The sequence below is a fragment of the Aquila chrysaetos genome, chromosome 18 (assembly GCF_900496995.4).
Source record: "Aquila chrysaetos chrysaetos chromosome 18, bAquChr1.4, whole genome shotgun sequence".
In the NCBI taxonomy this organism is placed as follows: domain Eukaryota; kingdom Metazoa; phylum Chordata; class Aves; order Accipitriformes; family Accipitridae; genus Aquila; species Aquila chrysaetos.
This window is the reverse complement of record NC_044021.1, coordinates 17,788,577-17,860,665: the sequence shown is the minus strand read 5'-3', so window position 1 is coordinate 17,860,665 and position 72,089 is coordinate 17,788,577. Positions and strand designations below refer to the sequence as shown.

Genomic DNA, 72,089 nt, shown 5'->3' with positions numbered 1-72,089 from the left:
CTGGAAAGGTGTGGCTTGCTCTGTTGGTAATGCTATTCACGCAATGTAAAATTAGACTGCAGAATTCATTGCCATGGGATGTTATAGAAGCCAAAAGGCATAAGCAGCTTCAAAAGGGAATTAGGCAAATTGTTCCATCAACGACTGTTAAATTCAGTTATCTAGATGCAGCATCAAGCTCAGGAAACCCCTAAAACAGTGGTTGCTGGGAGCTAATTGGCTATACCAGTGCAAGGATCACCCTCTCTCCGACCACGAGCTCCTGCTCTAACTGTGTTAAGGCTGAGCTTTCAGTCTCTCTCGGTAATACGTGCCTCGTGGTTAAGGTGCAGTACTGTGCGCTCAGTCATCTGAAAGTTATGTCATTTGAAAGTGAAGTTGAAGAAAGCCTATTCCAAGTGGTAGTTTCTCCTGTCTGTGTTGAAAACACTTTAGGATGAGATAAATTGCCTAGATTAGGTGCCCTGTAATTCTCTTACGATTTGTGCTTTTGTCCAATGAGCTTGGTGGCTTTTTCTGTGAAAATGAGCAGAGTTCAGAGAGGAGTTTGTTCTTCCAAGCAAGAAAGCAGGACCTGAGATAGTCTGTGGTGGGTGTTGTTCTTACATGTACTATGTGTCCTTCTGCACAGGTTTATTTTTCCCCTGTCTCAAAGCATTGGATTGCCTTAACTTGCTCAGCTTGGCCAATTCCACCTCCTTCTGGCATACGTGATACGCAGTCATTCCCTCAACCTATACCGAAAGAAGCTGCAGAGGCGTGCCACCCTTTTAGAATGACAAAACAGCAACCTTCTCTTGAGAATAAAGCAAGTTCCTGAAATCAGTAGACTGGCAATTTGAATTATCGCTTACCCAAGCAATGACAGAAGTCTCTGGAAGGCTTCTTGCACGTTGGTGTATGTACAACTGCCATACGTATGAGAGCAGCAGATCCTTCACTCGACTCATCATTTTTGCCTGAGGAAGTGGAGTTCATGTATGTAGGCATTTATTTATTTATTTGCTGCTTCTCAGGTCCCTAATGGCAATGGTTGTTATCGAGACAATCCTGTGAAGGGAAGCAGGGAACTGTGAGTGATTTGCCAAGTGTGAGGTCAAACACGATGTTTTTGCTTACTGCTCTCAAAATCTTAATTAGTACAATACCTCCACTAAGTGTTGGGATCTCTTCAGGAGTCAGTAAGGTGGTGCTACTCGTGCCTTGGTGGAGGTTTTAGAAAAGATGGGGAGAAAGCTTGCAAGGTGGTAAATAATACATTGATAGTTGGCAGTGATCTTGCTCTGTGTTCTTTAAACGCTCTTCAGGCAGATCTCAAGGAGGCTCTGTAAACATGACTGAGGATAAAATTGTGGCCTGGTGTCACTGGAGTTAGTAACAGCTTGCTAGTGCCTTCTGGGTACAAGGAGGATTTGGGACCACACGTGCCAGTGGGGTTCTGGCAGGACCTTTGCCTGGGGCTTAGGGAGGTTCAAGAGGAGTTCCAGGTTTGAGCGGGCAGAGCTGCAGGGAATTTAAGTGGTATAAGGAAGCATTACCTAATTTTGACATCCAGAACCTGAATAACCATGCTCGCTGTTTCTGGGAAGGGCGCGTTATTTCTTCTGTTCAGCCTGAGACTTCAGTGGGATTGGTATCTCAGATTCTTCTTTCTTAGCCTGTCCTCTGTTCAATCAAATAAAAATTGGACTCCATATCTCTTTGTCCTTTAAGAAATAAGTATCTGTAGATACACATCTCTAAAATAAACCTCCAAACATTTGGAGGCTTATCTTTCATTAATTGTATACAGCTATCTTTTCTCTGTTACTTTCTAATCTCTTAAAAATTTTACTTATAGAAAAGTGATAGGGTTTTAGCTGATAATTCTGCAAGTAATGAATTGGACTTTGACAGACACTCAGCAAAGAGCCTCTGGATGTAAAAATGGAACTGCTGGCCTGAAAGAATTATCTGTACTAACTACTGGAAGCAGACTGCAAAAATCCAGGTTGCTGAGCAATGCCTACGTTGCAAAGTAAGAACATGGTCAAGTACCACAAACCCTGTGGTCCATGTGCCTTCTCTTCCCGTTGGAGTCTGTTAACTGCTGTAGCTGAGATGTAGATCAATTACACTGCATACTGCTGAGATCGTGTCTTTTGCTAACAGACAGGCTTGTATCCTACTCTCTCTCATCCATCTCGGCCACGTTAGCAGCTTCAAAGGCATTAAGGAATGAGCAAGCCTGACCTTCTTCTCAGCCTCAGGTGAGCTTGAGGAAGGTTTTTTTTTCACTCTGTGTTTGTGTGTGGACAACACAGATGGCAGGTGAGCCTACGTAGACACTGTGAGTAAAGCTGGATTGCTTTGGGTGCTATGCAAGGGTTGATATTTAGGCGACACCACAGTCGGCTATGCTGATTGAGAAAGTAGAATTTTTGAGAAGGTGTTTGTAGATGGAGTCTTTTCAGTCCTTGATAGTGATCTGTAGAGTTTAGCTCCTCATGAGTCAATTTAAGATTTGCAGAAATGGTTAGGCTCAAACAGCATGAATGCATCCATTTTTTTTCCTTTTTTTAGCCACTTGATCTGAAACTGTTTCTTAACAAAAATTTTTATATTCAGTGTAATTTTCTTAATAATCTCACCTCATACCATTCTGGTTTAACAGCTAAGGCAGAAAATGCACACCCTTTTTAAAGCATTTAATGGTGTTATTTAAAAAAAAAAAAAAAGAACTTGGCTTCTGGAAAGGTCTGTAAGATGATTTTAAGTTGTGGTGAAACACAAAACAATTACTTGTCTATCCATTTGTGGCTTAGCCCCACTTCCTGAAGTTTTCCTCCCCTGCGTGGTTTGGGTTTTTTTTTTCCATCTCTCACAGTGCTCTGTTTATTATTCCTACAGCTTAAAGTTTTCTTCTTTCCCAGCCATCAGTTTGTCAGCTACGATCAAGTGTCAAAACGAAAGCAAACATAAGCATCAATTATCAAAAATTACACAGTCTGTTTACATATTCCTTAGCAGAAAGGATTTTTCTCTCAATGCATACCGGATGTGAACTGTAACTAGACACGCGAGTTGTCTACATACTCATTTTCACAGCTGAAATCTAACAGCTAGGTTGGGTAATCCAGTATTTACCTGCCAGGCATGGACTTCTTGCAATATATGAGCAACACTTTTAAATCTTTTAATACTGGTGGTTATTCAAATGTATTTCAAGTACCATCTTTTCTACAGGAAGAATTTTTTAGCCTCTTCTCCACAGGAAGGCTGTAATAGCATCTCAGGTTACATGATCTTCCTACTTTAAATTCTTTTGCATTTTTTTCTTTCCGCCTCCCACACTTCAGTTTTTGCTGAACAAAATGACAGGCACCCTGCAAAATTAAGATTAAAAAAATAGAGGCAGGAGCATCACACTGAAGAAGGTCACCATTAATTTTGCTACCATAAACCACGATCTTTTCTTTATTATGGGAAAAAAATAATTAAACCTTTGATATTTTAGGATTTCCTTTTCCCTTAACACTTAAGGGAAGCTATTTTTTGCAATCCATCGTTTTTTCAGTGTATAATCAGATTTTCCTTTTCAGTACAATTGTAATGAATTATAGACAAGCGTATTCTCTCCATTAGAAGAAGAAACAGTAAATGGGGTAAACTGGCAGTTCTCAAGATTCATGGGGGTTTTAGGTCACTCTAAAGATTCCTATTTGCACCGTCCCTCCCCACTAGTTTGTAGAGCATATGCTGCAGACGCCCTGGCCTTGCAAGCCTTCCTCCTATGTTTATCAATTGCGAAGCATTCTTAACCCACTCTAGAAATGCAAAGAGTTTGCTCTGCATTGAAATGTGCCAGCCCATTTGATGCCCGTTCGGTCTGCCCAACACAGATCGGTCTGCCCGGATGGGAGAAAAATCAAACAAAAGCTCAGCTACGTGTACCCGTGGGTTGTCCATTCCACCTTGGCCTCTGTGCCAATCTTAAATGCTTATTGTGTGAGCTGAAGTAGATCCCTGAGTTCACAACAAGACTTTAGAAAGTTCTTTGTGGCTGTTTCAGCACAAAACTGTGGCTCTGTGGATCAGATGGCAGGAATGTGGAGTTAGACTATAAACTGGTTTAGGCAATGATGCCGTTATTCTTTTACTCAGTGAACAGTGATTCAAATCATAAGCTAATGCTTTCCACATAAATGGTGGGGAGAACAGCTGCTGCCTTGAGGAAAAATCAAAACATTCCACTTTTAAAATACCTTTATAAAGCCATATAAATAATATTTTTTCATTTTGTGTCCCTGGGAATATTTAAGCCCAAGCAGGGTTAGGAGTAGAGTTGCTAAAATATTGCAGTGAGAGCTGTCATCAAGCCCTTCCTAGTGTTTGGGTCACTTTGGCACCTGCAGTCTTGAGATTTCGAAGCTTGCAAACTCAGCTCAACCTTAGTCTCAATGCAGTCTGAGCTATTCCTTCAGAGATTTGCACCTCTGACAGGCAGTTCTGTTGAGACTGGCAGCAAGCCTGCTCATTTTTGCCAGTCATGGCAGATTGTTTCAATGTTTTTTACCCTTAATGTAAAGACGGTGTACTGGAATCCCTGGATTTTCATGTTTGAAGCCATTGAACCTTTCCCCACCGGTAAAATCGTGTATCCACTCTGCTTTTTCTTAAAAGCTTCCAGGTTATCTGCACACATGATTGCGCTGCAGCTCTGTACAGATGCTTTCGGACAGAAGGAAATTAAGTCATTGAGGTGTCCCCTCGTGCTTTTTCCCACCACTGAAATATCTAGAGCACTTCTTGATATCATCAGTGGGCCACACATGGAGCTGGGCTCCATTTCTTACTTCTCTGCTGGTGTAAAAGGATTGCAGAAATGCCTAGGTGTGGACGAGCATGAGAGCAGAATGATGGCAATCCCTGGCTGGGCAGTGGCCCCTCGGGGTACCGTTACCATCCAGCGTAATGCAGAGCAGCCTGTAATAACTCGTGTCTGTTTTGGGTATGGAGGCAGAAGAAAGGGAACATACAACTTTCTTCTATGACTTACTGCCCTGTAAAAGGATTTTAAAGAATCTTTGGGGAAAAATTTAGGCCTCAGATGCACACATGTGGATCTCATTGATTTCATAGGAGGCCATGTGAGTGTGTACATTAACAGACAGAATATGGCTTTTGATCTTTCAGAGCAATTAATATAAAATATGGAATTACACTACTGTGTAATAGGATATTTTTTACTACTTTGTTAAAAGTATTCCCCAAACTCAAATACAAAACAACATAGCTTCCCCGGCCGTGGTCTTATAATGGCATATCTTCGCCAATGCTTATCACCTTCTGACGCTGTTCGTAAATGTGTTGGGCTGTTACGCTTTGAACTTCAGTAAAACATTTGTACTTAATAAAAAAAACAAGACCAAGCACCTTCCTGTCCTCACATCTGTCCATGCTCGAGAAGGGCATTATAATTGGAAGAGAAAGGAGAAATAGTTGTCATGACTATCTGCAGGGACTCCCCCGTGACCGTTTCTTTCCTGCTACCATGCGAGAGGCAACAGTGATGGCTAAGCCCTTATTCCATAAGCCTGCAAGCACAGAGATTTCAGCACGTACTTACAGCTGTGAGCCTGTAGGTTGTCAAGTACCTCTTGCGGCTAATATCTGAAGGAGGGCAACGGACTAAAAACCTCTGCTGGCATAGACCTTGCAGGGGTGTGCAAGACTGACAGCTTGAAGGTGGCTCTGAAACTGCCGCAGTCGCATCTACCTGTGAGTGGGTGGTGATAAAATGCAATGATCCTCAACTGGAGGTGTCTTTGCCTTCATTTTTCCTGCTTGAAATTCTTAGTGTGTTGGGACTGACAGATGTATTCACCGTGAAATCTGAAGCAGCTTCTGCCTGGAAAGGTTCCCACAAATAGGAAAAGAAGTCCAGGAGTGAGCAAGAGGCATTGAACAGAGTCTGCCTGCAACAGGTTCTCCAGGGGAACAGCAAACTATTCTCAAAGAGTTTCTTCACCAGGGAAATGGCACAACGTGCCTCGCGCAGAAGAAACTAACGTAAGGTCTTTTCAGGTCTCTTTATTAAACTGTTGAATTGCAAATAAAGGGAGCTAAACTGTAGGAGTCACTTTGTCAAGGTAACAGTCTCGGGGGGAAAAAAAGGATTGTTGTATCATCTCAGAACAAGAATTTACATGTTTCCATTTGAAATGAGCTGTGGTCTTGTTCCCTGTTCCCCAGTCTGTCAATTACACAAGAGGCCTTCCTCCTGAAAGGTTTCCATAAGTCTCCCCAGCCATAAGACTGGTTTTGTTCCTGCTTTTGTACTCAAGCGTCTCAATCTTTTTGGCCGAAGCGTTCAGTATATATTCACCTTCAGGCAGAAACTGAATCCGGAAAATTTCCATCTGATGCTCTAGGTGAGATTTTAGGAAGTTGTGAACAATGGAAGGGAGGGTAATAACAGAAACATGCACGCAGCCCTAGCCATAGATGGCACTTGCATTTTAGCCATAATAAATATGTGTCTTTTATGCTATTTCTATTTTGCTGAATCCAAATGTCCAATGGACTGACTACTTTTTGCTATTAAGCTTAACAGTTTACAGCTGAAGTCATAGTATTGTATGAAAAGCCATCTAGCTCAATGAGTTTTAATTGCTTGTAGTTTTATTGTTGATTGTATCAGATGCTATTTATTCCATCCAGATCCACACCTATAAAACATTTAATATTATTTTTGATGAAACTGACTTGGTGTGGAAACCCACTTTTTTGTCCCCTTCCCCATCCCTTCAAACAACACTGCCTGTAAAAGTTTGCTGAAAAAATTAAAGCTGCAGGGAGCTTTTAAAACAAAAACAAACAACAAAACAACCCACAACTTCCCCCCCCCAAAAGAAAACCCCACCCACCCCACCTCTATTTTTTCATGCTCTGTTAGATTATTAGAAAATAGTTATTTTGCAGCAGATTGCTACCAAGGTAGAAGTGAGGAACAGAATACCATTGCTGATAGAAAAGTATTGACATAGCTGGAGACCGTGTACTACCTAGCACCCATCTGCTGTCCTCTTTGTAGTGGGAAGATAATGCCTGCAGTGCTTTAGAGAGGAGAGCAGGCAAAACTAAGAGGTTCTCTTCATAATGCTGTATTACAATGAACCTTTTCAGTGTGTAATACAGTAAAATCCCTGTTATCTGAATTCCATATTCTTCAATTACCGTAACTTGTGATTCAGATAAATGGGAATCGCCAAGATATAAACTTGCAGAGTTTATTAACTCACTAGATACTAATCTCTTCCTAGTATTATTTATATAATCTGCAGCATGATCTGGCACATAAACACAGCAGGTTTAGTTCATTTTACCAGTTCAGTGCAAAGTATCTCTTGCACCAAAAAATACATTTAAGTTAGACCTCAGGGTACAAATCTGAATTTATGTTAACCAGACTTCATATGTTCAAGGTTGGAAGTATATCCTAACAGATTCATCGGAATGAAGGATAGTCAGTACAAATGAAAAATAAGAAATTATTATCTGTATTGCAGCACATGTAGAAGTGGAGATAGGATCTACCTTCATTCTTTTCCAGCTCCAGGAAGGCTCTAGATAGTATTTTGGATTGGTTCTTTCTTCTGTTTATATTAGCAGAATGGAGTAGATAAAGTCTTGGGGCAACTGAAGCCCTACGATAAATTGACTGAAGTAGATGCAGATAGATGATTTGTGAATTTTGTTCCTGGCGTTGCAAGCACGAGATGCTGCTGAAGGTAGCTTTTCTGAACATCAAAGGTGCAGATAAAGTTTATTGTTCTGTGGGATACCTTAGCTGGATGTAGAGCTGCTCCTTAAAGATTAGGCCAGCATAATTAAACGTGGCTGTACATTAAACACTTAAATCTACAGCTTCTGCCTGCCTTTATGGTTAGCGTTTGGTTGGTGCTGAATGCCTGTTTCATTTTGGGGTTTAGCTTGTTCATGCAGCTTATTTTCTCTGAAGGAAAATGTGTACACTGGAGTCCAGAATGCCTCACCCTCTTTTTGGTGCTGTGTTAGCTCCTTGCTGACTGGCAGGGACGGGAAGGGCCATACATACTGTCCCCCTGTAGAATGAGTGAATCGGGTATGTTTGTTTTTGAGGTGGGAAAAGAAGTGTCATCCAACCCCGGTTTTCATTTTGGTGCTCAAAGATGACACAAAAGCTGGACGTCAGGGAGGAATATCCATTGTGGGGGAAGAAACCAGCCCTGCACTCCTCTGTGATTGGGACTGACTGTGTTGTTGCTGGGTGGAACAGCGTAATGCTGTTGCTGCTCCTGCTCTGGCACCGTGATGTTTCTGTTCCAGATAGTGCTGACTCACACTCAAGAAAACATGATACACAGACACAATGCACTGTAACTCTTTTCCTTTCCCCCAGTAAGCTCGGTAAGTGTTTGGTTTCTTTTTCCTGTCTATGGCTAGCGTGGTGCTAATATAGCTTTACTGTTAGAATTAATAGGAGGGGGAAAGGCAACCTTGTAAACAAACTGGTAGCAGGCAGATTAATCTTGGAGAGGGCGTTTAAATGTAACCTGCTGTTTGTGGTACATCCACCTCCCTTTAAAGCTGATCAATCCCGATAACCTGCCCATCTCTACAAACTAGACTTGTTAGAGCTGTGTTCTTAAATGGGAGAAGTGCTTACAATGCCCATTTACAACTGTATTCTGTTTAATTAGTCAGCACAGCCAGTGCTGCGGGGATAGATCACTTGCCTTTAAAGATTTGAGAATGTTAATAGTACAGTATATCATTTTAATTATTATTGGATTAATGTTGTGTCTCGAAGAACACCTAATGCAAATCACAAGAAATGGCCTGAAGTGACCCAAGGGTTGTGCTTTATTAGAAAAGTAATAGGTCCATTGCTTAAATATAAAGAGAGGTTCTTTCTTCAAATGTCACTCTGCACTGGGCTTCTCTCTGTGTGTATGTGGAAATGAAATCCTCTTGCTTCCACTTTGTCCACAGAAAGTTTCTGTAGCTCATGCAATAAATGGCTGAGACGGTAGGTGTAATACCAAGAGATGAAGAGGAGAGCCAAAATAACAGTGACGATGAAGACCCGCTTCCGAATCGTGATGCTGTAACGGCATCCCCTGGTTGCTCTGCCAGCCCTTCGTTAGCCAGCCTTAATGAAGACAAGGGAAGCTCAGCGGTGCCAGAAAGACTGTCCGTCCTCTCCAGCAAGGCCGTGGCCCAGGCAAAAGCCCTGACCGGCCCAGAGATGGTTAGTGGTGGCCAGGCACGGAGGACAGCCTCTGGGTTGGCTGAGCATCGCCCGACAGCTGTAAACGCGTCGTTAGGTGGCTCGTCGTACTCTGCGGCTGTCGATAACCTGCAGCCTGCGGGTATCGCCTCCCTGTGCTCCGAAAGCCCCCGCTGTGAGGGTGACACCAGTTTGGAGGTCCCAAGGGTGCCTGGTGGGGCCGGCCAGCCCCCGCAGGCTGTCACTGCCCTGCCCGGGACCAAGCCCGGGGGCTGCCACGTGCAGCAGGCAGGGAGCGGAGCCAAGGGCAACGCGGCCCCTTCTAGTCTGGGCCGGGCGATTTGGACAAAGACCGCAAAAGTGATGGAGACCTTGGAAAATAAGAAAAAGGAGGAAAAGGAGAAGTACCGGCTCCAGCTAGCTATGTACCGACGGCTTCTGCTGTTGCGCTCAATCAGGAGCTTGCATAAGCAGCTGGAGCAGCAGCAGGCCAGATTGCAGGAATGCTACGGCACGGTAATAAATACCAAGAAAGAAGTGTTGAAACACATTCGCTCAACCTCGCCCTCACCTTCGCCGTAATCGTGTTGCTGCATGCAGAAATGAGCTTTGTAATGCCACCGGAGCAGTCGGTAAGCTTGCATGCCATAGGGGTGGTGTTCTCCTACCCAAGAGTACGTGCCCACGTGCGCCGGGAGCAGAGGGGAAACAGCAGCAGAGCAAGAAGAAAGGAGAAGGTACAGTGTTGGCTCCTGAATTTACCTGGAGGAAGCCGGAGCATGATTGTTCCTGTGCAAGAAGCTGCCTCCTGATGGAGCTGAAATAGGATTTTTGGCATGTAGGTTTGCAAAAAGAAAAAAAAAAAACCGCAACTGGGAACCTAGTCTGACACCTGATCTGTAAAGGTGGTCAGATGCAAGAGCTGCTGCCTGCTGAATATGTGACACAGCACATCTCCCTTCTACTTTCAGCGCTAACAAAACTTGAGCAAAATTAGGGGTCATTTGTCCGCAAGAGTACATGAATCAAGAAAGCCAGGATGTTTGAAACACTTAAGCTCAGGCTTGATTATATCTACCTAGCTGCCTGTTTTTCACAGAACTGCTAAGGCCATTGTACATTTGTGACCTCTACCCTCCTATAAAAGGTATTCAGATTGACCAGAAATTATTGTGGGAAGGTAGGACAGTCAAACACATGCACAGGGAGACAGTGCAACTGCCTCAGCCTTATTTCCGTAGGAAAGCAAGCTAAAAAGAAAGGCCTCATAATCTGGCGTTACATTGGAAACCCAGACTGGCAGTGCCAGGGGAATGTTCGAGGTCTGCACAATTATTAATCTGCTGCTAACTCCCAGTGGCACTAGCGTCTGCAAATCAAGCATATTTTGTGCCTTACTGCTGTCATTTAATGGAAGTTGGTGACAATTAGCACTTTTTATCCAGGTGTATTAGACACGTGGAAAACCCTAGAGCACTGTTTCTCCAATTGTGAGGTTAGGATGCCTGCAGGGAATTTGATGTCAGTATGCAACAAACACACAGGGAAAATGAAAGCAAAAAGATGCAACTTTTTTGTATGCATTTAAAAGACAATGTCAGTCCCTATTATTGAACAGCAAATTGAATAGTTGAATGTGCTGGTTTAGGATCTGAAGCAAAAAATGATTCAAGAAGAAAAGATACTGAAAAGCTTCCTCTTCTAGGACTTAAAGTGATATGGAAAAATCTCATTTTCTTCAGGTATTTATTTCTGATAGTGCCACCTTTCCTTTTTCCCTGTTGGTTTGTTTGTTCTGGTTTTTTTTTTTTTTGTAAATGTTTAGGTAGATGAAAAATCAAACAGGTTTTTGGTGTGTTTTTCCCTCATGAAAAGGTGAGTCCATTATTAGAAGTCATATCTTTCTGAGAATAATGTGCTATATATAGGAAACTTTTCATCCTCAGCTTTTTTTTGTGTGTGTATAGAGAGAGGGTATGTGTTTGTGCACGCATGCACACACACATCCCTATACACAAGAGGTTATGAAAGGCTGGTGCTTCTTTTTCTGTAGCAGAAGCAGGAATAATATCTCAAAATAATCTCTGCTGTCTGTGAGGAGTTTGGTTGATTAGATTCACATGCGCACATCTGTGAGCAAGGTATTGAAGTAATTCAACAATTGAAGTGCAGCACAACATTGCCATTATTCCGCCTTTGTATTTCTGCGCACCCAAAATTATGGAAGCCCCCTGGGTATGCACAACCTTAGATATGTTCATTCATCTCCTTGGGCCCTGGTGTAGCCTCTCACGCAGCACGAGCCTGTAACTTTGAATGCAGAATTACCATAGAAACATCCTTGGCATCAAGGAGATATTTGAAGAAGCATCCTCTGCTGCCTCATTTGGGGGATTCGGGTTGCCAGGGGCCTTTAGTGGGCTGCAGAAGAGAGCTGGGGATCGCACGTGACTAGGAGACATTACTCGTGAGCTCTGATCCCATCCAGCTCTCTGCTCAGCCTTGGGAAAACTGTTCTCTGTCAGTAATGCAGGTTTCCCAAAGAATGCTTAAATACTAAACTGACCTCAGAGGTAACCTGTTCTGTCTTAGTATGCCCCCCAAGAAGGAAGATTGATCATGGTTAATAGGGCTATGCAAAGATTTGATATTTTTTTTTCTTATTTATTTGTACTTTATGAACTAGAAAAGCATTTTTGTCATTGGTTAAGAGTGAGATTAAGTGTTCTGTTAAACCAGAAGGCAAGCAAACCACTATTACATCATTTCTCTTGGGGAAAGAAGTGTTGGAGAAGGGACACATCTTTCAAAAATACTACTGAATTCTGAAATCAAATGTCAAATTGTTCCCATTAGGAAGACTGTCAAAATGTATATTTTAGTTAATTTTGGCCAACTTTTTGTTTGAAAAAGAGTTATCTTCTAAATTAGATTCAGCTTGAATAATAGTATGTCATTGAATGTTCCACTGAAATAAAATATATGGACAAAAATATTAAAAAAACCCTGGTAAGACAAAGTAGCTATTTTGCCTCGGTAGCTGCTGAAGTATTGTCCTGCATTTGTTGTGAGAAGTGGAATGCCCTCCGTTACTGCGTAGAGCTACCTGTAGTGTCATATTTGCATTTAAGGGTGACTAGAATAACCTTAAAAAATACTTCTCGCGTAATGCACAATGCAGCAATAGTTAAGATGTCAGCGTGTCCAACTGTAAGTGCTTTGTGGCAGAACTGTGACAATCTTTGTTTGTACAACACCTCTCATAAAATTTCTTGATCCTAATTGGGATCAGTAGATGCTGCTGCACTATGAATATTAAATACAAAAAGATTTGTGCCTGAGCAATGCTGTCTGATAGCTGGCAAGAAAATGAAGCCAAGACTCATTCTGTGTGTGCATACTCTTTCCATGTAGCGCTTTATGGATACATGCAAAATAAATGTTAACTGAGGAAATAATATCAGTCTTTGCAACAATTTGCTGTTTAGCTTGTGGTTCCAGTGTGGCTACTAATAACTGGAGTTGGGCAAACCAATTAAAAGCTACATGATTTTTAAAATGAGTTTATTTTACAAGCTTGGAAAATGTGGCTTAACAGCGATGTTGTTTTCCTTGTATGTTTTTGTATGTTTTAGCAGTTGAAGGCCAGTGGGAAAGTGCCAGAATGCCATGAGTAACCCATGAAGATGGTTTTAGGCAGAGCAACAATTTCAGGTTTAATAAAAGTGTGTTCTCTCAAATTGTTCGATCTCCTCATGTGGTTAAGAGGTTTGGTAGTTTGGATGAGGTTCAACTAAATTTCTTAAAATCTGTGTTTTTATCTGAAGTCAAGCCACATGGGTTTAGTGCTAGCGAGAGGTACAAGCTTGAATTACTGAAATTTCATGTATGTATGTAAGAACTTACAGGTCTTGGGTAACGATGACAAAATAAGTAGCTTTGGTAGGGCCTTTCTCCCCATTATCTTACTGCCTGCCAGAGCCCGTCAAGCTAACGATCTCCAGGAGAAATCGTCTCTGCGACCTGACAGCTTATGTTGCTTACTTTTGCAGCAAAGGTTGAAGTTAAATGATGCTGCTTGAGCCTTAAGGTCCTGGTGCTCACCTAATTGCCAGTCTGAAATGGCAGAAAATAATCATGGGTTTACCACGGAAAAGTGGGATGTTTATAAGGTGCCAACTCCCTCAGAGTCGTTGCTGTCGCTAAAAAAGGTGTAGCTTGTGTCTACCTAAACCCAGAAATCTTAACAGAATGGAGTTATAAACAATTAAGTGACAAAATGCGTTACTGAGATGTTCTTTAACACAAGGGCTTTTCTTCTGCACCTCCAGCATTTTAGTTAGCTAAACTGCTGCCCTGGAGACTGGTCAGAGCTGTGTTTTTGCTGTTTCTGTTGTTGGTGGCTGTATGTCAGCCAAGATAAACAGCCCAGCTTAACATGTTCACTTGTTACCTCTTGTGATGGAGCCATGCATTATTTGGGGGATTTGTTCGCTTCCTCCTTCCTGACTTTGTGTGTCTGTCACATTCCTTAATTAGGACAGTGATGATTTTACCAATTTATAGTAGATTTATGATACTGTGGTAAACTTGCGAGCCATGCACTACTAAATGCGGGTCACCCTGCGTTGCTCTCAAAGCCGTGAAAATTATGGACTCTGGGCATGACATAAGCATACAAAAGATGGTTTAAAGATGAGGTTGTTTAAATCTCCCCTGGCTCATGAGTAGACTTAGAGAAACCCTTTAGAGTCCTTGTTACAGTTTATCCCTATAAATGTTATGAGTCTAGAATATAAGTGCTTTGGAGTGCACCTTTTGCTTATGACTGTTGAAAGCAGCGCAGTAATGCAGGAACGGGTTTGGGATATGCTTGAATGGGAGCCTACTCCGAACGCACCAGGCGAGGAGTAAATGTTCCTCAGTCTTAAAGCTTCAGATGAGTGTGACAGCCAAAAGCCTGGATGGTGGATGGAGAGTGGGAGTGAATGGAACTACAAGGAAAGATGCTTCAGGGTTTGATTTAACGCAGCATGGAGAATGGCACACTGGACAGGTTTTCTTCTCAGTTAAAGATGACCTTTTTCTTTTTCTCATTCCCAAACCAAGTCTTTTGGATCATTGCGCTAGATGCGTGCTAAGGGGTGTTCATGTAACTCCAGGACGTGGGAGTTGATACCCATCTCTGAAGCTGAGTGACAGTAGTTATTGTTGCCAAAGTTTGCACCTACCGCTTACCCCCCTAGGCCTGGCTTTTACCTAAACTGAAACATGTTGAAGTTGAGTGTCCTGCTGACTTTCAATGATATTTGAATCCAGACCAGGACTTTGAGGTGGTGCACCTTGTTCAGGTCCCTTCTCAAGTGTCATGTGTTTCTATCTCCCTGTGTCTTCAAACAATTACAAATGTCTTGGATGGTTCTAATCTTTGTCTTTCCGGCAAAACGTTTGGGAGATTTGAGAGAAGAGGAAAAAGGCCTTCCTATCAGTCTCTTGTGCTATTGAAGAAAGGGGGAGGTAGTTGTTTGTTTTTAATGAAAACTTGTAGCAGGGAAGATGGCTCTGTGAAAACACTTCTGGAGGGTTTACTTAAACATCTTGAAAATAACAGCAGTTCCTACAGGAATAAAAGTACAGCTGCAAACAAGTTTCCTTAATTGTATTGATCATCCTCTCACACAATTATTAGCCAAGTCTTCAAAACAAACAAAAAAGTTGCCTCCATCTCTGACAAATCAAGCCTCTAAGTCCACAGCCCAAAGTGACTTCTGTGTGCATGAGAGGCAAGGAATTCTTGAGAATCTCAATAAAAGTTACATTTTCTCTTTGATGGGTGGGGGTTGGAAAGGAAAGGGAATGTGTGACCATTCATCACAGCTCCGGGCTCATTAGTACCCAGGAACTTTCTACTCTAAATGACAAAGAGTTTCACTGTCGCCAAAGAGAAATTGCTGCTGACCTTAGACCTCTTTTTGGAAAGTAAAATAATGGAGCACAGGAGCAGAGTTTGATATTTGACCGAATTCTACACAATTATCATGCATGTGTATATAATAAAATTAATTCTGTGTCTCTGCATTGTAGCCTCCGGCAAGCAGCGTACAATCAGTTTTGTATGTATAATAGATCACAGAGTTGTTCATGAATAATACAAATGCATTGAGCAGATACTAGTGAGTGAGGATGTTTGTCTTTGCATGGAATCGAAGTGAACATGTAATATTGTGATAATATATATTTGATGAATTCAGGTCTGACTTGCCTTTGCCATAGCCTGCTAATTCCCCAACAAGGGTTGCCACAATAATTGAGTTTCCAATAACATTATGATTATTTCCACATGATAATTTAATTGTAGGTATTTTTTAATATTGTAATAATGTAGATTTGTGATTATTATGCATTTGCATGCAGATTTTCATGGTGACTCGGAGCACATCCCTACATTTATAACTTAATTTCCTATATTATTGCATATATATTTTGGGATGAACTCATTAATGCAAACTAAAAAAAAGTAGGTCTTTTTAGTCATTTTGCTTTTATTATAAATGGCTGAAAGCTTTGCTCGTATTTTTAGACCAGTCTAAACAAGTGAATAAACAAAAGACAACTGTAATTCACGGATGGATTAATTTAAAATAATAATGTAATTACAAATCATGGCAGATTTGTCTGAGGTAATTGGGATGCAAACTGGTACAAATTTTGCTTTACTGAAACAAAACTTGTTTAGATGAATCACCAAGTTTAGTAGGGGCTGTTTTCCATTTTTCCAATTCCCCTATATAAGGTGTTGGCAAAGGAACATTGTCTCAAAATTAATGGGTGCCTGTACAAATGGGTGTAACGACAGGGAAGCCTGAACATCTGGACCTAACTAGACACTATTTTGGCAAGCAGTATGCCCAGTAAGAATAGAATTGGGTATACAGAATCATGACACTAGCAGGGCTTTTAATCAGTTAATTTCTCCACTCTGGAAAGAGGCTCGTTGCTTGCCTGATAACAACCTTCAAACTGCATTAGAAAAACCTCGCCTGAAATTCAGTGGGGCAAAGGGAGGTAGGCCTTTCTCCAGAAATAAACTCTGTTCCCATTAATTGGAGCAGACATTTGTACAATCCTGCGCGCATCCTGCTTCAAACAGGAGAGCTCTCTTCCAGGCGTATCTAAAATTTGAAGAGGATTAAATGGTTTTAGCTAAATACTTGTGTTTTGAAAATAAACTTCCCAGAGAAAGTGACGCGAGATTTGTGTGTGGTTCATTTTTCTGGTTTGTCTCAAAGTACAAGTAGTTGGAGGAACGTCTCTTCCACTTTTTACCTGTTAAATCTCAGCTCCTCAGATCACACTGGCATCACAACAGAGTTCTTGGTCTCCTCCAGGTTAGCTGTAGCTGGCAGGTCGGATTTCAATTGCTGGCATGGCAGGCAGGCACATGCAATAGGAACTAGGAGAACAGGCCTGGTCCAAATCTTCAGACGTGGAAGTCTAAAACTAGGGACTGGAATATGACTTACTGCTATCCTTTCACATCATTCTTCAGTGCATGCGGATGCCCTTCCTTCCAGTGTAGTTTTTGGTGCCTGCTTGTACTTTCAAATGTATTCCTCTAAATTAACAACATACAAGACACAATGAGATTAAGTCCCTTCTCTTTCATCTTTCCTCGCTCCGTGGACCTAAGAGTCGATTTGAAAAATGAAAGCTTGATTTAGACAGTAAAGAGAGCGGTCGTGATTCTGTGGTATAGGATGGTCTCTCTAGGTTTTGCAGCAGAATGACGACTCGTATAGGTAAATTAGATTCTGTCCTGAAACCCACTGAAGCCATTTTGATCCAAGTCTTTTGTAAATCCAGTCTCCAGCTAAGAAGCACTTTGGCAGCTGACTCTACTAGAAGCAGTAAAAGCATCAAAACACAAAGGTGGTTCCATCGGCAGGAGAAGTTCACAAATCTGTACCCGTGCCTTGCTGAGAGCAAGCAATAGCTCGACACAGGGGACCTGGAAGGTTGGTCTAGCTGTTATTTTGTTTTATAGTGGGCCACCAGCATAAAATTAAGGATGTCTTTTATGCTGTGGCGTTAGATCTTAAATGATCTCAGGCATTATTTTGCACACAGCGAGCACCATAGAATATAAAAGTATCATTATCTCAGTAAGTCCTGGATGCAACGTGTAATTCCTGCTTGTCATGAAGATACCTAAAATTGTTTCAGATACCAGATGATTTATAATCAGATGATTGTTTTCATTACTATATGTTCCTGATGTTACTTATACAGATATGATGGGTGGGTGTACATAAAATTAGAATTAAGCCTGCTGAAAAGCACTGATAAGTGTTACATGCATGAGTAACACATGTTCATGAGTAATTTTCTCTGACAAAAGAAATTGCGACTAAACTTTTGTAATGCAGAGGATGAAGCTGCTCTAGCCTCTCAACTTTTCCAGCATCACAGAGGTTAGAACTTGGAAGAGCCCAGTTCCTTTCCTATATTTACCTGATGGGTTTTGAATTTAAGTTACCTATTTGCCTAGAGAATGTCAGAATTGCTGTAATATTTTAAATTGGGGGAGGTGGTGTGGAGTCCCTCAGCCTCTCCTATTAGTGCTGTTTCTCATGCTGTAAAAAAGTTGAGTTTGGCCCAGTGGCAAGGCAGGACTCCAGCTGGGTGGCTGCCGTGCTCTCCGTGGCAATGCATGGCAGTGCTTCCGTAGGAGAAATTAAGAACGCTCTCCCTTCCCCTGACCTCGTACACAGAGACAGAAATACACGATTACCTGGTGGCCAGGATCCTTTCCTGAGGAGGGCAGGGGGTATTCGGTTCAACTTCATTCAGCAGGAAGATAGGTTTGCATCGAGGTGCCAGTCAGTAGGGCGAGAGGTAAAAATGCGTCTTCCAGTTCCTCTGTCACAACTTCAGTGCATCGTGTCCTTTGCTTTGCTCGCAGTACGTGAGAAGGAAATGTTTAATTTCAGGTCACTTGGAAGGTTTCTTTTGACACAAAATCATTTGTTGTTGCTACTTTGTTCCTTCAGTTGAAGCAAAAAAAAAAAAAATCACCTTCAGTTTTCCTGCAATTGTTTTTTCCATTTGTAGTTGTCTGTGAAGCAGTGGGACCATGTCGTTTCTGCATTAGGCAGGGGTATGTTCTCTTGTGCACAGACCAACGTTTCCCAGCCTATTCTTAAGGAAGGCATTCCTCAAAAATCATTTGAGTAAGGAGGTATTTATGTATTGTCCATCTTCTCTAGTGCTCGCAAATGCATGATTCATGGCCGCCAGTTGTTCTTCTCATAGTGGGGAAGGTTTATTGGCCATAATCCTGGAAGTCCCCTGTGTGTCAAATGATCACTGATTGTATTGGAAAAGGATGCTTCAGTGACAGCAGGCAGCCCCTGGGTGGAAAGAGATGTCCCTTGTCCCCGAGCAATAACCGGTACGGATGATTGAGACTTGTTGATAGACCTCCATGGAAGTCTTACCTAGTAGTCGGGGCTTAGCAGTGTCTGACTTGGTGAAGGATCCTTCAGTACGGGATGCTTAAACTTGATTTGTTACTCTCATCAAGGAAGGCATAAAGGTAGGCAAAAACTGAACATGCCTTGAGGCCTGGTCAGATGCAGTTTTACCACAACCTCCATCTTATGGGGGGACGGGAAACAAAGAAAAGGCTGCTAGAATTTACAAAGTATAATTATTGACTAATTTCTTCATCAGCGAGACCTGTAAGAAATCAGTGATGTCTCTCCTGAGAGATTAGTGGTGTCACCTCACATGTCCTCGGGGTGCCAAATGGTATAAAACATTCGCTTTGAAAGTACTGCACCGTGATAAGCTTCAACTCCCAAGGGATGCATTGTGTGTACATTTTGTTATATGTAATGACACACTAAAAGGGCAGTGAAGCTGTTAAGGGAACGCTGCATGTCTAAAAAGAACTTATTTTTCTTTCAACCAATAAAAGAAAGAAAGAGTCTTTCAGAAAAGCAGTTAAAATAATATCATTTAAATGTAACAAGTGATAAAATACTAGAGAGAATTCACCTGTCAGATGAAGAAATTTAAAACATGAGGTCTTCTGTGTAACATACACATTTCAAATTGGACCATTTTCCTGGTAAAGCAATAGACCTCTTCAAAAAGCTTTTAAAACAGTTGATGTATATACAAAATTTTAAGGCTGACACAACCAGCATAATGGCAACAATTATTTAAAACAGTAGATTTGAAGAATAAAGCATAAAATGTAGTCATTTCATGTAGTCATTCTAGACAATGTATGAGATGCTGAGAGATTCAGCAAGACCAAAGTTGGATGTGAGACTCTGGGAGTTTTTCAGCAAAGGTGATTTTGTAGTAAAACAGTTCAGTGCATATAAAAAATATCCCTAGAGCTGTCTACAATGCTAACAACAATATTTTGAAATTAAGCTAAAAAAGACTCATGTTCCCTTCAACAAAATTCCACATGGACTTATTCAAAAATTCTGTATGGCCTCAGTGCACCAGGGCCCATTTTCCAGTAGAAATACTTTTACCTACAAAACATATGGAAATGTATGTGAGTGTTTTCTTTTATTTCTAATGCCAAAGTAGTTGCTTTCCCTAAACTTGACACAGAATGAAATTTGAGGATATGAAATCCCAGTCAGCAAGGTGACAGAACAATTGGGCAAATGTGTTTCCGATGAACTTTAAATGTGAAATTCAAATTGGACAAATAATTCATTTGATGTTACTCAGAAATAAACAAGGACTCACAAAAAAATAGAGAAGTGAATTGGATAGAATGGTGCAGTTGTATCTTCTATTACCTCAGTACTAGCCATCAATCACTGTCAGTTAATTATCATTAAGATGGCATAAAAAAAGGCCCTTGTGGGAGCTGTGAGCTTCGGATAGTCTGTGAGCTTCGTTCTTTCATTAAAAACAAGATAAACAATATAAGCCTTCTTGTTGGGTTTTGGGTTTTGGTGGTGGTTTTTTTTTTTTTTTTTTCATTTAGGTCTTTTTATATACAAGGAAATGATGTGAAAAGGTGAATCTTGAAATGAATAATTGTGCTGACAGTTACCATATGGATTGCAGAGAAGGCAGTAGAACAAGGGATTCAAAATTAAAGTTGTTATTTGTCAGGAAGATTTTAAAGATTTTTAATTTTTCTTTTTTTCTTTTTTCTTTTTTTTTTTTTCCTGAAAACCAGTAGGATTGCACTTTCTAAGGTGCAAAACTTGTGGGATTTTTAAAAGAAATACTCACTTCTTAATTAACTGTGCTGTTTTTAAGCCTCTAGGGTTTATATTTTTCTGTTCAACATCCAGTGTGGAAACTTTCTTTTTTAAAAAAAGGATAAAAGCTAAAGTCACGTGACTCCAAAAGGTGATTCTCCAACAGAACATGAGCCAGCATGAAATTCGGTATGAGTTGTGAATACAGAAATTTTCAGAGCTCCCGAGCTGATCCGAGGGGCTCACGAGCACTTGGCTAATGACAGAAGAGGAATGCAATAGCGGACAGGAGCAGCTGCTATTTCCAGGGCGTTTCCCTGCACTGCTGAGTAGCAGTTCATACTCTTAAAAGTGCCGAGGTTTATTGATAGTGCTCATCAGCATCACAAACAGGGGCTGGTACCCGAGCTCTGTGCGATTTCTGCCTTTGATATAAAATTGGTTCTGAGTCAGCTCGTGCTTGCTCAGCCTGAGGATCACAAGGCTCTCCTGGCCGAGCTCTTGCTCTGCAGAAGGCAGCTACAGAGATGAGAGTAAGCCCTTATGAATTTTTCACATCTCTAAATAATTATTTATCATGGGAAAATGTATGTGTTATATACAGAACATTTTGTTTGTTTTTTGGGGATTTGGGTTTGGTTTTGGAAGTGAGGCTTCCTTGTTAACTTTTTCCCCCCTCAAAGGGCAGAAGCAGCGCCTTATGAACAAGAACAATTTAAAGGCTGAAGCCTTCAGGGCCAAAGGCGCCTCTGTTCAGCAAAATAATAATAATTTTTAAAAAAACCTTACACTTTGAATTAGCCACATTTTGGCCAATTGCCCAAATAAACCTCAGAGCTGGGAGTCATGTAAATGCGAGCGTTTCCACCCAGATGTCAAAGAAGCAAAAGGCCTGTAAATGACACAGCCTCAAACCAAAATGAAGTCTTTAGCATTGGTGAGCAATGGTTTCTAATGAGGAGGAATGAATGACTTAAAATAGAGCAGAGCTGCCCAGTTCAGGGCTCTTCAGGGTGAATACAGCCCATCAGGACAATTCATCTGCTCCTTGTCAACCTCCTTCTCCTGGGAAAGCCTCTTTGCCTGCACAGATCCAGACTGCAGGCAGCACTTAGTGTGTGATGGGCAGCCGGGTGGTCGCAAGGTAGAGACCTGTGTTCAGATCAGGTCAGGTAACTCACATTGTCCGTGCACCCCGTTTTTCTTTATTTGGTATTTTCTGATGTGTCAGGAAAGATGGTACTTTGGATAAAACCTCATCAAGTAAGCTACTTTCTGCTCTTGGGTCTTTGCTCCCTCTGTCACGTGTTGAGTTTCTTCATTCCAATTTAGCTATTGGAGAAGGAAGATCCTCCAGTGCAGACTGTATTTTGCGAGGTTGGGTCAATGTTAGCATGTCTGTAAACTAGTAGAAGGGGGAATTAGGCCATAGCAGAAAGAGACAGTGCATCTTGAAAGAAAACTAAGACAGAAACCCTAACCTCTTCTAATTTACATATGGTGACATTTTGTAGAAATATTGTAACATTAGCAGTGGCATAATGAAATTCTGCCTATCAGCCGTGGAAGGAATAATGTTACTGTAAAGGTAACCTGTCCACAGTTTGTTATCAAGAAAATATTCATGGCGAGAAACATACATTTACCAATGAGTGTTAAGAACAGTATTTTTTCCTTATATTTTTTTTCTCATGGGCTATCCATCTTCCCCTCCAGATTTACTGCATGATCACTCCCTTTACATGCTAATTATGTGCAGCTCTGGTGAATTTGTTAGTAGTGACACTTCGGGCACCCAGTGGGACTGCAACTCATTATGTGGCAATGTCCAGATATATCAGATATTATTAGCTGTCATTAATCTGCTGTGGAAACATTGAGTGCACAGCCAGGAGAGAGACCAGGAAATAGAGTAAAAATGAAGTCTGCAGCCGCCCTGGCCCCCAGAAGGTCAGAGGGCAAATCAGCAGGGGAGAAGAATACACCTTAAAATGGCCAGTGCTTAACAGCAGATTTTTAACCCATTAGAAACCAACGTTTCCAAGAAGAGGAAAGACAAAAAGGAATGATACTGTTTGTAATGTCCATACGGCTACGCTTTACTGGAGGAAACGGGGATACAGTCTCTCAAACTACTGCTTTCTAAAGCAATTTTGTAGAACTGCATCTCAGCGATAAAAGTGTGTGAAGAGGAGGAAGAGTGAGCAACATGCGGTATCTGTCTTAATGTGGATAGCGCCCAAGCATAAAGCTTTGAAATTAGGCACGCGTAACTCAGAATAGGATTAGGCCTCCCCTCCATTTGAAGGTCATATTTTATAGAACCAGCCCTGGCAGTAAAGAAAATCCTGCAGGAATGAAGAGCTTGTTCTCGCTGTTCATCCAGACCTGTAATTTGCCTGTATAAGCGCAGGCGTTTGCCTCCAGACTGCGGACACAGTGCTGATCAGCCTCTGCTATGCGGCTTAAAACCACAAATCCCAATAGGTTGCATTTTTGGCATCGATACTGAAAAATAGTCACTTGTAAGTGTTATGCATATCTGTGCTTGTGCAGCATTAATTACAGGGCTTGGAGTGCAGACATAAAAACAAAAGAAAGATTCTTCCCAGAAAGCTCTGCAGTCTTTCCGATCTCCAAGATGACAGGCAGAGTACTACCCAGGAGTGTAGGAAGTCGTATCTTCTTTCTTTACATCAGCTAATAAGGCTGGAAGAAAGGAGGCAGGCTTTAAGGCAGACGGGGTCTTCTCTGGTCTGAAACAGAAACAGAAAACACCAAAGTAGAGGGCTAGGAATCTCCGAGTTTAGTGGTGATGTATTAACTAGACAATTTGCAGAGCAGGGGAAAGGTAATGGGTTGGTTAGTCTGTGTGTGTTGGTAACTTATGGGTGACTTTTGCTACTGTCAAGGGGCAACCTGGAAATTCAGTGACCTTAAAAAAAAAAAAAAAAAGTAAATAATGAGATAGGGGGATTCAAGGTAGGAAAGGCTACATTTTATCAAAGAAAGTAAAAATAATCTTTTGTTTCCATGGTTGCAAGGACCTATGCTCCTTTATCTAGAAGTTGCAGTGCTTTAGTTAGGAGGTTTATACAAAAACTAAAGGAAGGAAATCACTCTAAAATTCTTCAACAATGACAGCTTATACTTGTTTGGGGAAGCTGGAGTGAAGTTCTTCAGCCAGTTGCTTGGAAATTTCCAAGTGAGCCACCCATCTGAGTTTCCTGAAGGAATTTGGGAAGTACTGGTTTTATTCCCATTAAAGGGGTCTAATTTAATGCTTCACAATTTTTCACATACTATGACCTTTGTGTGATCTAATCTTATCCTAGTGAGGATAACAGGAAAAAAAAATGGCCTGATGTTTTATTTATGGACCTGTTTTTCAGTTAGACTCTGATAAACCCATGCAAAAACAACAACCGTGGGCTCAGTTTTAGGTTGTCTTAAATTCTGCACAATCCCATGAAAGAGAAAGCAATGTTAGTATTTGGTGAAACAGCTCCCATGAATGCTTCCTAAACTAACAGTCGTTCATGAACTCAAGTTCTAGGAAGAGATTTAGAAGTCATTTTGGTGGCATTGTGGGGTTTGCAGAAATACCCAGAAGTGTTACGGAATACAGTGTTAGCCATGGGGCAGGTGGCAAGTACCCAGGGAAATAAAGAAGCAGCACTTTTATCATTGGTCTTGAACCTTTGCAATTTTGGTGTTACAGGAGGGTTTGTTTATTTTTATGTGAGAACAATGCAATATCAAAGAAAAGTTACAGTCTAATGGCATTAATGTGGACAAAAAAATCACGAAAGCCATTCGGAGTGCTGTATGAATACATTCAATAGGTCAGTCATAGATTCTTTTATAGTCTTTTTCTAGTGTTTATGAAATTTTACAAATACGGCATGTCTTGTCCCTTTTTGTAGGGGAGCGGAATAAAAACTCATTCCAGTTTCTTTTTCCTTTGAGTGCTTCGAAGAACTAAAAATGAGGTGAATACTGTTTTACTGTTAGGTTAATGAGTTACAGGTCAGACTTATAGTGGAAAAATTGCAGCCAGCCTCCATGGTGCTGCGTTTGCCAAATTTGCATTGATGAAGCTATTATGTCAGGCTCACTTTTTTTTTTTCGTGGAGGAACATGTTTGCTATTTGCCCATCAAGATTATGCTGTCTTTTCAGTGCCTGTGTTGCTCCTTATGATCCTGCAGGCACTTATTTTCACATTTAACATGATACGCATGAGTAACCCTTTTTCAACTGGTGGAACTAGTCAGGTGTAAAACTCAGATGTATGTATGTACTCGGTAGGGCTGGGGCATGAGCAAATTCCACAGAACACAGAAGTGTGTTACGTTTTACAGAAGTCTGCCTCATTTCTTATTCCATTGTTCGTAGCAAGTTGAGTAGTTAGGTTTTATCCAGATAAACCTCTATCAGCAATGCTAATGAGGATATCTGCACAGCTGCCTTTGGTCTTTATTGTACTAAAAATGGTGTCTTAAATATTAAGTTCAGTCTTTTAAAAGATGGCTGTTCAATAGATACACTCAGAATTGTTTTCAAAGTAAATTCCTCGAGATAGGTTTAAAATCATTGTAAGTTGTAACGTAATGGCAGGAGAAGGCCATCCCCTTGAATGTGGAGTGTGGAGAGAACCAATAAAAAGGAAGTGCTGGATTGCTCTTTTGCTTGTGACTTGGAAAGTTAGGAAGTATAGTGTAAAAGCTCTAACAGCAATTTTACCTTCCTGGACAAGCATGAATGAATACCTTGAGGAATATCCTAATACGTTTGCTTTTTTTTCATGATCTGCTTTGTAAAAGCTAATCATAGTTACAGATTTATAGTGTATAATGTGTGCAAACTTAGTTTTAATTAAGACTATGTTCAGATTTCTGAAAGTTAAGAAGCGACGTCAGCTCTGAACTGATGTATTTGCTTAGGAGTTGCTTTGCTGTGTGAGCTATTAGATCAGCTGCAATATTCTCAGAGGCTGTGGGAGGGCCTTGCCTCCCGAATTTTAGGATCATGATAGTCAGTATCTGATTCTGCATTTCCTCTGCAAATGACTGCAAGTGGCAGGGCTCTATCACAGCTCTGCTTTCCTTACCTCATGCAGCACTTTATAGCATGCAACATTGCCAGCACAGTAGGTGGTAAGTGCCATAAATCACCCTACCTGATGTAAAGGGTAATCAATATTTAGGGTGATTCACTGTTTTTGTGATGTTTACAGGGAAAAAATGGAAGGACAGATGACTTAAGGTTTAGATTCATTGCAGCTTTCCTGATGTTCCTGGTCATTTATTCATTATCATCATCGCTCATTTAGGTGACTTAGGTTCTTGCAGAATAAGGTACTAGTTAGCATCAGTGAAGAGGGAAGAATCCGACCTGAAATTACTGAGCTGTGAGTTGTCATTAACTTTTTATGTAAAAGGATTCTGGTGCAGCTGACGCAGGAACAAGAAAATGCAACCAGAATGGTAACATTACCAAAACTCAGGGCAATGTTTCAAGACTATTTCTTGAAAAATCTAAAGATTTCTACTATATTTTCCAAAGTCACAGATGTTGATATTTTTTATAATTAGTAGTATTTTTATTTCATTAGGACTAGAAGAATGGAAATCAGAGCCCTTTTGCTGCTGTTCTAGCTAGAAAAAAGGTAGGAGTTTTCTGAACCCCAGAAAAATATTATTTAAATGGATAAAACAGGTTAAAGAGAGACTGTTTAAAGCGCATGGAATGATGAACATTTGAGAATTTGTGTTTCACTGCCACAAACGGTTGCAGAAATTAGGTTGCACATGTCTATCCATGTGTCTACGTGTTTATATGTGCTGAAAGTGCATACTGTTGGATCAAGGGTGAGTAACAATTCCACAAGTCTCCACTAGGCAGTTGTAACTGTTCATTTCAGATGCAAACAAATTATTTCACAACAAAATACAGATAAACAAACCTTAAATTCACTTTAATTTCTTTTAATGAGGAGTTACATTATGCAGTACCAAAACATAATAATTTCCTAGATTTATTGTAATCTGTTTCTAAACGCATCAGGTGTTTACTGAGGTTTTGTTTTCTTAAAAGCATTGTGGCTACACATTCAACTTTTGAACCTTGTTCTGCAGAGTGTTGTAGAATCAACTACCTCTGGAAAAAAAACCCACAAAAACCAAAAAAACAACAACCACCACCAACCAACCAACCAAAGAAAAATGCAAAAAGATGGCTGAGGTTTTTTGAGGGGAAAAAACCGAGAGATTCACAGGGAATTTTGCTGTTCCCCTTAACAAAGCCAAGGTTCTGCCCTGGTGGCCTGGACCTGGATCCAGTATAACGCTGTGTTAGGTGGATGCCTCTTCTGGGTGTGTTAAAGATCCTAGTGATCTCTCTCACTTTCTTCCTCCTCTACGCACCTGAATCTACCCTTGACAGTGAATTTTGACGGCGTCCCTTTTGAACAGCTTTATATGATTGCTTCCATCCACAGGTTACTTTATTCAAGTGGATTTGCCACAGAGCACTTGCCCATTAACAATCTCTTCTGCAGCCTGCTTTAAAATCTGCTTATGGTTATGGCCAGATAAAAGCATGTGAGGTCAGTTTGGTAGAGCAGAGACAAATACTTTAACATAAGGTTTTCTATTCTGTGCAAGCAGCTAATAAAAGTGCCCGCAGGTGTTGAGAATTATCCTTCTCTTGGAGATTTCTTTACAATCTGAACCTAATCTTGGCAAAAGCTTTGGCAAGGATATCTGGCACATTAATTAAATGACTTTCCCTCCCCCACAGGTCTTATGCTGTAACTTTGATTAACCACCTCCGTGCCCAGGAAACGAACTGCTGGATAGGCATTATCAGTTTTGCAGGTGTATGGATGTTAGAGATAACATGGGATTCCTCCTTTATCTGGATGGATGCTCCTTACTGTTTCAATGCTACACAGCTTTTCCCCTAGCTACAGCTACAGGGATCCTGCAGGCATGTTATGAGATTTTAGGATGAGGACCTTTTTACTCAATATGTATCTCTGGATGGCCTCTGCTGAGAAGTTTCAGATCCTTAGGGGGAAATGCCTGACTCCCTCCAGAGCTCCCCCTCTATTTAAATGGCTTTTCCTTTCTGCAGCATCACAGCTGTGACACATCAAAGCCAGTAGCTGGTGTGGCAGGACATGCATTCCCAAATCAGCCTCAGTGACGAAAGGTGATTTGCAGTGACAGGTTTCATATCTTACGGTGTCATTTTCATGAATGACTTGGCTAATTAAATTTAATGTGGAACAAGAGCATGCTTACATTCTGTCAAGCTTAAGATGTTCTTACTCACACCTTACTTAAGGAACAATTCCTACTGTTGAATAAGGGCTCCAGGATTTAGCCCTCTGTTAGCAGTCTTCCATAAACCCTTTGTTTTCCTAGCATGTTAAAAACCAAGGCTTAATGGGTTCATGATGACATCAGTTATCAAGATTTGTGTGGTGTTGGCAGATGTTGAATTTTCAGTGGAAAACCATTAAACAGATTTGAGTCAGGGCAAGTTTCACAACATGCACGTATTATACCGGTGGTTACATGTGTTGACTTCAGCTTTATTTATTACAAAGGAAAACAGGCCTGTACTTATACAACAACAGCAATGAGAAATTAATCTTCCCAATACGAAAATCAGTCTTGTCTTGTTAAAGGTACTCAAAGTTACATATTGAACATGCTGAGCTTGCAAAAACTATGTCTGCAACTTTCAGATTTAATAAATCTAAAATTAAATATAAAAAAAAAAAAAAAAAGATTTTTGGGTACCTTTATTTTTGGACATCCAGTGTAAAGAAGGCAAAATTTCAAAAAGTGTTGAATGTCTATTCTTTGACAACCATTCTTTCCAAAATGTCTCAAGGAGAGCACATGTTTATTTTCACACCTGATTAGATTTTCACTTTTGGATGCTGATTGCCCATCAGTTCAGAACACATCAATTCTGTACTAGTTCTAATATTCTTCAACATTAAAAAGTTTCTTTTTGTCTGCAAAGTTTGCCCAGTGGAATCATCTAGAGCAGTGATGGTGTCCAGGGCTGCATGTGATGCGATAAGTGTGTAAGAAACATATGCCAAACATTGAAACCAAATACATAGGGAGAAATTCTTTTTCGAATAAAAGCAAGATCCAACATAGCAAAAAACCTAAACCCCACAACAAACCAAAATGATAACAACAAAAATCAAAGGAGAACAGTTCCGTTTTGTGTATATGTATGTGTGTATATAGTAACTTGAAATGAGATGGTTTTAGTTGCTGCAATGTTTGGTTCATACATTAATTAGGACTTCGGTTTGGAGATGTACTCATGCAGTGCACCGAAACAAAAATATATTGTGTCTCACTTTCTATTTAACTGTAAACGTGTTGGAGACTTTGTATTTTCTTGGAAACTAAACTTCACTCAGTTGTTAAGAATTACTTCATGTTCTGCTTATGCATCAGGAGGCATCTAATCATGATCCTTCTTGTTAGAAGCTACCAGTAAAGTTGTTCTTATAAAGCACCTTTTCCCCCCCTGAAGTTTGTTCTGAGTCTTTGATTGTCAGTGCTGCTGCTAAGGCATGAAGTTTTCTGAATGTCAAAATTTATTCTGACAGTAACTACAAGGTTTCAAGGGGTAAATCAATTATTTTTCAGTCATATGGTACACTACATAGAGAATCATTAGAACAAGTGGGGATATTGCACATCCATGTGTTTAAATGTAAATAATTAAAAAAGAAAGGAGAAAACCTAACGTTCTCATGAAGAAGCACTTGATTTTCTATTTTTTTTTTTAAGACACTTTGAGGAAACTTTGCTTTTGAAATATGCAAATTTATAAAAATTGAAATGCTTTGCAATATTGCTTTTATTCAGAAAATCTTAAAAAAAATAATTTCATACTGAAATATTGCTTTGATATTTGGGGATTCAAACACATTTTTAATTTTTGACAGCCTTTCACTTTATTTTCTTCCCATTTGTCTTATTTAACATTATAGCTACACAAAATAAGAGCAACGTGTTTTGAACAAGTAATGGCATTTTCCTTCAGAGGCAACTCCACTATTTTAGGTTTTGCTCCAGTTTGGAACAGAGCCAAATTTTTCTATTTTGCAGTCCTGTATAAAACAATCCTTTGACTTCAGCGGAGCTCTATTTTTCATCAGGCAATCAAACAAAAAAATTCCTTTACTGCGTGCATGCAAAACCACTGTTTCTTAATCAGCAGCAACTTTTCCAGTACATGAAACCAACCACCGACAAAAGGACAGAGCAGAAGATAAGCTTGTAATTAGGACCTCAGTTTTCACCAGCTAAAGAACAGATGATCATCCACAGATGCGAGTGTGCAAAAGAAAACATTCCCTCCCAAACTTTTCAAGGAAAAAACAAATGATGAAATGTTGGATAATTATGATTTCATGAGTTACGTGATCTCCTAATTATTACAAATGGGTAAATAGAAAGACTCTGATTATTTACACTGCTGACCTGCCCCAGTTTTTTGCCATTCATTATAGTCAGTAATGTTTATAGCAAAATTTTTCCTAACAATAACATTTATAATATTTTAATGTGTGTGTATGGAGGGAAATAGCACATGAAAGAATTTCAGTGCAAATAAACCTCGACCGATTTACATTTGGAACTCTACTGTATTATTTTAGGACCCCAGTCCTCAAAACACTTATGGTTAGCTTTATTCACACAATTCCAATGGGACAACTCATGTGCATAAAGCTAAGTCTTTTCTTAAAGAAGACTTTTCTTGTACCCTTTCCCATCCCACCCTTCACTTCCCGACATGCATCTGCACGGGGCAGAATAGATGTGTCTAAGCAGATTCCTGAACACACTGAACTGTCTCTTCGTTCTCTGGAGCACGTAATTTTAATGAAATAACTATATAGGGTTTTGTGTATGGATGAATGTACAGATATTTGCACAAGTATTAATTAATTTATTCCGTGGACACCAAGTAATTATCTATTTTGCTGCAAGGGCAATTTGCTGCCATACTAAGCAGAAGGCATTCTTTTACCAAACAAAACAAGCACAGCAGCATTTTCAGCCATGTGCTGAAATGTGTGATCAGTATTAAAATGTGTTAAGCATGGCATCATTATTCTAAAACCAGCCACAGAGATATAAAATGCGCTGTGATATTGCAAACTGAGCACAGTTTGATTGTAGGACACCCGGGTAGAGGGTTTTTGTATTAGAATATACATCGCATCTATAATGCCTTCTTCTCTAAAATGTAATTAGGTTTTTTTATGAACTGGTAAAATATAGTACATAAAGGACTCAGGGGATTTCCATATAGCCACATTTATTCCCACACGTCTTTCCAAATCATAAATGGTTGTCTTCCTTAGAAATGGATTAGGACAAATTGCATTAGGACACGATTGTGAATCTGATTAAGGTGGAACCATGATCAGGTTTTTTCTTTTGGGCAACCATGTTTTCTTATAACAACCAGAAGACAAAAAAGCCTTTGGCAAGATGTTTCAAAGGCCTTTCTCATATGCACATAAAAGCAGTTTTCATGCTAATTCAAAAATTGGTCCACACCTATAATTTCTTTATATAGCCAAGACAAAGCTTTGGGCAAAATTTTGCAGTAGTATATATTTCAGATACAGACTTGTGGTTTCAGTAAAAGCTCGTAAAAAGGAATTTCCATGCATAATTTCCTTAAGGAGAAGACTCTGAAGGCAAGCTGCAAGAGAGGCGCAAGATCAGGCATTGATTCCAAATCGGTTCAGAGAGCGGAATGCTGAGAACAAAACCATCCCCAGTGGAAAACTGATTTAATATACTGAATAAATACCTTTTCAAATGAACACACTCTTAGAAAGGCCCCAGCGCCTCCTCTTTTTGTGCTAGCGCCTGACCCAAACCGAGCGCACTGCATGACATTATTTGACATGGAAGGAAACTAGCACAGATATGTCTGTCGATGGGCAGAACTGCAAATGTTTGGAAAAAACAAAACTTGGCAAAAACGGCTGTTACTTTCTTCCCCACTCCCTGCCCTTTTTTTTTTTTTTTTTTTTTTTTAAATAGTATTCTCAACGCCATAAAGCTAAAGGGAACTTAATTCCAGCATTGTTTTCTCTGTGTTGGTGTCAAATCTGTTGGTGCTCTATTGCTACTCAACAGAAAACCAGACTGGAAGAGGCTGGGAAACCCATCTTTCTTTGCCTCCTTACAGCTCCGTTGCATATGAGTGTTTTGATTTCTCAAACAAACATGTAGGATTCAGCTGAGAAGTAGGACTCCACTGAGTTAGGAACTGAAAGTCTGTATGAAGAAAGAAGGTCCTGTCTCCAAGGGCTAGCATTTGGCCTATGAAAATAAAGAGAACAGGTGGGTCTCATGAATAAATTTTGGAAGCCCAAGGAGCTCCATAATCTTTGTGCTTAGTATAGTAAGTATCAGTGACGTTATAGTGCCCGAGTAACTGCAGCCGTCTGCTTTATTGCTAGCCTTGATGGCTTTTACAATTTTTTCCCAGTTTAGGCCAAGCTTCAGCGATGTTTATTTTAAATTGTTTGTGTTTGAGCTGATATTAGCATTGTTTTGGCAAATGTGAGTAAGAATCTGAATCCTTCATGTGTCTCATGCAGGCAGAGACCAGACAAAATAAGAACAGATCTGAACTCTGGTCCAAATTTCAGGGTGTACCCATCTGAAGTAGATTCTTCCTGAGGCTGGAAAACATCTAGTTATCTCTTGTCAGTTGTTGGCAACTCACTCTGGTTTCATCCAGAAGCTGAGGGTCTGACACGAATGTGGTTGGAAGCTTGAGCTAGTGACCCAGCAAGTGAATCCTCACCATTTTTCCAGGCTGACAATCCTTGGGTACCCCTCCAGACTTTGCGTGTTTATATAAACCGAGTGTCTGAAAACGTTATGAATCAGTAATGTTAGTTTATAGCCCAGTTTCCATAAGTAATAATGACCAAACAAATGCAAAAACTTTTTTGTCTTTCTCTTCCCTTGGTATTTCCAAGTGGATTTGCTCCCACCTGGGACTGTCAAGCCATCTAGAGGAAGGTCCCCTTCAGAGGGACTGAAAACCAGCAGTGGTGGGGCACTTTTCTGGATTTCTTGGCCAAGCTGGGACTCAGTTCTGAAATACAAGTATGCATGTCCTCCCTTGGACACTTCAAAGTAGAGGTTCACCTACATTTCACAACAGTAATTTCCAGCTGAAACAGGGAAGGTGCAAAAAACCTACCCTCATGTTCCCCAAACCTGCTCTTTTACAGTGCCCTTTACAAGAGAACATCTTGGCCCATGCCAATACAGTCATGGCTTGTTGTAGAGTTCAGGTCTTACTAAAATTGTTAGGAAACACAAAGTAAAAAATGATTATAGTGAATTGGGATATAATTGTGTTAGAAATAAAACAAACTAGAAGAGGGGAAAGAAAAGGTTAGCCAAAACTGGCACACAAAGTTTTCTTATCTGTTGGAGTTTGTCTCAGGTTTGTTCATCCAGTTTATTTATATATGTATAAAAAGAGAGTGAGCGAGAGAGACATGTACACACACATATATGTATATAAAGAAGAAAATGTTAAGATCAGAAATCCAAAATCTAAAATTAAATTATTGCAGGATGTAAGAGACGGAATCTCTTTGGTAAGTTCATGAGCTGGATAATCTACCTGTAATAGCAGCTTGTTATTTTCAGAAAATTTAGTCCTCTTTTTCTCAGTAATACTTTGTCTTTTCAGTGAAAATTCTACTGCTTTTTAGACGCTTAAACATGTCTGTGAAAAGTAGAGCTGGCTGGGAAGCCAGGTGTTGAAAAATTTCTATGACAATTCCTTTATATATATTTAAAAGTATATCCAGAGGTTTTCAGAATCTTCCCAGCTCAAAAGCTAACTGAGCTATGTACTAAAATGGGGAAAAATTTTAGTTTGTGTTTGTTCCATTTATTTTTCATGACCATTTTAGCTTTTGTTTTAAATTGACAATGAACCATTTCAATAGAATCGGGCTTTTTTTTTTTTTGAAAGGGAATTTTCGTCTAAAATGTCAAATGAAAAAAATTTCAATTACATGTCATGTAAACAGTGTTCATATTTGATTTTCCCACAGATTCTCTGCTTGGAATGTTCCTTTGAGAATTAAATAGCTTATACAATCAGAGTGGTTATCTAAATCATGCCGTTTTCTTATTTTCTCTGATTGGGTAAGGTTTTATAAACTGCTTTCACTTCTGCCTGAAGTAAGGCTTATTTGTTTCACAAAATTATTTTCATTTCATGAATGAATTAATCTGAGCTCCAGACATAAAAATTCACTCTCTTAACACTGTGCTCACATTAGTATTTGTGAGAAGTAACAAAGATGAAGCAAAATTCAATGTTTCTTATAAGTGTCATGTTTGAGTATTTTTGCTGTTCATTCACTGGTACCTTGCAGCTTGGCCATCACTGCAAATCTGTTCTTTAATTTCTCTACAAAAAGTGGCAAATTAGTCACCAGAAGGCCCTGCAATTCAAAGTATGTACAGAGAGTGATTGGAAAACCTGACTCCTGGTTGTAATTATTCATATGATTTACCTGCAGTCATGTCACTTTTATGGCACTTAAAGATATGCTATATCTATTTATTCAGCTAATTGTCCCAATCAATTTCTGTGACAAATTTACTTAAATCCGATAGGGTTGGGTGCTAGATTCTTAGCTAGCTTAAAGCTTTATGGAGTTATGTCAGATGGAAAATCTGGCCGGGGAGGGGGTAGAAATGGAACAGACCAGCATGATCCTTGGGACCTTTTTTCACTTTATATTATTCTGGTTATATTCCAAGTAATTTCTATTGAGAGAAATACCAGAAAGACTACCAGAGGCATAGAATAGTCCGGGCTGGAGGGGACTTGAGGAGGTCGTCCAGTCCAACTCCCACACACAGCTCCAGTCCTCGGCCCATCCAAATGGTCTTCAGCAAGACTCTCTCCAGTTTGTCCCTGTCTTTCTTGTACTGGAGGGCCAGAAAGTAGGCACAGTAAGAGACCTGCTTTTTCAAGGTCATTAGTCGCTATCTCTGACAACTACAGTAACATAGAGATGTTGTGGTTAGGTCTGACTTCAGACCATTAGAACTTTTTGCCATTAGAAAATTTTCCTAAGTTTTCTCTGATATCTAGCTAAACATCAATAGTTCGTAACATTGGAGAGCTCTTCCCTGTAGATATGTGTTTATATAAACATATGTAGTTGCCGTATCCCCTCTAGATGCTCCATATATGCACAATCCCACCTATTTGAGTCAAAGATATCACAGATGTCACTGAGGAAGACATAACGCTGTTAAAGGAGGCTGTGGAAGAATGTCTTGGAACGAGGTAATCAGGGTAGCAGTTTCTCTCCTGCTCCACACAAGTGATGGGTATGGCCTGTCTGACCACATACACAAGCCAATGCCTAAGTTCGTGAATGCACCACCCACCGTTCTCTTTTGCTGCCAGGTCAGCCTCACCGCTAAGGAACTCCTACGCTCTCCTCTCAGCATCTCAGGCTCTAAATTAATTACGTGGCAATGTCTAATACGAGTATCTGCACAATGGTGGATTTAGTACATCCCTTGAAATTGGGAATAGACCAAGAGAAGGCATCTTGGAAAGAAAACCACGGTTCTGGAAGAGGAGCCTCAGATAGATGACCTGTAAACTTTGAAAGTGACTGGGAAGAAATCATTCTGCTAAATGACTGAGTGAAGGCCAATCACAAGTATTAAATTTAAGTGTGCGTGTATACATGTATATGCATATATGTGCATGCACACACAGAATTTGATTCTTTCTTCATATTTCAGCGGTTTCAAAAAACACAGGAATTTAGATTATCAAGTACACTTTATTTAATCATCTTGCAATTCCAAAGTTAGATATCTTAAAACTTAAAAAGATAAGGCACTAATGTGGGCCAGGCTGATAATATGATTAAGTACAAGAATTTAACTGAAGTGGTTCACATAATGTCTTACAGCTATAAATTTTTAGAAGCAGTGGAGTTTTCTGACAATACTGTTGTGGAATAATTATGGGATTAAAAAGCTGGAATAAGGTTATTTCAAAACCGGTGTAAGGTAATGTGAGCCAGAACTCTCAAAGTCCCTTAATAGGTGTTCTTAACTCAGTGTTAATACTTTATTTAACATAACGTGCTGTGCACTCTTTAAATTGTTAGCCTGCAACGGATGATTTATGTTACTCTTGCATCCAAACAAGAATTAATGCCTTTATCCTATTTGACTGGAATTGTTAAGCACTTTTGTTCTCAGATTTGTATCAGAATGATAACAAAAACATAAAATCAGCAAGCTTTTTAATGAACATGGAGTTAATTTGAAGTGCCCTGATTTACAGATATTAGAGTAATGCTCTCTTTCAAGTAATTACCGAGGTGTTAGAAAGTTTGTGTTCCCATTCAGCTCAAACAGTGTACTGCAGTTTCTTTGTTTCCAGAATATTGGCAAGTGGCAGTTAAGAAAGCTATTGGAGCCAAGTCCCTTTTTTTTTTTACAAACAATGATATCTTTCATTATGTTTTGAGGGAATCTGAAGTGAATGCCACAGCTAATTCATCTGATCCCATTCAGATCTTGGTTTTGCACGTTTCTATTGTTTTCCAGGCATTGCCTTTTCTCTTTCCCCCCCCTAATAGTTTAGCTTACTTTTATGTATTTCATACCTGCATCACGGTTTACTCATCTGCTTTTATTGCTTTTATTGGTTAATCTTGGTACAAGTGGATTTTGCTAGTGTAAAAGGCACTCAGTGCAAGCACAGTCACTGACACTGTTACTTGTCAGTATTTCACTAAGAGGTATGCAATATTATGGTCACCTGTACAGAAGACTTTCACTCCATTTTGGTTTAACTACTGGAACAAATGCATGCACTTTCCTTTCTTTTCTGGTTATTGTCCCTATGTAGGTTTTGCTGGTAAGAGCAGCAGACACCATTGTCTGCTGTCCTGCTGCTGGTGGTGAGAGCTGTTCAAAGGAACTAAAGAATAGGTTCGTCAGAAGTTTGTTAACATTTTCAATTCTTATGAGCAAATCTTACGTCCAGAATTTTAAGAAAAGCTAAGCTGTTTTTTATGATCTGGCATTTAAAGCAAGGGATATTTTCACCTTGGCATAGTTTTGACTTAGTGGAACATCTGTTAAGAACTATGTGGAGCATTTAAGCAATGGCATGCTTACATACATTCTTAAAAAAAAAAAAAAAGAAGAGGAGAAGAAACGTTAGCCGGTGAAAGCTTCACATGCACACAAGTGAAAGGAGGAAAGTGGAAGTGAAAGTTCATGCCATGGCAATGAGAAATGACGTTTCCTATGGGCACAGTAAAATGTAGAGCACCTACATGGAAAAATTCAGTGAGAACCATAAGATGGCATCACTGAAATTGTCCTGAGATCAGAATTACAGAATATTTAAGGCTGGTGACATGAACACCAACAGAGAGTCTGATGTTTTTCCAAGCCCTATTAGAGCACTTCAGCTTCCCATGCTCTGCCAGCCTTGCCTGAATATTCACCAGAATGTGATTTTTGATGATTGTGAAGGTTGATAGCCCATCTCACTCTGAAATCGAGCAGGAGAGAGATTGGTGAAGATAAAGAGGAAGTACACAGTGTATTTGAATCTCCTACAATAGCTAATTTTAAAAATTAGCAGAGCTTTGGTCTGTTTGTATTTATAGTCTGATGTCCTTCCTTGCTGGATTGATTCTTTCAGTCCTAAAGTATGTATTATTTATTTAACATGGCAGCACAGTGAGATTGCAATTACTAATTTAACCTGAATATCTGGGTTCAAGAGGATGTTTCTTATAAATCAGCGCAAGTTGCTAGCAAATGTACAAAGCACTTTACATAAAAAGCATATGTATAAAGCTTATTACTTCTTTCAAGTATAAAGGTCTTCAACTTGTTCAGTGGTTGTCTCCTTACTTGCTCTGCCTCAACCATTCTGAAATAGCTAAACCTCCAATTTGAGAGCCGAGAAATAAGGGAGAGATGAAACTTCTCAGTTTTGTGTCCTTCAGTTGTTAAATGCATCATTTCATGTGCATGGGAAGAAATTAATTTGGAAAAAGATCTGATATTTTAGAACTACTGTATCTCCCACTGGCTTCATCTGGATGACTTAGCTCTCAAACTGGGCTTGCAAAACTCTGGCAGTGCATAAAGACTTTCTGTAAAACCCAAAGCTTTGTGGGGGAAGTCCTGGAACAAGCTAACAAATCATGCCATATATATGTTACATAAAACAGCTCTGAAGCCCTGAAAGGATCAAGATCCAGAGATTCCATAAAGTCCCTTGAGACATTTACTTTTGCTATTGGTTGTACATGCAAAACAGTCGGAGACTCTGGAGATGAGAAGTAGAATGAAAGCCTGAGGAAATAGCATCCATTTCTGAAAATGTTACAATAAGTGACTTTGCCAAGGTCATGCAGGAAATGGGAGTCGGACTGTATAAATCCAAAGTTTTTAGTCATGCTAGCCCTCCGAAAGCAGCCCTTTCCTTTCTTTCAGCTGGAGCTGCCACAAACCACATTCATATTCTAGATGTTGTCCAAAAGAAAGGAGAAATGAATTTTCAAATTTTCTTTCTGTTGCATTGTCTGCTTATTACGCACAGTGTTGTTGCACATAATGCCAGGATGTAAAATGATTCAGGGACTAATGTCTTCAGTCATAATGTGGGAAAACAGAGAAGCAGTTGGAGAGTAATTTCTCACACCGTTCTGCCATGGCAGTTCTTTCTGCTATGATTTAAGAAACTACAGGCAGTGGAAAAGGTTCCCTTTGAAAGTGTTTTAAATGTCAAATATAAGATTCATTTCTATACTGCTTTAATCCAAATGCCAGAGTTCTGAGCTAAGCTATCAATCTGACCAGGACTTCATGAGCTTTGCCTATCCATACAGCTATCTCTTGAACTGGAAGTCCTGATAACACCAATGTATAATATCAGTGTATTTTTTAGGAAAAGATGACCTTAATTTCTTTGTGATCATGTCCTGTGGCATCCTTAGGCTTGTTTACTAGGGCTGTTTGTGAGAGGGCCTTGGGTGCGTAGTAGCTGCACTGTGCCTTGGCGTTATACAGCAGAGTAGTAGGCTGGGAAGCCAAGGCTATGGGAGGGAAGAAACCCTGGAATTATTCAGGCAGTGGGAGAAAATCGGTAGGGTCAAGGATACTTCCTGGAGAGATGCTAAGTCTAGAACTGATCATTGCTGTCATCAGAGATGGCCTCTGCCACAGGGACCCTGGAGCTGACTCTGCTGCCTTATCATCTGCTGATGCTCTGCTTGGAAAGAGCAAGTCTCTGAGAAAACAGGTGAGCTCTGCCTGTGAGGATGGGTCTGTTATTGAACAGTCTGTTCAGTCATTGCAAAGGAATATGTACCCTCCCTGTGCTGAAAAATATATGCCCTCCTCCAGCTCGAAGTATGACTATTCCCAGCTTTTAGCCAAGTGGTCCTAGTTTCCCTTTTGATACTAGATCTTTTCCTTCAGGAGAAATTTACAGTCTCTCCCATTTTTTGTCATATTTTTCAGTCCTTTAATTTCGTGATTCTTAAAATTTTCAAATTATCTGCCCCATCCTTTACTACTATATCCTGTAGTATAGTTTCAGTACTTTCATCAAAGTATAATTTCCTCATTACCAGATGTAGAGGTAATATCACCTATTTGCTTCTCCATGATGTTGTCCTGTCTGTGCCATCGAGTTAGTGCAGTTAGCCACTGCAGTACAATAAGATCCCGCTCCCCAAAGTGTCCAGCGTCCTTTCTTCGGAGCCACTGTTTCCCATCTCACATAAGGGCTACCTTCTTTGGTAGGAATTTCCTGAAAGCTGTTCCTGTGAATTTTTGGACCTACTCAGAATTATTTTTTGCAAGACATGATCTTGTACTTCTTAGATTTCAATGGAGTGGAAACTTCGACAAGAGGACAATACCTTTGTGATCTGTGAGTAGTCCTGGAGCAAACAGCTCAACAGCATGAAGTGACTCGACCACAGAAATTGCCATCTGACGTTTACTTCTAGTAAAAGTTAAAGGCTGTCCAACAGGAGGGGCCATGTTTTCTAATGTAAAATAGAAAGATCACAAATCATTGGCAAGGCTGTCCAGACAAGCAGGGATCATTTACCTGAAATCTTTTTTTTTTTTTTTTTTTTTGAAACCAACAATCTACCTGACCTTATGATTTACCTAAATCATCAGTAGATTATGGTTAGTCAGCCAGTCTCCTTCCAGGAAAGGTTGCTCGCTCATGTTCTGTTGCAGTAAGGCAATTACATTTTGTGGGAACCAAATTTTGAATCATCAGAGTGGCAACAGTAAGGAAACATCTCAACCACATCTCACTGTACCAGTTTGTCTCAATGCCCTTACAGTGTCTTCTGTTCCTTGGTACCCATCTTCTAGCATGAATGTCCAGGTATGATTGTTTCCAGAAATACTGCCAGATAGCGGTTATTTCCTAAGGCTAATGTTTGTTAGAGCAGACCGTGTAAAGCAAGCATAGAAACTTGTTTCAGAAGTGACCTTGATAGTGCTCACCTGCTGTCATTTACTATGTTCTGTCTCCCAACTATTTTGCCCATCAACCCAATACCTCTTGTAGTTGGGATGGGTATTATTTCCACACAGGCCAATTTGTTGCAGGTAAGCCAAGCTGTTTAGGTACTGGTTAATCAAAACTGAGGTTAGTCACTTAGACTGAAATTACATTGACCACATATGGGGCTTGCATTAGTTAAAATATTTTAAAACCCAAACTAGTGAAGTTGAAGTAGCTACAGTTTAAAATAGGGTCTACAGAGACTTGCGTCTAAATACTGAGCAGAATCTCTTTTTTGCAGAAGGCAGTGGAACAAGACCAAAAAACACTCTAGGCAGGAGCAGATGTGCTTTGTATTAACCTGTGGAGGTAAAGTGAAAGAACCTTTGTTTTTCTTGAACAGGACTATGCACGTACAACTGTCTATAAAAAGCAGTCATACTCTTGGACAACTAATACCATAGGTATTTGCTATTTTTCTCTAGTGAAATCAAATAAAAAAATAATTAAAGGTTCCCATCACCTTCAAGCTTTTTTTAATAAGCAACAAAATGCCTGTGCAAAAGTTCTACCTAGGCATGGTTAAAACAGGAAGGGAGGGATCGGATTATTGCACAAGCTGTTTGAAGTTTTCTTCTGACCACAGTTAAATTCAAAGAGCCAGTCACTGACTATTATGCAGCATCTTTTCTTCATGGGAAATGTGTCATCCTTGAAAATTAGGATGTGAAATACTGATCCTGTAAAATAACCCTGAACACTTCAGATGACTCCAGGAAGGTCAAATATTCATCCTGAGCAGCTAGATTCATATTATAATGTCTCCAGTGCACAATTCAAGATGAGGCATTTGTTGAAGTTCTTAATTTTTGCTGATTTAGGTTTAGCACTTGCTTTTGGAAGGGAGTGTAATCCAGAGACTGATTTTTATGTGGGTTTTGGAGTAGGAACAGGAGATCTGGGAGTTGTTTTCTTTTTGTTGTCCTTGTTATGTTTGAATCAATGTTGATAAAAGTGAACAGACAGCTTACAGAGATCTGCATTCATAATATCTTGCTGCTAATCATGATCTCTTATAGGTATGTTTAACCTGGTATGAAACAAAAACACCAGCAATGCAAAGATTGTCACTGTCAAGCAAGTACGATAGTACATTTATGCTGCACTAAGATTTTTCTACTATCCTAGCTATCTAGTTTGAAAAGTTTTTTTCTCTCCCCCCCCCCCATTTCTGTTTTTTTCAATTCTTTAAGCAGGGAGTTCTGTAAAAGTAAATACTTCGTGTACTTCTTCACTGCTGGCAGATGTGCCCTGTATGACTCAACATTCAATTCTTGTGGTCAACAGCAATTAAGACTTGAAGCATGCGAACTCTGGCAAGATGCACAAGTTTAATTTTTTTTGTTGGTTTGTCTTAATGTGTAGTTTAAATGCAATGTGATATTTGGAGAGCCAGCACATCCTCTGGGAAATCCACTCAAATAGTGAGCACAGCCATACATAAAACAAGATTTTTGGAAAAAAGATGATCCTATTCATGCCTTTGGGAGGGAAAAGAAACAATCAGAAATATTTTATTTTTTAACAGAGAAATTCTCCTATCAGTCAAAAGCTAAACAAAATGTAATGGGGGGGTTAAAAGGCCCTACCTTGTTGATTTTGCTCACATAAATTGTTCAACTCACGTTGGGTTGGGTGAATATACTATGTCTAAGTGGGCTCATTGCAGGGGCGGGGGGGGGGGTTGTTAGATGGTCATATTTGAAAGCAGTGTAATCTTTGGCAGTGGCAGGAGGAATCCAAATTTCCTTTCTGACAGACAGGCTAATCAGTAGCAATTAAGAGGCAAAGTAACAGACTAATAAAGTACACTTGTCACCAGTTGTCATCTTAGTGATCAATTCACACCTCCACGACAATAACATCGACCCTTCAAGTGCTCTAATGACCCTGAATCCCTAAAGTGACAGGAGGATTAGGGTAAAGATAATGTGCTGGAAAGGTGCTAATGAAGTGGTGGGATTACAAGATGAGCTTCATCCTTGATAGACAGCAAAAGGGAGTGTTCCGTCCCACACCAGCAATGAGGTTCACATGGGTAAAGTCTCATTGACTTCCACATCCAGTCAGGATCAGGACCTTAATTTAATTAATTAGGGCTTTTCCTTTCTTAGTTAAATCTGAAGCATACAACTATGGCAACTTCGTGTTTCCTGAAAGTAGCAGATATTTTTTAGGTAATTAATTTTACTCTCCTATGTTGTTTTTTATCTTCTCTCTGCAAGTTGTATTTTGCAGACATTGATTGCTTGTATCATTTTAACTTTGTGCAATTAGTTTTAGAGAGATTTAATTTTTTGAGTAGAATGTACATAACTGCTTTCCCATGCACTGATTGTTTTAAGAAATGAGAAATTGAGTATGTAATTAGAATATAATGTCATACATTCAGTAACAAAATGGTGTAATCTTGCTCAGCATTACGAGTGTGCATATATATATACTTATAGATAGATACTGTGTGGCAGTAGCATTTTGAGGTGCTAATACAGAAATGGTATTCTTGTAGATATTGTTGATCATGCATATTTAAAAATGTTCGATGTGTTTACCATATAATCAAAACAATCTTGTTCATTAAGTGCCTTCTATCTCTTGTTAAATTACACTTGAACTATATCTGTAACCCATTTCAAAAGAATATGTCAGTATTGAAGAGGGGGGAAAGGGTACAATGGGCCACTTCTGGTATTTTAAGCCCCGGTCTTCATTAGATGTTACTCTGCTGCTTCATTGTAGCTAATTAACTTGTATATTGAAAACCCTCTAGAATGATTTGATACAGGGAGATGTGGGAATACATCGTGCTGGGATTAGCACATTTATATTGCAGTAGCTGCGTCCCTGCTGTTTGGGTGCTGGGGGAAGTAACCATTTACAAATTTAGCTGTATTAGGATCATTTTCAAGTGGTATAAATTCTACTGATAGCAATTTCAAGAAAATCTGCTTTACTTCAGTGGGAGATGTACAGATAGATAATCTGCTGCTGCATACAAGAGTGCGAGTCTGCCCTGAAAGATTAGTCTTGAGAAGCTTTATTTGTTTTTGTTATTCTGTGATCTTGAGAAGTAAAAAAAAAAAAAGTAGAGGCTTCGAAATACTGGGATTAAAAATTTGGATATTGAAATAAGATATTGTAACTTCTTTGACCATCAGAATGAAATTTTAAATACATCTGTGTTGTGCCCTCTTCGCCCCTCAAGATTTTGAATTTCCTGGTTTCTAGCTTTACAGTTAAGTACTCAAATAGCTAGGTGAGTGTGCTGTACAAATTTTTCCTTTTGCATAGTTTATACAATACAGTACTATTTATAAGTCTGTAAAATATAGCACATGTGCTAATTAATTAACTCTTCATAGAAAGCTTAGCTTTCTGTGGAAAATTGGCTCTCAAGACTGAGGCTCAAAACTTTTTTTATTTCTCAATTTTAGGAGTAAAAATGAAAGTTGATTGTAATACAGAGCACAGGTGTGAACTTCCAAACTCTGAATTCAAGCCAAAGAACACCATTGAGGCATTTCTAAGAGAGAAGTTGCGAGTGACGTATTTCAGCACCAGTAGTACATCCGTGGAGTAACATGAACTTGAACCAGGAATGAATGACACTTTCTAGCTTGTCATTAAACACATCTTTTTAATTACCTGAATTACACTATAATGCATTTAGGGTTATTCTTCAAAATAAAAAAGGTATTTCTGTTCCAGACACTAACCTTAGCTTGTAATAATAATTTTGAGGCAGTTGCTGTGATGTGTCGTTTCTTTACACTGCGGGAGAGAAATGGAGCCACAAGACCTGTTTTTTACAAGCTACAAAAGAGATTTTGGAGAGGATTGGCTTTCTGTCACTGCCAGCCAGGGGTGGAAGAGAGCTGATGGTCTAGTCTAGCAGATGAAGGCAATACCTCTGTTCCAGTTCTGATCCACAGATCGGCACACCCTATGAGAGGTAGATCCTGAACTGCAGGTGTTTATTGTGGGCTTTTTGCCTTTGGTTTGTACAAAGATGTCATCGGATCCTATCACTTCTGTAAGGCTGTTGAGTGCAATACATCCCAAATGTGAGAGGGGCAGCAAGTAAAGGTGAATATGCAATAGCAATCTTTATTGTAGGAACGTGGTCTGAATTTAATATTCAGTATCCATACGTGTGAACCCTGTAATTTTCTGCTACAGACCAGGTTTTGATCTTTCTTTATGGTTGCAGTACGTTGGGGTAGAGGCACTTTTATTTCACTTTGATACAGCATGGCAAGCCATTTTTGAAACAATACATGCAGTCAGTCTTTTATTTATCATTTCCTTTTGTGCTCAACAGATTGCCCATTCAAAATGGAAGAGCACGAACACTGTTGCCTCCTTGGTCACCTTACTGTGCGGTTGTAATGTAGCAAATGGCTAATGTATGCATACATGCGGGGACTGTTTTAACTCACATTTCACACCGCCATAATCGATTCATTGGTTTCAAAGAAGAAAACAAAAACAACCGCCCTTGTCCAGCTGCAGCAGGCAAGAGCTAGGACATATGCTGGTGTGAAAGACGGGGTAGGGCAGGAGACCCCTACCCGAAACGGTGGAACAAAGGGAGCGCAATCGCCTTGGCAAGGCATGGGGATGACTTAAATACCCTATTGTATGAAATATGAATGGGTCGGCATTGTGAACTGCGGTGTGGGGGGCTCCTCCGCGTCGCCGATTAGCCACACGATTACCCAGATTACACGGGGAAATGGCTAAGGTAAATAAGGCCAGCCTTCTGCCACCTCCTCGCCGGGGCCGGGAGCGGGCTGCCCCGACCCCTTCCCTGCTACCGGGAGCTGAAAGGGAGGGGAAGGGGAGCAAAGCCGTAAGCCCTGTGGTTAACAAAAATAAGGATTTTGAGGGCAACAGCGTGAAAACGTCTTTCTGGTCAAGTGATGTATGGGTATTGTTCCCTGTTACCACACAACGTGGAAGTAAATGCTTGGCCAAGAAAAGATCTGGTATCCTCTCCTTTTTCTCTCTGTCCTCCCAGGTTAAGGGACACCCATCGGGTGATGATCATGGGGAGTGTGGTAGCTGCAGTCTGTGTCCTGCAATCTTCTCTTCCTTCCGTAATCTTGTGTACAGATGAGTTCTCCCCGTCCTCCCCACCATGCAGCTCTTACGGCCGTGGGGTAACACTCTGAAAAGGGTGTTTATCTGGCCCAGGGCAGCTCAGCAGAGTAAGGGGAGATTATTTCCCTATGCTGGAATTTTAAGGCGCATATATTCAGCTGTGATCCAAAATAAACTCATGGCTATATTATGGAAGGTCAGGCTGGAGAGATTGCACTGTCAGCCACCTCAGAGTTTTCAGTCTTAAACACGTCTCTGTTTGCTGTGCTTAGAAAATCAGCGGTAAACTGAACCATAGTGCTGACACTGCCAAAGTCTCAGCTTCTATGGGATGGTCTCAAAAGAAGCTGCATCAGAAGTGATCAGCAATGCACGTGTACATGTTCACAGCATAAAATACAAAATGCGAAATACATACATATATGTTATACATAAGGACTTAAGCTGTCTCAAAAGCGAAGACGTTTTTGTCTCAAAGAAGCTGTATCTTATTCTAGCCTTTTCAGTTGAAAAGGCTTCTAACATTTGTACGTGTTGTAGCATCTTTTACAACCGCAACCTCCAGCTCTTTTATCCTGCGGAGAGTTAAATTGGAGGTACTGCGCGGTGTCCCACCTCATTGCAAAGGTACTGTCAGTACCTAAACTGGGATGCAGCATCCTTGCCGGGAGGAGCCCTTACGCCGGGAGCTCTTTGACGCAAGTGATGTGCCCAGCTGCAAGGCACTGAAACGCAGCTGGGCTCCCAAAGGAGACTGCAACTCCCTGGGTGTTTTTAGGGAGATTTTGGTGCCTGAAGTTGCAGTTGCTCAGAAAGTATTTAAGTGGGTTAAACTGAGACCCGATTCTCCCTGGAAGAGAAAAGAATCAGTTTGAGACAATAACTGGGAACATGGTTTTGAAACGAGGGGAAAGGGGCAGTCTGACTTTTGTGAATTTCTTTCTTTTTAGTTTCAGGTGACCTACTAACAATATTCAGCACAAGTTTATGAATAGTTTGGCTTGGCCCAAATTTGCATTCTTCCCTAAATAAAATATTCAGCTGAAACTTTTTGCCCAAGACTAACTTGGTCTACTATGTTGGGATTATCAGTTAATGGCAAAACAGGTTAAGAAACAGGCTAGGGAATGAGAATGGTAAACTCATTAGTATTCCATGGATTTTTATTCATAAATATTCAAATCGTGCTCTAGTTACAAAAATATTCACAAATCTTAAGAGATCACAGAGAAAAGGTGTAGCTTTTACTTTTGGTTTGATAAACAGTTGGAAGTAAAAAATGTACTCCGTATCCAGTCTCACTGCTACAGAGAGCAAACAATTGAAGTGGTTTAAAAAAAACCCAAACCCAAAATGAAAAGACACTCAGGAGAACTTTTTAAAAAAATGAAGCGAAGACCCGTTGCTTATAGCAGTTCATATTTTAAGTCTTTATAGTTCTAAATGGTGGAGAACCCCCGCCAAAATATAATCTCACAAAATTTATTTCCTAATCACCAGATGGAGTGCTTATTGTAGTTTGCCTAAGGTTTCTGGTGGAAGTGAGCTCCTTGCCCTTTCTTTGCTGTGAGTACTGATATCGGTGTCCTAACGAATTTGGCTAATTGCATTATTTTATATAATCTAAACATCTCAGATTTTTCACTTCATGCCCTAATCTGCTGAGCATTGCCACTTTGTCTAGTTACATGGTAATTGTATTTCACCCAGGGTTGGATGCCTGCCCATGCTGAAGGAGTCTCTGCGTTTGTATCTGTGTATGTGTTTTGTACAGAAGGTGCAACCTCTCGGATAAGCTTGTGCTTTTCTAATACCGTATTTTATTACATTTTTGATTTGCAAAGGCATCTTGAATGTACTGAACTTTATTGATGGTTTCTGGTGAAGTCAAATGGAAAGTCCCTGGTTTACAGTCATCCTTTGTTTGAATACAGTTTTTTCTTTCTGCATAGCTGTCTCCATTTGCAATCTAAGGATGGCTAGAGCTTTGTGTATGGACACTTCGTATTACTTTTATCAAACTAAATCAGAGTAGTTCAGTGGAATAGAACGGTTTGTACAAGCTGTATATTGTCTAAAAATGGTGCGTCTGTTATTGCATCCTCAATTTTCCGTTTGTTTTTATATAGTGAAATTTTGTATGCACTTCTTGTTTAACATATAATTCCACTGGTTATCTGAACAGCTGCAATGCTACTGGAAGTAAAAGCTCAGTTCAGATCTTTCTGTTGTTTTAAAAACCGATTCTCTACAGTATTGTTTCGAGTGTTTGCCATGCTTGCGTGCTGAGGAAGTGCCCAGTGAGCCCCCCGTGCATATGTAGTATGCCAAATAAAAGGAGAGAAGCTTCCTAGGCAGGTTTCTTTCCACTGACCTGTTTGTTGTTTAGCAGATGCAGAGGAGGAGTATATCGATTGAGCCGCGAGAGGGAAGGGTGAATTGATCTGATAGTGAAGTGATGCATTTTTTGCTGAGAGGGGGATTTTTCTGATGGGGAAGGAGAAAATTGACTTATTGGTTAATTGAAGGAGAGAATTGACTGGGAGAGGCAGTGAGAATTTGATGAATGTTAACTGCAGGAAAGAAGGGGTTTTCAAATATATGCACAAATATTTATTTCTTTCCTCTTTGTCTGCCTCTTACTTAATGTGTAATGGAGATGGGTGGCTTCACTTTGACTCTTTTTGGCACTTTGCTCATTCCTTGGGCTTCTGCAAGATGGGTAGGCCTGGCTTTGTGTGAAATTTTTTCTCTTTTTAAATATGACTGGCAATGTTCCCGCATTAGTGTCTGCAAAAGTTTGTCGCTGCTTTTTTTTTCCTAAAGCTGTGCCTTGCACTTCAGTTTGAGCCTGCCAGTAAATGTTCTTTGTCACTAGCTGTGATTGCCTAATCCAAGCCTGGATTTTAATGCATGTTAGGCACCTAACTGCCACTGAAAGCAATAGAAATGAATACTTTTTCCCTTTAAATAATCTTCCAGATTTCACTAGGCAACTCTCCCTATTGGTAGGACCAGAACTGCTTCCATAAGTACAGTCACTGCTCCTTAACCCTTTGGAGAAGGGATCGTAATTTGTTCTGTTAGCCTGATGCAACTGTGGTCTCATCTGTGGCGGGGGCTTCTAAGTGCTACAGTAATAAAAAAAATAATTAAAATAGTAAAAGTGACACCAACAACAGTAATACTAGTAGTAATAAATAGTTACATATTGGTGCCATATAAATATTAATTACTCCAATGCTTAATTTAATTTCTAATTAATTTAGAATTAGTTTCCTAATTTCTGTCTGGATGAGGTTGCCATAATCTTCATGCAGTGCCTTTAGGAGACCAGAAGTGTTTTCATTCCCATTTTGCAGAAATGGCATAGAAGGCCTCCAAACACTGTCTTCTGAGGACTCTAACTCTTACAGCGACCTCAAGAAGTTTCTGTCCTCTCCTTGGGAAAACTGTGTTTTTAATGGGGTTAGGGAAGGAGCCTATTCAGGGAATTTTCCATGTTGTGGGATGGCAAACGACAGAATCCCCAGGGATCAGCATGGTTATTGGAGCTCAGTGTTGTAATGTTACAATAATTTCCCTCTTGCAATGACATTACCCTGGGGACTGTGGGGAAACTGAATGCTACGGACTGCTTTGACTTGCGAAGGAGCTGTGTCTGTCCCTTCCTCCCCTTGTAACCTTCCAGTCTGCTCAGACATGCCACGGCCTTATTTTTGTGGCCATTAGGTAAGATTCAGCTGCATTTACAGCAGGGATATTGTAGGAGTGAGTTCTGCGAAGAAATAATATTAGAATTTTTAAACTCCCAAGGGGAGGAGGAAGGAGCTTTAATTAGCAAATAATAGGCTTAGCCCATAAACTGCCCATAAAAAAAAAAAAAAAAAAAGAAAGAAAGAAGAGAAAATTGCCATGCATCGGGAAGGAAATGGATAAAGAAAAAGTCTTCAAATACTTTACACATAAGAAAGAATTCTTGGGTGTGGATGGGGGGGTTGCGTTATTTTGAAATGCATGTAGTATTTAAAAAATATAGGAACAGCTTTGCTCGAAGTCACTCGTCCCAGGCAGTCACACTTACACCTGTATGTTCCTGAAGCAACACCAGGGGTAGGTGAGTTGGGGAAAGGTATTTAGGGAAGTTTGTGCAGCTGGAAAAGATCTTTAAATTTGAATTCTTAATGGGAAGCTTATGAACACACCAGAGCTGAACAAATATTTCAGTGTGAATAATTTATATGACAATACTACTAATAATAGCAGGCTGCTGCAATTCTACGATATGACTGGCACAGTTTGGCTGTCAGAGGAGGAGAGGTGTCACCCTCATATGACAGCCCTTGCTCGGTCTTGCACTGCCTGGGATTTCACCTTGGGCTGAGCCAATCCATCATCCTGCTAAAGAAAAAAATAACAGCTGGGTTTCTCCATAAAACAAAAGAGTGTGATTGAAGGATGTTTTTCTCCATTTTCCTCCCTAATAAGTTACAAGTTTTCCCTTGTAGAAAGTGGAACCTTAGAAAGTTTCTTCCAAAAGCAAAAGCTTGCTCGCAGATTGACTGTTAAATGTGCACTGTGCGTTTGTCAGGGATGCTCTAAGTGGTACTGAAGCTGACAGAATACAAGCAGGAGCTGACAGCTTCACTCCGGTTACAGCTGATTAAAGGCTGCAGGGGCCTGGGGGCCCCATCTCAAAAAGAGGACCACTGCAAATTCACCAGAGCACTTCCAGTCTGCACATTTTACGTCGGCTGGCACGGAACGCTCTAGCTATCGCGCTCGGTAATCAACTTCTGCCTCCAATTTTGGAGTGTTTGATAACAGATACAGACAAGAAGTTAAAATGAGAATTACCTAACATTATGTACGTACATTACATTATGTATGACAAACAGCGGTGTAAAATATAAGCCTTGCATATGTTAAACCTCAGTATACGTTTTAGAGCCATTTGTGGCTCTAAAGCATGATTCGAAGCTTGAGGTTGGGTCCTCTCCCAGGCTTCTCCCCATTTCCATACCAAGTGCGTACATTGAGCCCTTGTTCACGCTGGCTGTTCAGTTTGGGAGCTCTTCCTCAGACCCTGTAGCCAAGGTGTTCAAGCATAGCTAGGGATCCAGCGTGACCTAACCAGAACCATTAAAAAAACCAAAACCTCAGTATCAAAGAGTGCTTGGCACTGTCTGGAAACAAGACAGAGAGCACACCTCCTGCTTTTCTGAATGTTCTCATTTATAAATTCCAACTGCTGGCAAGTGTGCGGTGCTTGTGTATGCTGTATATACCTTGTGCCTTAGCCTACACTGAGTGAACATCTAATTGGGGAAATCTTTTCCTCTCTGTTCTGTCCCAAGTCAATTTTACACGGCAGGTATTTTTTCATTCCTTCACTAGTGAGAAGAGAACATTCCAAACAAATGTCCCCTCCCAAATGTGGATAATAAAATATCACTTTTTTTTTTTTTAAGTTTTACTAAAATAATTAGAGGATTTTCTTTGCATTGTTTCTACCAGGAGCTTTCTATTAAGCAAAACAACCATATTCCCCCCTTCTGCCCTAAATTTCAGTCTTACTTTATTAGCACCAGAGGCCAGATTCTCAAAACTGCTGATTAAAAAAATCCATGCAATCTTTAGCACACTTTGGCAAGGTACTTTTTTAAAACACTTGAAAATAAATCACAACTTGTGGCTTAATAATCAGAACTGCAGGCACAAAATATAGTAAGTCAAGTAATAGACATTTGTTAGCATTTTTTTACGTTAATCCATTAATATATTTTTAGAATTGCTAAATATTTAAAGCTCCAGACTGAGAGCTATTCTTAGGGTGATTTCTTCACTTAAGTTGAGCTCAGGTAATGCTTTTGATCTCCATTTTCATTCACCTAACTGGAAATTAGTTTTTCAAAAGCGGATATTTGTTGAGAGGAAGACCCACAAGATGTGCCTCCAAATAAAAGGAATTAAGAAAGTGTATTTGTCCTGATCCCTTACTGATGGGAAGTTTTTTATAATTAATTTAGGCAAACTGTTGAACAGCATACCAATATATCAACAGAACCTTTTCATAGTCTAAGTCCTCTTATGTTGATTTTTAAAAGGCAGCCAGTAAGACCTGGGGGCTTTTAAACTGCAGAACTCAAGGAATTTGCTGGTTTCTTCCTACTGAGCAACAAGAATACTATGTAGGCATATTTCAGTAGGTATGTATGTATGTGGATGTATATATGTGTCTGCATGTATTTTTTTATATACATACACACATACATACACTTATTATTTAAGTCTATATATACATGTATATAAGCTCATGTATATATAAAATATATACCATGAATACAAACATGCATACACATACACACGTTCCCTTTGCTTCCTTTTCTGCCAGTCTTCTTCGAGACTGTCTTTATTTGTTTCAAATCACTTTTTGTCTCAATTAAAGCTCTGCTGGACCAATTAAATTCTGCTTCTGATGGTATTTCAGACTTATTTTAAATTAAAGATAATACATAAAATAATAGCAATAACAGGAGAATATAATTTCTATTACTGGAATAGATTATCTTTTTTTAAAACACAAAATGAGAGATATAAATTAGAATCCACACATTCAAAATCTGCCCGCTCCAGAAGGGACACACTTGTGTTTTGACTAGGATTTGGACTGCCAAAAAAAGAGAGGATGAAGTGAGTGCATGTGAGAGAGACTGGAAAAGAGAGCGCTTAGGAAAGCAAATGTGCTCTGCAGAAGTAGTTCAGTTTGCATAATTTATTTTAAGTATGGATCCTCTCTGGTGTGTGAGCGCTCCCTCCCTCACCCCCCCCCCCCCCGCCTTTTCCTTTTAAAAATAGGAATTTCTGTGCTGCTTGCGTTCCAATATTCCAGTTCAAACAGGGTGCCTGACAGTAGCTCAGCACCCGTGTACTTGACTACTTACTGCTGACGAGCCTTGCTTGCCGGTAATCTAGATTTATGGTAAGTCTACCCTTTCCCTTCATCTACAAGGTCCGGGGACATTCGGGTAGCCAATCTGCCCTTAAATATGTCTCTGAGGAAATGGTGCTAATTAGTATTGGAATTTACAGCCTTCCATTTTATTGACTTGTCCTACTTTCTTCGATAATTAACTAATGAGTAAAGTAATGAGCTATGTTAGTCAGTCATGATGTTCAATTAAACAGCAAATCAATTATTGAAAATAGTTTCGGACAGCTCTTGCGTCGTCACGGGGAGCGTGCGTGCGTGCACACGCGTGTTGCAAACGCGCGCCCTAGATGTGGCAGCGTCCCTCCCCAGAGGGGGCCTGGCCGCGGGGGGGCTGTGTGATCGCAGCCCAGCCCGACCAGCGGGCCCCCTCGCCCACGCTGTCCGCCCTCTGCTCGGCTCCGCTAAACAGCGCCCTGACCCTGCGCCTTGCCGAGCTGAGCTTATTTGCAGGGGTTCCCCAAAGCCTGGGAAAGACAAGTTTGCCGTAAAATAGGGAGCGCTTTTTGTGATGGGGAGGCGGGCAGAAGGATGCTACGAAGCGGGGATGCTACGAAGCAGGAGTGCCCGTTCGGTGCTGTGACCCTTCTGCCTCTTTTCTTGGAACGTGCAGCCTTTCCCACCGGTGAGCAGGGCCACCTGTCCCAGAGCTCGGCATTACGGCAGCGGGGACTAGTGTGTAGGACAAATACTAGTCCTCAAAGCCCTAACTCTCTTCTGGCCGCGGCAACGTGCGGGAGCAGCAGAGAGGGTGGCAGGGAGTTAAGGATTTTTGCCCTGAGGGCTTTGCATACCAGCGTGGGCATCACTAGTCCGTGGGAAGAGGCTTCTAGGACCATCGTGTCAGGAGTCCCCTGCACCATGCCCACACAGTGGGGTGGCACCGGGCCTGGGGGGGCACCGCTCAGACACTCCTGTGTGGCCACCGACGTGTCAGGTCGTGGTTCTCTGGGGCGAAGCAGTGACTCTGGGCCTGGCCCCTGTCCTTACAGCACAGGTGGCTTCATTTGGCGTGGGCCGAGCAAAGATCTTTTTTGTCAGGATGAGAAATAGGCATTCATTATCTCCCTAATGTTGTGAGTGCAATTATTGCCTAGGAAATGTGAAGGGCAGTTCCAGCAAAGAAAGCTGTAGCTGACATCATCACTCAGTAACTTGCCAGCACTTCAGGTTTAATTATTCTTTCATTTGAACTTTTTACCCTTCCTGCTTCCTTCAGGACTTTGGCTTCATCTTGTCTGCTGCGCTAGCTGATAGCACTTCCGCGCCTGCTGCCCGTAACTTTGCGTGCTTTCAAGCTCGCCCTCCTGCTGACACCCAGCTTGTTGCATTTGCTGTTACTTTTAGTTCTGCTTCTGGTGTTAGAGCGCACCGCAGCATTATTCCCATGTACAGCAAGCAAACCTGTCCTGAAAATTCAGCAGTCCAGGAACAACTTTTGCTGTCCTACTCTTTACTCATACAAATAAGAAGTTTTGACTTGCCCTGTCGAAAGACCACTTTGCTGTGGGCAGCAGCAGTTTCTAGAGACAACAGTAATATTGCATTAAGCAGTTTGATGGTTTAAAAGGCAATAAAATGTAAAGGTTATTAGATGGAAAACTTGGGTTGGGCTTAAAATTTTAACCTCACATTGTCAGATATGCTGAACCAGAAATAACACTCCTACAGCCTTGCTGTGCTCTCTTGCGGTTCTGTTTGAGTAGCAAAGTGGCACAAATGGTGCCGTGCCGTGCTCGTAGGCTCTGTAGTCATACAAATGTGCCCTATAATTATTCGTTATTAATAACAGTCATCATATGATGATTTTTTTTTCAAAGGTAGTGAGCATGCAGAAAACTCCCCCCCGCCCCCGCCTTCCAAATTCAGAAGGAAGAGCAGGCCAGCGAGCAAGGTGTCTAAATACAGAGAGAGGAGACTGAATATGTTGGCCTTAACCATCCAATTGAATTGCGATTCATTAGAGAAACAACAAGCCAAAACAAATCAAAGACAGTTCAAAAAAGGCAACATAAAGTTTTCATTTCCAAACAGTTTTAATTCACTGTTTCATTTCCAAACAGTTTTAATTCACTGTTTCATTTCCAAACAGTTCTAATTCACTGTTTGTGCTCTTTACTGAGAATATGCAAGGAACACAAACATTCCCATATGAATTAAATTACAATTTACATATGAATTACATTAGAAATATGAGCTACACTAAAGAGATAATTAGTGCTGTCCTGGGTTATGTGAGCACAAACAAAATTAAATAAGAACAATTTCAAAGCCAAGTTTTGCTTTGCCTTTTCAACTAAGCTGGTTTAATCAGTGATAATGACTGAAATAAATCCACTACATATAAAACAACGCACAACATATCATACTGTGTGAAATGCCATTACTAAGTCCCGTGCCTTGGTAAATCACGCAGTCAAACAGGAGTACAATGTCACTGACGCGATGCTACAGAAAATTTGCCGCTGCTGGGTGCCCAGCGCTGAAGGTGCTGGTCCCTGAGGCTTGCGAGGAAGCAGGACCCACGACAGGCTGGCGAGAGAGTAACGGAGGGGCGGGGGGGGCCCTGAAGGTGTGTGTCGGGGATTTTTTAAACCTTACATATGAATGAGAAAGAGCTGCCACAGGAAAAAACGCCAGTGCTAGCAGAGAGCAATGAGAGGGAGGGGAGCTGGAGAAGCAGCGAGGGGAGGAGGGGGGGAGAGGAGAAAGTGAGAAGGATAAAAATACCAAGCAGAAGCAGACTACCTGTGCATCAGTGCCTCAGTCCCTAAATAGAGCTATGGTTTATGACTACCTTGCCTAATGAGCTAAACTCTGGTGACCATAAAACTGAAATATAATTATGACATTAAAGATGCCTATATTTGAACTTAATTATTAATTAATTTAATGAGAGAATAGGAGGTTGTAAAATTGCTAATTAAACGGCTCTGTAAAACTGCAGACGGCAGAGGATTTACCAAATGATGAATCCCACAACAGTATTTGGGCTATATCAATATTCTATTAATATACAGTATGCCAGAGGTACTGGCTAGTACGCTACTCACAGTTAAGCCGATGTGACAGGCATACAGAGTGAAAGAAAATGAAGGACATAAAATTCCAGATGACAGCAACCTTGAAGACGATCTCTGCCCCCACCTCTGTGGCAGTTTCTGAAATCAGTTAAATAAACTCAGAAATGCAGGATAAAAATCAATCTTACCATCGCAAATGTGAATAAATTGGCTTGAAGCAAACGACCCACCTATGGTCTTGGGCACCGTGGTGTTGTGTCGCTCTCTGCTTGCGTGAGGGAATGGTCAGAGCTAATCTGGACTTAAGTGCAACAGAACGGGAGGGATGCAGCGTGAGTGTGTGTGTGTGTGTGTGTGTGGTGTGTGTGTGCTCGCATGTGAAAGAGAAGCTGAGCGAGAGCAAAAAATAACTGTCCCCGTGTGATTAGTGAAATTAAACTCAAGTGAACCTTCAGGGGCTGAATTCGAACCTACGGGGGACAATTTCAGAGATTCCCACACTGCACTATCAGCATGCGAGGAATTTCACTGTAACGTTTGAATGGCAATGCCATTTGGATGACATTCATTTAAAAATATAGAGGAGGAGTGCAGGAAAATGTTTTCTTTTAGCACTGAGCCTAATTCAAGGAACGTCAAAAGAAAATGCATGGGGGTGTCTCACCCTGCATGTCTCTAAATGTCAGTCATGACTAATTATTGGGATAAAAGCAAAAGGAAAAATTAAAGTACCTCTTCACAGTTTTGTGGGAAACAATGAAATACCACTGGGCACTGTAACAGAAAAACACCAGCAACACCAGATTAAATGTAGGAGGGATGTTTTAATATTTGCACAAATCCTTAGAAGCGTTGCCTTTTATACCTGCCATGTGGCATAGCTTTTCCTTGACGCATTTTGTTTTTTAAATGCCCTATTGACAGCCACAAGAAGAAATTTGACAAGAAAGATCAAAGATACAATATCAGGAAAATAGGGTGGAAGGAGACTCGCCCCCTGCTCTGGGGAAAACAATACATTCATTACAGTACCATCTCCCATTTCTGGAATATGGATGGAGGATCTTGAGGCTAAGGACAGGAGTTGTATTCCCAAGTCCTTTGTGAGTTCTGAATAAATTACATAAACTTTAGTGCCTGAGTTTCTGCTTTCTAAGCTAGTAATAACAGCAGTTTCTTGCCACTTATCATTCATGTTTCAGAAGACTAAATGGAGGCTTGCAAGTAATTTCTGAGAAAGTGATCTCTAGAAGTCACTTTTTATTGACTGGTTTGGGACAAGGCTTTAGAAAGTGTCACTTCTTGCTTTGCTTTGTTTTTTAATGTCCATCTGGGGACATATGAACAAGGTAATTTTAAAGAGCTCTGAGCTTCACATGATGGTCTTGTTTACTTTATCTCAAATACTAACACAGTTCGCAGTCTCTCGGTACTCAGAAACCTCACTGGTAGATTTTGTATGAGAATCTGCAGCTAAAAGAGCTGCTGCTTTAAAAAAATCTTGATCCCAATTTAGAAAACTACTCTGGATGGTTTTTATCTTATAATATGTGCGGTTAATAAATATGAAAGCTTCTATGCATTTATTATCGTTTCATCATGCCCTGCAGTTTTATAGATCCAATTTCTCAAAAAGTGACTGCTTTTACCAGAAATAAAACCAGACAGATTTCTTCTATTGTGTGACCAGCTCTCAAGCCTGCCCCTTGACTGGAGGCTTTTGTGAGATCTGAACTGTTTCACTCGCTCAGGTTTCTATCCCAGCAAGACAGACAATGAATTAGAAGTTGGAACCGGTGGGTTTCTAGTAAAAAGGAGAGGCCAAATGACTCATCATCACCACGTTGCAGGTTACATGTTTAGAGCATCAGAGGAATTGCCTTTTTATCTCCCCCAGAGCTACGACATGGTAAACTTTATTACTAGTAGGTCGTGCTCTTTGCTAGAGAAATTCAACCTGGCTTGAAACAGAAGAGAAAGAAGGGCAGGGGTGCTTTTATCTCCAGACCTACCTTGATGCAGCCATTGCAGGCAGCTCCCTATGAGAAATAAACATTTGAGAAAAGGTAAATATTGGTAAGAGTTATTGTCAAACCAAAAGCCTATTGGTTGTTCTCTGTGATACCTGCTGCCATCCAGTTACGAGGAGATCCTGAGCAAGGATGGGCAGGGACCTCCTCGTTGCAAGGAGCGTGAGAGGTCCAGCTGACAGCTCTGAACCTGAAGTTCACGGTCATCTTCATAAGCCTGGTTGGTGCAGACGCCGGGAGAAAATGATTTTGCCACCTTGCTCTGCTCTGAGGGCAGGAGGCTGGTCACTGTCACCTGACGGTGATCGGAGGGGTGAGCGGCGCAGGCGTCTCTCTGAGTGCCAGCAGCCACGGTAGCAGTGCTGCTCCCAGCCTTGTGTCACGTATCACCCCAAAGAGGTTCTCAAACTACTGGTAGCAACTTGGCTAGCGTTTATGTACGTCACAGTTTGCAAGCCTCTGGGATTGCACGTTAAACATTATGGGTAAAATCCAGCTGTGGCCCAGAGCTAAACCATGCAGTTGACAGGGGTACCTGTCAAGCTTGATTACCAGGAGAGAGCTCCAAAGTAAGAACAGGCGTGATTAACTACTACTGGTATTGCAGGCATGTGCCAGGGTCTCACTGCGATACGCGTGAAAAGTGTGTACAAACCCAAAGCTTTCATTGATTTTATTTAAATCCTCCGGATTTAAATTGTTTGGTTTAATCATGATTTAAATCATCAAGGAGGTTAACTTGGTTTCAGTTATCTGTTACTCTTGTTTGCATTTGTCCTATTTTTTTTACCCTTTAGAAAGCTTTCCCTTTTTCGGTTGGTTGGTAAGCTGTAAAATATGTGGCTAAATACATCCTACAAGGTGAGCTGCCTACTTCTTGTATTTGTCGCTGATCGGAAGGATACTTTATATCTTTGCCCATTCAATTAGCCAGCTTTTTAGTTTAATAGAATTTAACTTCCTCATTTTTTCCCTTTACGTAATGTTAGAATAAGGTGAGTGCTGTACCTCTTTTTCATTAGGCGAATACTATTTTTTCTTTGGTATTAGTGTTAAAAACTATTTATAGAGAATTCACATCATCTTCACAACTGCAGGAAAAAAACACTTTAAAATAGTTGTCACTAAGTAAATAAATCTATCTTAAACTCGATGGATGTGCAGAAGGCAAAAATACATGTACTTAGATTTTTTTCATTTAAAACAAGCATATTATATAGAAGAAATAGTGTAATGGCATAGTTAAACAAACTGTTTCTGTTCATAGTGTCCATTGAGGCCTTCAAAATGGTAGAGCTCAACCTTTTCTATCTACTAGATGCATAATAATTGAAAACCAAAAACAAGCTCTTGTTTTTTTAACTTCCAGTTGGTTTCTGATGTTGATCGAAGTAACCATTGAAAAGAACTAACTGAATACTTTGAAATGAAGAAAAAAATTTTTGTAATTCCTGAAAACAAAATTTCTGCAGTCAAAAATTCCAGACTGAGGTAAAAAATGCAGACTTTAGTTTATATTTCTTTACTAGTGATTCCACAAGATTGGTCATTTGACTTGTTTTTAAAACCTCAGAGTGAGACTAGCACTGCTTAAAACCATGTGGCATTGCAGAGCTAGTATGATAGAAAAAAGACAAGGCACAGTAATAAAAACATAAGTTTCTTTCTAAAGCTTGAGGTCTGCAGATCTGTAAGTTGTAGTCTGAAAATAGAGGATTACTGTATTTGTCAAAAGACAACAGAATTTGCATTAGTTCCTGTTATTGCAATCTTTTTTTAAATCAAAAGAAATGACACAAAATGAATAAGCTAGGAAATACATGGATTCAACTTTTCTCTCTCAGGAAAACATGCCAATTATTACATTTGGTTTGAAATCTGAAAGCTAAAAGGTGTTCTCCCAGGTATGTGCATTAGCAGTACGACGAAAGTTTGAATTGGAATTAACTTAACAACTCTGTTGTTCCACAAGGTGAAAATAATCAAGGTAGCTCCACAACTAACTGAACTAGGTTAGCAGTGGTGAAATGTATAAATATTTTTGAACACACAAGGATCAAGTAGATCTGTGCAGCATTGAGATGCTATTTTTGACAAATGGCTTATGATTATGGGATACTGGGAGAAAGACAGACATCTGTTTATTTTTTGTTAGTTTTCCATGAGATCACAAGTTCTTTTGGAAGAAAGATAAAGGAGACAACTCTGGGGTCTGCAATCTAGAGAAAACTCATGCTTTTTATTTTGCCACCAGATCATACTTTTGTTTTAATTTCTCTGCCCAGCTCTCCTCCCTGTTTATGAACAGCCTGTGAACTTTTCCATGCCCCAAATTAGAAAATTATCACAAACCCTCCTCCAAATGCAAGTATGTAGAGGACAGCAAACGGATTTCAGCTGCTGCAGCAAGCTGCCATGACCTCTGTGGATATTTTTCTGCAGGGAATTACACAGCCTTTCAGATGATGTCACGAGGAAGGTTGAAGCCTGGCAACCCTTCATGCTTGGCATGTGCTTGAAAAATCTAGCTGGATACTTTTCTTTTGTTCCAAATCACAAACCAGGCAAGCATCATAAACAAGAATGAGTCAGTCTTTCTGCTCCCAAACTCCAAATGTGTTAATCTTTTCCTTACTCTGTCAGTTTTGATTTAATTCTGGAGGAAAAGGAAGGTAAGAAAGCAGCCTGACTGAGGTTGACTTTGCTGTCCCGCAAACCTAGAGAAACAAGGTCTAACCTCTCCCTCTGTTTTCTAGCACTTCAGCTGATGTCCTCGCAGGAAGCTAAGGCGGATCAGCCTTTGCTGTAGCGTTCAGAAATGGTTGTCCCGCAAACCCTGGGTGCCCAGCAAGCTGCTTCCCAGCATGCTTCTGCTGCGTTAGCGTGCTTTGACTACGATTTGTCCAACCAAGGGAAGGCATCAGGAATAAAATCACTCTACAAGCAACCCAGGATAACTCTTTAGCCTACTTTTTTTTTTTGTCTTCTTTCCCATGGTTGTTAATCGTGTTATGCTTGAACGCAAAACTTGTTACAACCCCAGTTGGTCAGAAGAGTGTTTAAAAACTGTTCTAAATACAGTTCCCTGTCCTAGATTTCAGCGGGAATATTCATATAGTTAAAACTACGTGCCTGTTTAAGTGCTAGACTGCATTTATAGGCAAATTTTAGCCTTTAACCCCACCTTAATCTTTTGGGTTTTCTTCCTTTTCTTTTGTGAAATTAGATAGTTCTTATTTGTTGTATAAAAAGCTTCCCTTGTATATTAATGGCTTACAGATAAAGCCACAGCCATGCATGACAAATATGTTAAAAAACCCTAATAAAAAGAAACAGCAGTATAAAAGCAAGATGGAAAGATATAAATCCTAGCTATAAAAAAATTAAATAATCCAAATATAGCAAAGGTACCTTACCTATACCATACTTATATGTACGTACAGTTTGAGGCTATGTTTTCTTCTGAAAGGGAAATCTGAATGTAGACTATATGACATAATTTAAGTAAATATTGCCTGGAAAAATAACAACCGTCTGTTTTCAGCAGATCCACTTGAGAAGCTAAGGGTAAAAAGAAAAAGGTTAGCAAAGCATCTCAGAAGTGCAGGTGTGACAGCATTAAAAAAAAAATCTGTGAAGAATTAAAGAAAGGGATCATAGTGCCACCTTTTTTCTTATATGCAGAGATTGCTTGAAGGAGGAGAGGAAGGTAAAGGCACGCATGTCTTCTGTGAAAGGCTTCTAATGCCTGGGATATGATTGATTCATCTGTGGCTTCAGCTTTGTGGGTGTGAGAGAAGTCATAAGAACTAGGAGATAAGTCACTCTGCATTGTGGGATGAGGGGGGAAACCCCAAAATTCTTGAGTTCCTACCATTAGCAACAGAAGAGATGCCTGACATAGTAAATTAATTTGGAAGGATTAAATAACAATTTGGTCTTTGCATTACGAAAAGTAAGATCCCATCTGGTATGAGTTTGCATCTTGTTTACAAATGCCTTAGTTTGAATGAAGAATAGAAAAAAGAGTTATTGCTCATTCCCTCAAGCAAATGGGAAACCCAGCTGATGATGGTCCTCCATCACAGGCAGGTCAGCAGGATGTCATTTATAGATGGCCATGGTTGTCTCCTCAGATAGCTCCATGTATATACATGCACTTGGCCATGGCTAAGCTTTTCTGGTGACATGAACTCCCTTCAAACATCTCTCATTTCCGTTTGTTGCATCCTGTCACAGTAACATGGTCTATCACTGCATCACCAAATTATATTAGGACACATGACAACAGCCACCCAACTGGATGACCTCCCTCTCGCCCTACTTTGATCTAGTTCAATCATTTCTGGTGACTCAGGTGTATAAAACGATTCCCAGGAGATGGCCGAAAAAAACTGCTGATCACATGGGTTGCATATGCATTTGGGAATACCAACTGCAGTGAACAATTGGGCAGCACAAGTTCAAGTTACACAAAGGATCCAAGTCATACATCGGAAAATATATTTCCTAAGACTGTACCAGCCCTAACCACAAGTTTAAAGGCTTATTTTTTTCCCTGCTGTCTTCCTAAGGGGTCAGTTTTGAAAATGCAACCCACAAACAAAACATTACAGATAATAATGGGTCAATCTAACGTCCTCTTTGTTGTAATCAAGGAGAGGGAAAGCTACATGTGTACACACGATGAACAAACATGAATACTGTAATTATAGCAATGCTATAACACAGATTCTCCTGCTCCACCTATGTACGTGTGATGTCAATACATTTACACACACATTTATACTCATATAAATGAGAGCAAAATTTATTCTATTAAGACAAAGGAGATAATGAATGAGTAGTATCAGTTTCACATTTGGGTCTCTATTATTTAAGCCACCTTTGGGAGTAGTTTAAGAGCAGAGGGTCTGATTCTTATTTACACTAATAACATAGCAATGTAAAATAAACAAGGGTGTAAATTACATTTAATCTGCCCAGCCTAATACAAAAGGGGCACTAGTATAAATGAGAAACCGTCCCAGAAGCTCTCCCTCTGCGAGTTGATTAATGTATCAACGTTAGCTGCAATCTAGTTATCCTCTAAACAAAAATGACCTAGTGTTGTAATAGAATGGAAGTTTCTTTTAAACTGCTTGACTTGAATACAAGGAAAAACAGTACATCTGTATTTCCTTTTCCCTGTTTTTTCCACTTATATCAGTTGGTCTAATGAGAGTCATTGCCTTTCTCAACGTGCCGTCCTTCTCTTCTGTCTTTTTACACCAGCATGGCAACAAGAACATTACTACCATAAAAGTATGTGTTACATTTCGAAAATGCAGCAGGAGAGAAAATTTTAAAATTCATTTTCCTTCCCCTCTCTCCCTGTGCTCCTTAAGCTCTTTTGTATTGCCACTTTTTCCTGCCCTGCTTATAGTGAGGTTTATTTCTGCTCCAGCAATGCATTTTAGAGGCGGGTGGATCACAGTTGTGTGTTAAATCATGAACAAAACCAATCTCTCTCCCTCTTTCCCCCTTTCTTGTTGTCTGTCCTTTTTACTTAAACATAGCTTCTAGGTTAATGATTCATTCTTCTAAAAGGCTGCTGTGCCTACCAGATTATACTGTAAAATCTGTCATTCTGTTTATGTTTAAAATACAAGATTAAAGCAGTGGTCATGCTGAGGGAAATGGTTCTCACACATAACAAGAAAGGATCAATCCATGTCTGCTGAATCCAGGCTGGTTTAGCAGAGGCTGCTGTTTTGGTGTGCTGCCAGACCCCAAAGAAATACGTGTGAGCTTTGAAACTCGGTAGCCATGCTTGCACTGAGCACAGCAAGGACCTAAAATAGGGCTTATCACACACTAATGTACCTTTGAAAGTTACAGCAGCCTAGCTGTCTGTAAATTGCAGGGAAAGCACTTGAGAAATAAATTATTCAGTCCAAATGGGAAGTGAAAAGGTGAAAAATTTTATTACAAAGTAGCCTGTGTGGTACCTTTCAAAGTATTTGGGGCTAGGAATTTGCAACTGGTACTGTGGAATCAGTATCCAGGTCATATATAGCCAGATTATCAGTGGCACTAATGCTTTTTTTTTTTTTATAGCATCATGCATTAGCATAAAGGCAAATCGGAGCCAACGTAGTATATTCTTTTTGTTACTACAGTGTGACTTACTCACCAGATCAAATAGGTTGATCCATATAAACTAGTTGGGTATGTAATGCCAGCCAGATATTAGATTTGAGACTTGTATACACTTGAAAATTTACAAAAATAGCTCATTTGGAATAATTGCTCTGGAACAGCTATTTGGGCAGAAAGCTGTAGGGATATTTCTCAACCATTTTAGATTAGTTATCTCAGTAAATTTCTAAGTATAGACAAGCCCTCGTGATGTGTCCTGCCAAATGAAGATTGTTCTATTCAATTAGCTCTCATTAAGGAAGGCAGAGCGCGGTAAAAGTAGATTCTCATTAAGTATATATTTTCATATTTATTAACCAGAAGTGAGAACACACAAATTCAATTTCACATGTATTTTTTACTCCTTCGCTGAAGCGGGCCTTCTAAAGAAGCCATGACCCTACTCACTGGAGACTTAAATGTGTCTGAAAAAGGTTGTTTGGTGTTTGAGGGACCCAGGCTGATGGGGACAGTGCCGTTTTAGGTGAGAGTCTGAATTATGGGTATGAATCACGATTATGAATGATGATTATTTCAAGGAAAGGTCACTGTGGAAACATCTTATGTTTGGGTTTTTTTCTCCCCAAAATTTCTAGCTCGATTTTTAAGCAGGACAGGAAGTAGTTTTAAATAAAAGGCAATACTTTCTGGGGCAGGGAGTGAAAACGCCATATGTCAGACGTCAGCTTCTCCATAAAAGTCAGAGTTGCCCATAAAAAGCTAACATTTTTTCTTACTGCAGCGCTTCAAGCAGTAGTGCATTTAAGCACTGAGGAAGCAGAGTTTGAGTAGGATATCTGGACTTTCACCCATTCTATCTGTGAGGAGAAAATGCCGCCGTTTGGTACTCGGCGCAGTCCTTGGGAATGCTGTGTTGAAGCTGCTCTCCACGCTTGCACTGCTGCCCGTGACCTTCCCGTGTTCCACAATACTGTGTCCTAGAGAAAAAAACTTTGTAATTCTTTCTAAAACCCCATGACTAAAGAAATTGCTACATACATATGGATTAAAAGCTAGACTGTTTATTACACATATTTAGATCCTAATTGGACATAGATTACTATCCAGGCCAGAATAAACACTTTTAATTTACCAAAGCAGTGCTGGCTATAAAGAGAGGGTGAAATAAATGTTTAATATATCCTATATCATCTTTCCCAAAATGGTTTCTATTTATCATCCAAGTACCTAATCAATGCAACTACATATAAAATCCACAGATTTTATAGTCCAGTAATAAGTACATGCAAATTATGTTGTCATATAAGCATACTGGCTCAAAAAGATGTATAATACCTATCAGACTAGTTAGCCATTATCTTAATTATGAAAGGATTATCCCTGTAAAGGCAAGGCCATAATATAATAGGAGTTCTGAAATATGAACAATCTCTAGCTATGTTTACCATTAATTCAGACTGCACTTATATTCCCATTTCCCCTTTTCTACTGTTTATTTTTGTTAATGTTTATATGTCCCTTTGTAAGCAGCAATATGGTACAGCATCCCATCAAATGCACTATGAAAGCTCCAAAGAGCCATCCTAAGTATATTAATCCTCCATAAAAATAAATAAGCTATATGAGAGAGAGCATTTCTATAAGGCTTGAGTGTTAGTACTGGCAGCTGGAGCATGAGGTGGTGAGAATGTGTGTGCCAACTTTGAGATTCATGCATGAAAAAGCTCTTTGTAGTATTTTTTCTGAGATGGGTTTTGTTGGTGGATGGTTTTTTTTTTCCTTGTAGTAAAGATTTTTCCGTAATAAGGACTCTGTCTTTATCGCTCTTTCTGTGGAAGTCAAAAATGCCTTCTGAAGGGTGGGCAAAAGATAGGGGAGTCTGAAAGAGATCAGGTCACACAAGAAAGATGTTTCACAGTTGGGACTTTGCAAATACAATATAGAAAAAACAACAAATATACGAAGTAAAACCCCATCTCTTCCTAACATTACATTTGCTCTGATGTATTTTCTGAAAGCCGCCCAAGTATAACTATTTATTTTAACTAAAGTAATCAAGATTAATGTCAGCAGTTATGACACACGCTGTTTGCTAAAGAACACATAGAACAATTGCTCAAGGCAAGCTTCATTAAGAAATCAGATAAAATTAGTAAAACTGATTATATTTCAAAACTCAGCAGCGGCAGCAGCTCAAATTGCCATTCAGGAGTCTCCAATTAACACAATTGGTCTTGTTCACAATCAGCTTTGTAATCTCATTAGCCTATTATATTTTAATCATTGGGATAACTGCACAACAAAACTTATTTTATTTTTGCACGGACTGCTGATGGCGTAAGTGAACATGCAACATACTTTTTCTTTTTCTTTCTTTTTCCTTTTTTTTTTTTTTCCTTTCCAGAGAACAATGCAGACTCCTTAGAGCATTATCCTGGTTACAGATTATTACCATACACTCCGTCAGTGCTAGGGAACGCTGACAGCAGGCATCTAATTTGGCATTAATTGGCAGGGGACTAATTGCATAACTGACATTGCTAGCGAAACTTTCAGAGTATAAGGGAGGGACGGTACAAAGTATCAGAGAAGAGAGAGAGGGAGAAAGAGCAAACAAACGCCTGCAGACAGCTCTGTGGACACATGCATATAACTCGTTTGCCTCCTTGGTGTGCTGCCTTGTTTCATAAATGTGTTCCAGAGATATTGGCCCTTGTAAAAACACAAAGTCTTTCTGTCCTTTAGGTACTGGCAGTCTGCAAATACCTACAATACCAGTGTTTCATTGATATTGAGTATTGCCTGCTGCAATGAGATTATGTTCTATTGATGGGAACTGGGGTGTAACATAGCCATCTACAGAAAGCAATAGGTTGCCCTATTTTCAAGCTGAAAATGCTATGTATTTTATGAACTGCCTCTATCTTGCACACCAGGGATGTCTCTGTGGCTAAAGCCATAATAGGATTTTCCTAAATGATACAGAAATACAAATATTCTGACTGAGCACTTTTCTGGGCTCGTCTTATTTACCAGCAAGCTTTGATACAGTATTTTGCTTCCGTCTTTTAAAGGCCATTTTCAATTTCCCATTTCCCTTATGAGTGCTTCCTGTAAAGGTGTCAATAACCACTAATTGCGTTCTGCTTGGCCAGTCTGCAAATCAAAACAGCAGAGGCAGCAAGCCAATATGCATTCAAATCCCGTTACTTGGCTGCCTCATTCTCAACTGGAAAGATAGGAGAAGGCAAATATTCGTACAATTGTATGCCGGGAAATTCAGAGTTGCTCCTGTGATCTCCAAAGATACCTATGCGGCTGCTGTTAATTCCCAGACTTTTATTTTAAGAGGGTTACTGCTGGGGATATTTCTTGTTTCTTTTATCTTCAGTCCAGGAAATGGCATGTCTTAGATCAGAGCAAATGTAAAAGGAAATAGCTCTGCAATAAGAGCAGAGGGTATGCAATAATTAAATTAGGAGCTTGCTTCCACAGGCAGGCCAGTGACAGATCATGGTGATTTTACTGTATTGGTGGCCTAAGCAAGTGATGGGTGGGATTTAGCTGCGCTGAATATCATACAGTGAAAAGAAGTCATTGATTTGATTAATTTTGCTCCTGTTTCATGACTTATATGTCAGCAGAGTGTTGATTTTTCTTAAATCGATTGGTCATGCCAAAGTGTTAGCTACCTAATTTCTGCTTGTAATATTCGGCCTGGAGTTTGGCTGAGAGCAGTTTGTTGTCAGCATTTGCTGCTGTGGTTCAAACTGCTTTGATTTCACATGTCATGAGGGCCATTTTCCTCTCCTGGTTTGAGGAACAAGATTTCCAGGGTGGCTGTCCACCAACAGGTTCCAGAAACACTTTCCACAGATGTTTTTCCAATTCCATTTAAAATCTTCAGCTTGGGCAAAAGTTTCTGCCAGAGAAATTCACATACAGAGAAAACCCTTACAGGAAGAACCTCCAGAGGTGCCAAGAGAGCCAGCTCAAATCGACTGAAAACGCCGAGTGCCTGTGTGCAGGACAACACATTTCCAAGCCCATTTCGTTCTGCTCTGACATGGAGGGGGAGCAGAGGTGACATCCCTGATGTCTCTCCTCACCACAGCCCATTTCAAACCACACTTAGCTTGGCTACCAGGGGGCCACGGGTCTAGTATTTCTGGTGACTGTAGGGATGACCCTTCCTGATGATGCTGGAGGATTGCTGAGTCACAGGCTTTTTCTCTTGTGCCCATGGATCCAAAAGCAGCAATTTGTCCCTTTTCCACAAAGCATGTGAGCAGGTCCATAGTCGGGTGCAGGAATATACATTAGCATTGAATTGAAAGAGAGCATGGGAGGGTGGGAGACCTTTCCTTTTATCTGCTAACTAGCATATCTGACCACGTTTATAATAATCGGACGTTTAAAAAAATGAAAAGGTTACTCCATTGCCTTTTTTGGGGTAATAGTTTGAATAGATGATGGATTTTGTTATCATTTTGCCTAAATAACTTCCACTGTTAGTTTCTTTTAGTTTAGCAGTCAGCTTATCACCTTCTACCCTATTCTGCTAGTTTTCTATGAAAGACATAAAATACACTTAGAGGTTGGACAAGTAAGTGATATGATGCTCGTTCTCAAATGGAATATTGTAAGGAGGGGAGCATTAAGATACCAACTCAAGCTCTTGCTTACCAGTTCTGGAAGTCACAGATGTGATACAGTGGTACAAGTGTCTAAAGGTGAGGCAAATCTGGCATAGCTTTGTTGTTGTGAGACATTCAGTGATGTTTCTTTTGTTGTCATCCCAGATTTAAGAGTTGTTGGCTCCTTTCACCCTGTGTTTTGCCTAGCTCTTTGAATGAAAGCAGGCTCAGAAGGGCAGTGATCTCTAGACTGATGTGCCTAAACACATCAATGTACCTGCTGCTAGCCCCCCTCCCCTTACCCTGGATGTTCTGCATTATCACTTCATTGCACAAGTTGGTTGATGAGGATTTCTACTTTCCTGTAAAGGTTTGCTGGGATGGGAGCTGAGGCCAGCTCATTCTTAGTATGAAGTGATGCTGTGCTACGTAGGAATTGCAGAGGGTCAGCCGAACCAAACCGATGCTGTTTAATGCTGTAAGTCATGGTTTCTGACAGGTGCTGGCATATTGGTGTATTTTGTTCACCAAGCATATTTTGCATGAGTTGCAAAGGTGATGCTATCGGTGAAAGTAAGTGGAATCATGACGTCAGGCAGAAATGCACAGGCAGCAGCAGAGCACCGGGGCAGCAGAAAGAGTTGAAGGGGGAAAGTTGTTGTGCTCTTTAAATGGAGTTGAATTCTGCTTCAGAATCTGTGATTGAGCATTTCTGACCTGTAAAGGAGAGCCTCTGCTGCTGTCAATCGCGCTGACCATACCCTTATCTTTTCCTGTGCTCCCGAGGCTTACCCCTGTTGACTTCAGTGCACCTTGGAGCAAGCTGCTTGCCAGCAGCTGCAGTCAGAGTCTGTGTGAATATGCTCCCTCACTGCGTCTGCGGGGTGTATTGGAAGGAAAGTCGATGAGGTTAAGCTGCCACCTCCTACAGCCACCCATGAGAAAAGCAAGCTACTTCCAGGCAGTAGACTAAAGTATTTGAAACCGTGGTAGTGTCTCCATACAAACACACACACCGGGCCATGTGGGAGACAGCACCACTGTGATGTAATGTCACCAGTCACTGTGGGTTTAAGAGTTAAAGTGCATTCACTACTTAGGTATTTTCTTAAGAAAATATTTGTGGCAATTATGAAAGGCTAGTGTAGCTTTATAAATACTGTTAAAAACAATAATTTATGACACTGTAAAAGGAAGTGGCTTTTTCCTTCACGATCGCGACTAACCTATTTATTTATTTAACCTATTTATTTCTTTGCCCGGTACCAAGGTGGTTCACATTTTCTTTACATGGGGTTCTTTGCAGCACCAGCCAGCCATTTTAATTCTGAGAACACAGTTAGTACGTTGCATATGGCCAAGCTGGCTTTTAAAAGGCTGCCCACGCCTTGGTAGAATCATCAGGTTTCTCCCTTACAGAGCAGCTTCTCCCTACAGACCTGGTCTGGTGGGGTACGGTGTGCCCTGCAGGCACAAACAGCCACGCGTGTCGTCTACTGTGCATGCCTGGTTCTCCCACTGCTGTTGAGCAGCGCGTGCTGTTCTTTGTTTCTGCCATTTTCCAGCCTCTCCCCACCAGTCTGGGCACACAATGACTCCAGAAGACCATAAGCAAAGCAAATTAAAATGACGTGCCTTGGATTTTGCACCACTGAGCCTCAGTTCAGCTTCAGAAGTTCATTGTTAGTCTTTCGGTATGATATCGGCTCCCTCAGCAGCTCAGACAGCAGCAGCAGATGGGCCTAAGAGTTATGTTTCTGAGCGTGCCTGCCCCTCCTTGCTCTTCCTGTCTGTCTGTGTGCTCACATTTTGTGTTGTAAAATCACACAGCATGTATCCCAATGCCACCCCCAGCAGCAACAACAGAAAAACCCTGGGACTAGCAGAAAATGTATCTGTGGGACTGAAAGATACCTCAGGATCCCAGGATCCTGCTTTCTGCAGTCCCAGGTTGCGTTCCCTAGTTAAGCACCATCAATATCAATACTTAATGGTATTCTCTAAGCTCAGGCAGTGAAGAAAATAGGGTTGTTATCTATCAAAGCACATTTTAGTTTTTGACAAGTAAAAAGCAGCATGGGGAATGCAGTAAGTCTGAAATGAAAGCCTAAAAGAAAACTCATATAACATCTGGTGTCATTTATCCCCTGTTGGCCTTTCATAGTGTGATATGATGAGCTTGTTCTGATTTAAGATCAGATGATTTGGTTTGAAAGAGGGGAGTGGGGGATGCAGCCAGTCTGGCAGCAAATTGGGATACAAAATCTGCTCAAATAATTGGAAACACGACAGATTTTCCTTAACTGATGCCAGTGGCATCTTAGTTTATCCATCTCTCTCAGCTGAATTTGTTAAGTGCATTATCTTATTGGTTTTAAAGTTTTCATCTCACTTATTTGCAGGGGAAAATGTGAGCAAATCAGTCATGATGGATTGCCTAATTTTCTGGGCTGAATAAACCGGTTTTATAAGACTGTTGATTCCTGGGTTATTAGTTAATAGAAACATTTATCAATTTCTTTATAGAGAAGGGGAAAAAAAACTTTAACCAATGATTGCATTTTAAAACTTTCATTAATGTTTCCACATAATGGTTAGTGTTGGACATGAATATGGTAATCACAGATTTAGGGTTGGCTTGAAGCAGTTTTTTTTTTTTTTGTCCTTCCTCCCTTCTCTTTTTTCCGTAGAAATTTAAAAAAAGTCAAAGCAAAAGGATGTCATTAGATTGGTAATTATATTGAGTGTTCTTTGATCAAGAAAAGGGGCAGGGGAATAGAAAGATCATTTCCTAGCTAGTAAATGTGATGCCTGTTTCTATTACCAATTTTCTTTACACAAATGGGGCCTGATTCTGTCTTAGCAGTCTTTGTCTTCTTCTAGTTATATTCAAGTGCCAGCTGGATGCTAACTCGGACTTCTGTGTGACTTCAGCACATCGTTAAAGTTACCTACTAGTCCATGAATCCCTTGAGGTTTTTTGGTCCTAAGTAAATACACAGCTTTTTGTGTGGTTCACAATGGAACCTCTGGAAATATTGGTTTGTTGATAGACATCCAAGTGATATAATCTATGAAGTGACCCTATTTAAAAAGAAATACAATGTTTCACTTCTTCAAGAGAAGGACTCTCTGTTCAGTTTTACAAAGTGTCTCAGCAAAATTCATTTTTAAATGCAATGTCTCCAAGCAGATGAAGAGGGTAAACAGGGGTGATGTAGCCAGGTGACTGTATTGGATGTGGCACTACATACTGCCCCAGCTGATGCACACAGGGAAGAAAAAGGTCCTCTTGCCTTCATGCAGGGTGTAGCTGTGCCTGTTACCTAGACATTATAAAGCCCTTTGCATAAAGGGCCTTAATATAACTAAGAATCTTCGCACATTGATCAAACCGAAGTATCATTTAAAAAGACATCAAGTTCAGAGCAAGAATACATCACGTGTGGACTGGTGAATAATGAACTCATGTTCTAAATGAGATGCAGTATGTCCATTAAATTTTTTTAACACCTCTCCATCTCCTTTTTAACATCTCAGATACCTGTGTTGAGCCTTGGTTCCAGAAGTGCAAAAGACACTTCCTTCAGAATAAGAATGAAGGGAGTTAAAAAACTTTTATGCAAGTAGACTTTGCTGTGAAATGTTATCTTTTGTTAGTTCAAAGGTTTCTGAAGATATAAATTCTTCACAACTGCCCTGAGGTACTGAGAATGTAAATTGAATACTTTACAATTTGTAGACTGTTCCTGCAGTAATGTGTATCTCCTCTGTGAGTGAGTGTTTAGGGATTTTTCAATTACTGTAGTCTGAAAACTCTGTGAGATTCTTTAGGGCAGAAAAAGGCTTCCTTCTCAAAGTTGAGTCACTGATGTTCAAATTAGCTGCCAAAAGCATTCTAATGATCTGTGTTCCAGATTTTGCTAAACAGGGAAAAAAATTGGCCCATTTCA

General features: G+C 40.2%; 1 protein-coding gene and 1 long non-coding RNA gene across 3 annotated transcripts; one reads left to right on the top strand and one right to left on the bottom strand.

Annotated features, from left to right (window-relative positions):
* The first annotated feature begins 8,318 nt into the window (after positions 1 to 8,318).
* On the top strand, positions 8,319 to 12,711 carry LOC115353089. Its single transcript, XM_030042067.1, has 2 exons — positions 8,319 to 8,430; positions 9,016 to 12,711. The coding sequence occupies exon 2, from the start codon at positions 9,041 to 9,043 to the stop codon at positions 9,833 to 9,835; it is 795 nt and encodes a 264-aa protein (XP_029897927.1). The 5' UTR covers positions 8,319 to 8,430; positions 9,016 to 9,040; the 3' UTR covers positions 9,836 to 12,711.
* Positions 12,712 to 20,601: 7,890 nt separating this feature from the next.
* LOC115353090 lies at positions 20,602 to 55,665 on the bottom strand. Of its 2 annotated transcripts, none has more exons than XR_003927414.1 (3): positions 55,559 to 55,665; positions 55,359 to 55,466; positions 20,602 to 23,252 (listed from the first exon to the last, which is right to left on the bottom strand). It is a non-coding gene; the product is annotated as an uncharacterized LOC115353090 (long non-coding RNA). The 2 variants fall into 2 exon arrangements; XR_003927415.1 differs by lacking the exon at positions 20,602 to 23,252 and adding an exon at positions 40,435 to 40,512.
* Positions 55,666 to 72,089: the final 16,424 nt, after the last annotated feature.

Coding starts and splice junctions, on each gene's coding strand:
- LOC115353089 (XM_030042067.1), top strand. CDS start 9,041: ATGGCTGAGACGGTAGGTGTAATACCAAGAGATGAAGAGGAGAGCCAA.